Below are 72,089 nucleotides of genomic sequence, written 5' to 3'. Positions count from 1 at the left end.
TTTCTTTCGTGTGAGTGATCAATGGATCACGAAAGAACACGACATACATACATTTATTGTTAAGAGAAAAATCTTCAAAAAAGCTAAAGTTATTTGTTGGCGTAAGTTGTTAACAGAGGATCTTGTGGAGAGATTATAGGCATTCTTTCTATTTGTTATCGGTGTCCACTGATTATGGACTAACAATAATTCTAGCCAGATTTAAAAAGAGGGTATCTTTTCGACAAAATAAGAACTAAAACTAAATCAATAAGACCAATGAAGCCACTAATTAACGTATAAGTCTCCTTCAAATAGAAGCAGTCAGATGATCGATAAGTGTGGGGCCATAGGCGAGAAAAACATGTATTCGATATCTATATTAATTTGATCAATAAGGAGCATCAACCTTATATTTCAAGAGAGGTGCCAAATGATATTTTAGTTCTACATGAATAATGCTACACAACTTTCAGCTAAGGGGTGTCCAGTTTCGAAAATATTTATATCAAAATGGTAAGATTATCAATAAAATAGATAATTTTAAAAAATAGGTATACATACACAATATTATTATTATTATTATTAATGGGGTATTTTTGTCCAAAATAATAATTAATAAGGTTAAAGAAGTCATTCAAAAAGTTGGGTTAATTGTTAATTGACAACCAAAGGACATGTGCCCATAATTTTTTATTAATTATTTTGGACAAAAAGCCCATATTTATAATATGATGATAATAATAACACACACACACACACACACACACACATAATATATTGTGGGCATTTTCTTCCAAAATAATTAATAGTGAGGGTAAAGAAGTTATTCAACAAGTTGGATTAATTGTTATTTGACTAAAAAAGGGACATTGTGTTCAAAAATTTTATTAAGTAAGGGTAAAATTGGAACAAAAATAGGATTATCCGATAATCTAAAATAATACATTGTGAGTCGGTAATCACATAACCTCTATGGATGCGTTTGGATCGGTGTCATATAAAATAACAAGGATAATATTGTTTATTTTGTTAGATTTCATGTTTAGTTTGCAAGTAATAAAATATAACGGGTATCTTTTATTGTAAATAGTGTTTACTATTGGTAATGTAGAGAGTAATCTGATACCCTCCCCTGAGGTGTTATTAAAAAATTACTAGGTAATCTGATTTTTATACCTATTTTGTCCTTAATTAAACCATTTTGGACAGAATTACCCTCAAATGTCTACCAAATAACCAGCAGCCTAACCCCAACATTGAGAATTTGTTAAAACACCACAACCATAAAAAGTTTAAAAGCTAAAAAAATACCCCAAACTACCCAAGACCATTGCGGCTGCCAGTCACCTGGCCATGGTGGCTGGCAGACAGCAATATGGTCGGGAACCAACAGATTTGACTGTTTATATGGTCGTTTCATGGCCAAAGATGTGGTTGTGAACGCCGTAGATCTGTGATCCATGGCCGAAAATGGCTTTGTCGGCACACGACCTAACATATATGGCAAGTGTGTGTCATTCCGTTGACTGTCGACAATGGTGGCTTGCTGTTGATAGTGGCTTGAGATGGGTGATTTTGCTACAAATAAAGTTATATATGGTTGGAGGTTTTAGCAAAATTCTAATGTAAAGGGTTAAAAGAAATGATAATAAAATAATATTATGAATATTAAAAAGAAGGGCAATTTAGTAATTTATAAACATTCTACCCATTTATCCTCTTAAACAAACATATAAGTATAACATATTTACAATTTATTTGAACCAACCAAACACATTTCTCTAAACATTTCAATAATCTTCAAAATGACTTATCTTTCTATAATATAACATCTCCGATAATAAAACCTTATAAGATTCAAACGCACCTATATCATCTTTCAAATTACTGTGAAAGAAAGATTATCAGAATCTCTTATTAGCATCTAAACCAAAAAGGTAATGACCGGATTAAAAGATATATTATGAATAATCCTCAACACCCTAACCATTCGCAATAAGGGTGGGAAAAACCAGTTAATTAAATCGATTAACCATTTTTCGAATCGAATCGAAAATCGGTTCAAGCAAAAATTCAAACCGAAATGAACCAAAATTGTTGGGTTGAACGGTTTCAAACTAAATAGTATAACTGGTTAGGAAAATCAGCTAACCAGTTTTGAACTAATTTAAAAAAGAACAAATTTATTTGCTTATGAAATTCAAAGTTGAAACTTTTAAGCACATGGGACCCAAATAGGCCAAACGGACCAATAATGTGGGCCGTCAAATGAGAAACTGACACTGCAGACCCATTTTGCATTGAAGACTGAAAAGATGCTAAATTTACAAGTATGAACTGGCAACTAGCCACCGAATCAAAGATGAAAGACTCTAGTTGGAGAAAGTTAAAAGCAAACAGAAGGAAGGACTCTAAAGTGGAACTAAAGATAGAAAATGGGAAATGTTAGAAAACCAAGAATAACAAATATTCTATTTCTATCCCAAGATCTTATTAGCATAATCATCATTGTAATCATATTAACATAATTAACGAATTATAATAAATAACATCACAATATAAATACCTCTGGTAAATACTCAAGTAATTCTTTAAAACCACACAGATTGACAAAACGTAATTGGAGAATATGTTAAATGCTATGTGAAAAATAGAGAGAATAGTGGTTTTTTTGTACGGTAGATGTGTTAAGATTTTTCAATCAAAACTTTTATACTAAATGGCGGAGATAGTTGTAACTTCCACAACACAATTTATTCAATATTCAAATTGGGTGGGTCCCATCATGGGTGTCCCACCCATATCTAATGTCTCTCGCTCACACATGATGAAATTATTTCTTTTGATGCTTCTACAAGGTTCATACTTTAGTAAATATATCGTGTGACCATGCATATATCAAGAACACATTAGTCATATATCTATTAGGAAGATATAACTTCTCGAATTGTGAAACTTGGGTTGTATGTAATATACAATACCCTAGATTACTTATCACATCTTTCTCTAACTATCTCATTTATAATAAATATTAGTTGTATTCATAATTATGTTTTGTCCTTACATAAAAAATAAAATATAATTGGTCGACCAATGAATACACATGATTATAGTGTGATAATTTAAAATTATAATCTTCCTCTTTTCTCGATTCTTATAACTTTAATTTAATTTGTTTATCCATAAATGTCCCAGCAGATTGAATTTATCTTAATCTTTTGGCAACACTTTAAGATAACAATCATTAAATAAAGTTTTCAAAAAATATAATAGAGTAATGAGGGTACTCTATGAGATTTTGTTCTTAAAAACTTAGAGTCTCACACAATGTTAAAATTGAGATTTTGACTTTCATTACCCTTTTGGCCAATATTTTGCGCATGTGGTATAAATTACATGCTACAACATTTCCTCCTTTTCCATGGAGTGCATGTCTTTTTTATTTATTTATTTTTTATTGTAAATGTCGTACAGATTTTAGTTTAGACTTACCTAATGTTTGACTTGAATTCACTTTACATACTTTTAATTCATCAGAACTTTAATCTAGCAATTAGATAGATAAAATGATAAATTTTGATAATTTATCACTTATGGTCATATTTCATTATAATATTTTTTCTATTATATTTTAGGCAATGTTGGGATCAAATTACTTTACCAGAAGATTGAACTTAAAGTCAAAACCACTTTTATCTATGAATAAAATATTTGATGTCTTAACTAGAGGTCTTATGACCTATTTATCTTTTTGTGTACAAGTTTGACTTGTTTCAATTATATTGTCATTTTGATTTATGCAAATCTCTTCTTGATGAGTAATCTGTTCATCTCTAGTACCTCAACTTGAAGTAGACATTGATCTAGAAAAGTTTTCCATCTTGTTTATCTCATATTTCTTTCCTTACCTAATATCTAAGGTACTTACAACAATTACATCCTATCGCCCTATACAAGCCAAAATGACTCGGTACTAAAAATAATCAACAAACAAAATTTTAACAATCCTAAATCATTGCCTCCTCCCTGGCTTTGATACCAGAGGGACATGATCGATACACACAAAAAGGATATATGCAGTGATATAAAATAAAATTAAACAAATTGAAATCTTAATCTATTAACGGTGACAAAGTCGCACTAAAATCAGATTAAAAATTAAAATATTCTAAACCTAATTGACAACCGTGACAGAGTCAGATTGAGAGTCAATTAAGAGTAGAAACTTTAAAATATGATTGATATATAAAATAAATGTAAAATATAAAAGATTGGAGATTGGAAATTTCATTAATTGAAAATAATTTGAACACTTACTTGTTATTCCAAATTTCTTCTAGGAGTAGCTAATGAGATTATTATACATGAGGAAGAGTTTGGATACAAGAGAGTTTTTGGGTTGCAAAAAGCTTGCCTTACATGAAACGAGATACGAAATTTATAGACTTTTGAGAATATGTAATATCACATGAATGCTATTGAGTCACAAGTGATTTTTTTTTTTTTTTTTTTTTTGTCAGAACTTGATAGAACATCAAATATCTCCATTCGCAGAGAATCTTTGTCTTATCTTTTTCATGCCAAATATTCCCCAGTTCGGATGTCATTTGTGAGAAGAAACTTTGACAATTTTCTTTGGCCATTCATCCACTACAAGAATTTAGACTTCTCACAACAAAATAATTTGTCACTATAAATATCAAAATTGTGACAATTTCTTTAATGTGAGAAATTATATTGGTCACCAGGTTAGTCACATTAAGCTCGTACTCTTAAGTGTATAGTGACGAAAGAGCGTTTGGTCATAATAACCTAATTATTTATTGTGACAATAATAATTTGTCACTTTAGACTAGTTTATTGTGATAAATTATTTGTAACAATAGAAAGCAATTTTTATCACTACAAGTAATATTTTGTCACAATTGATTTACATTTAAAGACCAAATGATAAGCTTTATGGTGAAAAAAATCATATATGATGACAAAATTGATTTTGTCAAAATTTTGAATGGTGACTAAATTATTTGGTCATAATTTTAATAGTGACAGAAATTATTTGTCATTGACTTTATTGTGACAACATTTATTTTGTCACATGTTTGTTTATATGACAATATTTTTTTGTCAAAAATTGTACAGTGATAGAAGTAATTTTTTAAAATATTTAATAGCATGACAAATAATTTTTAATACAAATATTTTTACATGATAATTTTTTTATTGTCAAAATAATATAGGTGTGAGAAATATTTTTTGTCATCTCAACAATGATGATTTCTAAAGGCAGCTAATATTTACAAGAGTCCTGAAACGAACTTCATCTTCATCCCCAGCATTTTCCTCTTCTTTGGCCTTCTCTTCCTCTTCTTCATTTGGTTCTAAGTAAGGAATGACAAATAGTGTTACGCTGGTTATCTTAATCTTCTCCTACACAAATGAGAGGAAAACAACATATAATGAGGGTAGGATTCAATAATTTAATTTAAGTCAACTAATTTTATGATCAAGGCAGAGTCCAGCAACTAATTTGATCAGAACATACTAAAGTATCTTCATATAAATCATGAACTTTGTATTTCTAGATATGCAGCTTTTGATAAATCATGAACTTTGTGTTTCTAGATATGCAGCTTTTGAGTTAAGTTGAAGCCAGTTTGATGCTCAACCTTCCAGATAACATATGTTACCAAATAATATACTGATTCCTAACATGACATTCACCAAAATCCAAAAGGCATAGAGGACTAATATAAACAGAAAGTCTTGCTTCCCAAAAAGATCATATGCTAAATACACACTACATCTATCATTAATCAGGGAATACCATTTAATTGTAAAATAGAAAGCAGTAAAAATTAGATTCAGGTTTACAATATATGTAGTTTTGGAGAGATTAATGCTAAACAAAGAACTCACCAGAGGTCGATCATTGTCATCAACAGGAACCTTCTCTATCACTACCAATGCAGTCAAACCACCACCAACTCCTCCAAAAACTGTATGTTTGAAGTTTAAATGATTTGCAAATTTATACAAAATGAAAAACTGGGAACCATTTGTGTGTGGACCACTGTTTGCCATACTAACAACACCCCTTCCAGAGTGAAGCAACTTGAAGTTCACTTCAGCTATGAAGGGATTTTCCCATATAAATTCACCTCCTTTTCCAGTACCAGTAGGATCACCACCTTGAATCATAAAATAGAGGTACATAGCTATGTATTTCATCTCTCATATCTAGTTCCTTTTAACCAAGTTAGACAGTAGGCAAGAGGCTTAATCCCCGAGACTCAACTCCTCAAGTCTCAAGGATTACAAAGCTCTTTTTTGTAGGTCTTACACCTTAAATTTCTAACAATGAGTAGTTCGAAGATTCCATATCCTAATGGGAAATAAATTCATTGGCAGACTTTTGGCTGATTTGTTATATCATAGACAATAATGGCGGCAGAAGCTCCTTTGTAGTACATTGGTGCCAAGCTATGGTACCTCTCTTGATCTGTTGTATCCCAAATCTCAAACTTTACAGTGGCATCATTTACAGCCAATGTTTGTGAGAACAAGGCAGTGCCTATAGTTGATTCCTACAAAAATTATATAAAAAAATCATACTCTTGAAACCAAAAGGGGAAGGTTCACTAGCAACTATAAGTCGTCCAAAATACCTGAAATCAACAAATTGCTCTTCAACAAAGCGCAACACAAGACTAGTCTTTCCAGTTCCAACATCTCCAAGGAACACCTAAAGCATAAAGCACAAACAAACATCAATCAAAACCAAATTTCAGAAAAATAAATACAAAGAATACATCAAAACATGGTAAAACATACAATTAAACATCAAAGTTCTAAACAACACTAGCACCAGCAACTAATGAATGAAACACAATTCCAAATCAAGACTACATCACAATTTTACATCATAATTCAACACAAGGAAGCAATACTACTTTTCAAAGCAAACCCACATGAATTATTTTGCAAATGAAACAAAGCCAAAATGTAATTTGCCCTAAAATCCATTCAATATGAGTAGCCATCATGTTAATCAAACATTTAATTAAACATGAAAACTCATAACAACACCATCACCATAAACAAACTAAAAAGATAAATGATAAAATAAACTTTATGATTAGCAATTAATGAATAAACATAATTGTTATATGAATTTTGCTAAATCAAAATTAAATTTCAAAGCAACATCAGAATTTTCCATCAAAATTAAGCACAAACAATCGATACCAATTTACAAAGTAAACCCACATCAAAAATGGATGGAATTCCTATCATAATTCTGAAAAATTAAAATAACCCACATCAAAGTTCGCCAAAAACCACAAAAAAATCATCAAAACAAAATGCCAAACAATTGACCCCGACCCATCTAAGATCAACCAAATAAAGAAATGAAGCAAGTCAAAATTACGAAAAGCTAACCAACATTGGCATTGATGTTTTGTTTTCGGTGGTGGCATGAGGACGAGGTCAAAATTAGAGCAAAAGGAATAAAAAGAAAATGGGAAAAATTGAGAGGGTTGATGTGGAAAAAAGAAAGGTTAAAGGGGAAATGGGAAGGCTCCTCAACAAAAACCCTTCTTCTCTTCCTCGCTCTGTAAGGGGTTGTGTGGGGTTTTTGTTTTTTTTTTTTTTCACCAGTTCAAAGGGTTTTTAACAAATACCCTATTTACTACAAAATTATCCCAATTATATAAAAAAAAATTAACCATATTATGCGCATCTCCAAACATATTAAACATAAAATAAATTTAAGCAATCATAAAAAAAAAAAAAATTAAAATCTCATTTCAAGATGCTTTCTTGAAGAAGTAGAGCTACAATTTTTCAATCATTTTAGATGTTGCAAAGAATGACGAAGAAGAATAAGGAAACTTTATCATATTTGACATTATAAAATTCTAATAAGTAGAAAACAAATAAAGAACTCATACCTTGTAATTGAAAAAATAAAACTCCCAAGTACTGGTTAAAGTTGGTATAAAATTTATGGACATATATGTAAATTTATCATTTTAAAAAAGTGTCAGAACCGCTTGAAAATAAACTTCCAAACACATGTTAGGTGTTTTAAAAACCACAACTAAAAACCCCTCAAAACAACTATGATGGTTTACCCTCAAAACCGCTACGGTGGTTTACCCTCATAACCGCTACCATAAAACTCCCAAGCGGACCTTAAGGAATCTAAAGGTACACGAAAGCGATTGCGTTTATTTTATTTTATTTATTTTATGTTTTAAGTTTTTAATTAAAAATGAAAATGTTTATTTACAGTAATAATTACTTTTAATTTTTAATTTTTTAATTTTGATTCACTTAAAAAAAACTATTTAAAGGTTATTTTGATTTATTTTTTTTAAATAATTGGTGACAAATAAAATTAAGGATGTTCTAGGATGTCATTAATAATTTTTTTGAAAAATATTTATAATTTAGGAAATTGTTGACAAATAAATTATTCTAATAAATTTTTTTCTTGCAATAAGATAATTTATACATGTTTAGATAAGAAAATAATTTTAAATTTTTGAAATAAAAATTAAATTCTTCACAATTCATATACTTAATGACATAATTATTGAACGTGTCTAATGTGATGAATGTCATTAAACACAATGTATGTGGCTGCTAGAGATGAAATATCGAACTCTTATATTTTTATCAGGCCTATAAGGCCACACATCAGCTTTAAGTACCAATATTTAGAAAGAATTGTAATGGGCCCAAATAGCTTTACTAAAAAATATCATCGTTGGAGATGAGTACTTCTAAATGCAATCCTTGAATTAAAATATTTTTTAATTAAATTTTTGTTACTTAATTCTTGTTCGTAATTATTCTTGTGTTAAATAATTTCTAAAGTAACCCCAACTTAGGCCCAGAAAGGCTCACACATCGACTTTAACTGCCAACATTTAGAAAGACTTGTAACTGACCTAGATAGTATTACTAAAAAGATAATCATTTGGAGATGAGTACTTCTAAATGCACTCCTTGAACCAAAATCATCTTTAATTTGGTTTTTGTTACTTAATTCTTGTTCTTAGTAATTATTCTTGTGTTAAATAATTTCCGAACTCCCCGTTTCTGATGTTTTTTATTGGGCCCATAAAGGCCCATACTCGACTTTAATTGCCAACGTTTAGAAAGATCTGTAATGGGCCCAAATAGCATTACTAAAAAAAATTATCGTTTGGAGACGAGCACTTCTAATATTAATGATTTTTTTTTTAATGACATATATGTTATTGCTTAAAACTTGAAAGGAATGACAAATAGTTATATGCATATTAATTATGTTTTTTTAGCAAATTTTTATCACAAAATATCACATTTAATTTCACTCAAATATTTTGTCATTAATACCTTGATATTAATATTTACAAATGATAATTTTTTTTTTTTTTTGTAATGATAAATAATTCTTTTATGATAAATTAGTTTGTAATTATAGCATGTATTACTAAATATAGTGACTAAAGTTTTTTATGACAAATGTGGCTTGTCACGATAAACAATTTATCTCGACGCTTAAATTTTAACTCAAACATTTTGTAACTAATACCTCCATTTCAGCATATATTATGACAATTTATTTTTGTAACAATAAATAAATTCTTTTGTGACAAAAAAATGTGTAGTTATAGCATGTATAACTAAATATAGTGACTAAAATGTTTTATGACAAAAAATGTTTGTCACAATAAACAATTTACCTAGGTGCCAAAAATTTATGACGAAATATTATGATAAAATTGTTTTTCTTCAATATATTTCTTATGGATTTCTTTATTGTGATAAAATATTATGACAATATTTTTTTTAGTCACTATATATTCCCTTTGTCATACTTAATGTGATGTTTTTTTATTTTGTCATAATACCTATATTACTTGTGACGAAATATCTTTTGATAAAATTAATTTTGTCACAATATAATATATTTCTTGTAGTGATCTTTTGAGAGAGATGGCGATTTTGAACTGTTCGGAGTAAATTAGATGGTTCCATAACAATTATCTTCATTACTTTGGGCAAGATTGACCGAGGCACTAGAGCTTTGGTTGGAGATATTTGATGCTCTATCAAGTTTTGATCAAACAATAAAAAAAAAAAAAAAAAAAATCCACTTGTGACTTAATAACATTCATGTGATATTATAGTATTCTCAAAAGTCTATAAATTTTATATCTATTTCATGTAAGGCAAGCTTTTGCAACCCAAAAACTCTCTTGTATCCAAATTCTCTCTCATGTATAACAGTTTCATTAGTTACTCCTAGAAGAAATTTGGAATAACAAGTAATGTTCAAACTATTTTTAATTAATGAAATTTTGAATTTTGAATTTCCAATCTTTTATGTTTTACGTTTATTTTATATATCAATCATACATTAAAGTTTCTACTTTTAATTGACTCTCAGCCTGGTTCTGCTGCAGTTGTAAATTAAGTCAAAAATATTTTAATTTTTAATCTGATTTCAATGCGGCTCTGCCACCTTTAGTAGATTAAGATTTCAATTTGTTTAATTTTATTTTGAATCACTTATATCTTCTCTTTTTGTGTATCGAACCTACCCCCTTTGGTTATAATATGTAAAAAAAAATCATGGGATATTTATTATTAAATTAAATTAAATGTAATATTATATAATTAAAATATTAATCATAAAATATATTATAATCATATTTATTTATAATATAATAAATGTATTAACTAATGATTTAATAAAATAAAAACAAAATTAATAAGCTGCTGATAATTGCGGGCGGTGAAGGGCTCTTGCATCAATTGGAACGTCTGGTGACACCCTCTAGCATCGTTGGGATTGTGGAACATTGTAAAGAACCAGCCGATAATATTTTTTTATTATTTTATATATTAAATAAATATGATTGTAATGCATTTTGTTATCACTATTTTAGTTGTGTAACATTATATTTTTATTTAATACTGAAATACTTAATATTTAATATTAAAAGATAAAATAATAATGGGTCCGTGTGGTTTGTTATTTTGGATAGAATTTTAGAAATAGTATTGTGTAGTTGAATATGGTGATTATTACGAGGTAAAATTTAAAAATTAACAAAAAAAAAAAAAAAACCCCTAGATTTGCTAATTTAACTAAACACCTCAATATATAAAAATTTAGTAAAATGACAAAAACACTCCCACCCACCGACAGTGCCAGATTCTGGCCATCACCATCGGAATCTGGCTTTATGACGTAGACAGGTCGGATTTGGCCGGTCGTGCGTCGATCTGGCCTTTTCCGACTAAATCCACCATGAATCTGGCCGGAAAAGGCCAGATCTACAACATGATCTGGCTGTCGATTGCCACAAAAGGTTAGATTTGGCCATTAAAGAAGGCCAAAGATATGGCTGTCTTTAACGATCAACAACAGCCATTTCTCTGATGGATCTGGTTGGAAAAGGCCAGATCGACGAATTATCGGCATTTCTGGTGTTTTTACACCGTTGTGACAGATTTTGACGGTGGTTGTCGGAATTTGGCAACTATGGGTGAGTGAGGGTGTTTTTGTTAATTTTTGAACTTTTTTTCTGAGGGTGTTTAATAAAATTAATAAACTTAGGGGGTTTAAAGAATTTAATAAAATATTATAGTATCTCCTAAATAATGAAACAAATAGTTATTTTGGGAATATAATTGGAAATAGGATAGGAAATAAAGAAACGAACGGACCAATGTTATGTGCTATTGAGGATCAAAGCCTTTGGGGTTGGAAATCATTCCATCATTTTTTAAGGACTTATCAAATTTGTCAAGCAAAAATTGGAATGAGGATTCCCATTCTCATTCTCTCTTCAATTCTATCGGGCAAATGCCACTTATTATCAGCCTTTTGAAGAACCCATAACTTAAAATTTGCTTGGAAAGCATGAAGAGAACTTTTCTGAGGTTGAACTGTGATTTTCTTTTTTGTTTTATTGTGGCTGCCTGTCATTTTAAACGGACTTTTTATGTGCGACAGTGTATGCCACTGCCATTTAGTTTTAGAAAATGATAGAGTTATCAAAAGTGTACATCGAAATTATACACCAAATAACGTAACAAAATCTTGACTGTTGATTAATATTAACTTATAAAAATCAACGGTCAAGATTTTATCATGTTATTCGGTGCACAAATTCGATGTACACCCATCATATTCCTTCTTCCCTCCTCCCTAAACATGGGGGAGATAGGTATTATTATAGTTAAACTTTCTCGTGGATTTTCATCGTCGGCTCTTTTCCTATACAGGTTCTATACTCTCATGGTGTTGTCTACTGCGTTATTTGGGAAACCAGCATTTAGGAATCTCATTTGCAATGGCCTTGTCCTTGCTGAGGATGGAAGGAAGATGAGTAAAAAGCTGAAGAACTATCCATCAACTGTAGAAGTGATTATTGATTCCTTTTTTGTTCCTTTGTTTATTGCAGAGCATCATGTCCCATATTTATGCTCTCTTTTCTCATGTTATCTTGCATGATGCTTTAAGATTGTACCTGATTAATTCTCAGGTTGTGCGTGCCGAGACCTTGCGTTTCAAGAAAGAAGGAGTTTTTAGTGTTGTTAGTATTTTTTATCAATTACTATATATTAACTTATGTATCTATAAAGTTTTATTTGATCTAATGCGTTTTCTTTTTCTTCATCATCACTAGTGCAAATCATTTTTTTCTCAGTTGCTTATGCTGATCTCTCATCTAAATTTTCACCCAGGTCAGAGATGTTTTCCTTCCATGGTATAATGCCTATAGGTTCCTCGTCCAGATGCAAACAGACTTGAGATAGAGGGAGGTGTAACCTATGTTCCAGTTGATCTTGGAACTCTTCAAAAGTCATTGACCGTGCTTGACCAGCGGATCAACTCAGCCACTCAGAGTCTTGTTCGTTTTGTTCACCAAGAGATGGATGGATATTGACTTTACACGGTAAAGCTTGCTATGTAACCTAGTTATTACAGTTAATTTGTTATGCTTATATATTGAAAGATAAAAATGTATGAACTCATTCTTATAAAAGTTGCTATAATTTTTATTGTTTCACAATAGCAACTAAATTTGAATGTTGAAGTGCCTGGTTTTCAAAAATGTATTGTGTTGACACAACACGTTGACATAGTTCTGGCAAAATTCTGTGTAAGCTAGTAACACAACATGAAGACATTTGATAAAGATGGTGTTCGGCTGTAGTTTTATTGAGTCAATCAGTAATGCGTCAACCTTTTGAGAAAAATGGTTTAATGGATTAGGCTTGGGTTCCACATTAATTAATGGATTTTCATTTTCACAGACCCAATAAGCTAATTGGTTGAGTTTGGATGAGAAAAATTTGACACAAAAATATGATACGACAAAAACTCATTTCAATACGACTATTGCTAGGCCTACCTTGACATTAAGTTTCGAACTATAAATTGTACAGACAAAAGTTCTGGGCTGGTTTGTTGTAGCTTTTGCGTTGATAAGTAAGTATTATTGATGCACTGATGTTTACTACTTTTGCACTTTTGAGTTTTATGTTATAAGATTTCTTTGTGACTGTAACAGGTCTAAGACTGTTGACATCTCTCTCTCTCTCTATATATATATATGTGTGTATGCGTGTGCGTGTGTGTAATTTATATCATCTAATTTTTATATTTTATTGCGTTATGATAGCCTAGATGGTTTGATACTTCTGATTTTTTACTCACACACTAAGCAGTTAATTTTAATGTTCATGTTATTTTGCCTATGAAAATATGATATTAAATGACAGATGGATGTCACTTTATTAGATATCCTTCTATGTTATTATAACTGTTTTTAGTAATGTTGTTATTTTGTTGAACTACTGTTCTATTTCTTTTAGCTATGTAGCAATGTTAAAAGAGGTAGTAGCCACTAATAAACATATACTTCTTCTCTTAGGTTGTTCCGTATCTCTTGAAGTTTCTTGACAACCTTACAAATATTTATGTGCTATTCAATCGTAAGAGACTGAAAGGCCGAACAGGAGAAGAGGACTGCCGCACAGCACTTTCAACTCTTTACAATGTATGGTGTCACTAAGTCTGATATATTGTTGTTTCACTTATTGTTTACGTTACTTTTGATTGATATGTGATACAAATCTTTAATCTAATTCTCTGAATGCCCATATTGAAACTAAGCTCTGAATTCTTGAGAGGTGCTTAACAAATATTAGTTAATTTCACACTCCACTCCATATCACCACCATTGTCATTGTGGTTGCTGTCGTTTAACCGTGGATGAGATGTGATGATAAATTATTTTTTTTACATGTTTTCTTCTTGCAAAGTGATGGCTCCATTCACACCATTCTTCACGGAAGTTCTNAGCCACTAATAAACATATACTTCTTCTCTTAGGTTGTTTCGTATCTCTTGAAGTTTCTTGACAACCTTACAAATATTTATGTGCTATTCAATCATAAGAGACTGAAAGGCTGAACAGGAGCAGTGGACTGCCGCACAGCACTTTCGACTCTTTACAATGTATGGTGTCACTAAGTCTGATATATTGTTGTTTCACTCATTAGGCATTGGATACTTTCTTTTTGCTTGAAACCATGATAGTATAATAGTTTTATATATTATACATTGCTTTATTTAGTTTAATAAAAGTTAAGTGCGTTCAAGGATAAAGGGATGTTTTGTTATGTTGCAAAGCTTGAGTTGAATTCCTTTGTGATGAAATTGGATTTCATCTCCTTGACAAATAAATTACTCATTCAACTGATTTGTGAAACATGATTCTACGCTACCTGCTGTTACAAATCCTAGCTACCATGCTCCACAAGTGTTTATGTTACTTTTGATTGATATGTGATACCTCCTACAAATCTTTAATCTAATTCTCTGAATGCTCGTATTGAAACTAAGCTCTGCCTTCTTGAGAGGTGCTTAACAAATATTAGTTAATTTCACACTCCACTCCATATCACCACCATTGTCATTGTGGTTGCTGTCGTTTAACTGTGGATGAGATGTGATGAGAAATTATTTTTTTTTACATGTTTTCTTCTTTTGTGGGTTCTTAGGTGCTTTTAACTTCTTGCAAAGTGATGGCTCCATTCACACCATTCTTCACGGAAGTTCTTTATCAAAATATGAGAAAGGTTTGCAAGGAGTCGGAGGATAGCATTAACTTTTGTATAGTTCCTGAAGAAGAAGGAAAGGTTCTGCTCATCCCTAGCCAAAATTTAGTGAACTTCCAACTTAGGGAATTTACTTTTCAAAAATGTTTAGTTAATGATTTAATCCATAACTTATGGACGGAAGCTGAATTTTATACTAGATTTAATTGAAGCTTTTTCCTTTTGGTGTCTTTTCTGCTATATAATTTCATTATTTCTAATTGTATCTCAGAGGGATGAACAAATTGAAAAGAGTGTTTCAAGGATGATGACGATTATCGATCTTGCAAGTAATATTTGAGACCGTCACAACAAGCCTATAAAATCACCACTTAGGTGTGCTTCTAACTTATCTTTTATTCTACTATGTCTTTAATTGTGTTTTTGGTCCTTCTCTTTAGCTCATTTCCATTCTATTTGTATTTGTATTTTTTAGTTTATACACCCACTTCATTAGTTGTGTCTATGGAACTGCAGGGAGATGATAGTGGTTCATCCTGATACAGAATTTCTTGATGACATAACTGGAAAACTCAGAGAGGTTTGTGAATAAAGTGGCAACCCTGTATTATAGACCACTTAGTTTCTACCCACTTAGAGAAGTAACCTTGTGCTGTTCTGCTCATTCTTTGGTTCCAATAATGCAATTTTTTCTAATGTACTCCCTTTGCCATCTTATTTTTTTTCATGCTGTCATATGTAGCTTATTTTAAGTTTTGGTTTGGGTAAGGTATGTTTACTTTTATTTCAAATTGGCTCATTTGTATAATGGGTTTTCTGTTCACCTAAAAGATTTCATATTAGTCACTTGTTTGCCCACTATGCCCCTTTTGGTGCTTCTGATTTCTTTGTTCTTTTAATTCCTAATCATGGCATCTTTATTTTTTCCTACCAATTTTTGTATTTTAATGCAAACCTTAGATCACTGATAAAGCACCTAGGGTAAATTTCTATTAGAAGGAAGAATAAAGTACAAAAGATGTGTAAACCCAGAATTTCAAGGGAANTTCAAGGATGATGACGATTATCGATCTTGCACGTAATATTTGAGACCGTCACAACAAGCCTATAAAATCACCACTTAGGTGTGCTTCTAACTTATCTTTTCTTCTACTATGTCTTTAATTGTGTTTTTGGTCCTTCTCTTTAGCTCATTTCCATTCTATTTGTATTTGTATTTTTTAGTTTATACACCCACTTCATTAGTTGTGTGTATGGAACTGCAGGGAGATGATAGTGGTTCATCCTGATACAAACTTTCTTGATGACATAACTGGAAAACTCAGAGAGGTTTGTGAATAAAGTGGCAACCCTGTATAACTGTATTATATACCACTTAGTTTCTACCCACTTAGAGAAGTACCACTTAGAGAAGTAACCTTGTGCTGTTCTGCTCATTCTTTGGTTCCAATGATGCAATTTTTTCTAATGTACTCCCTTTGCCGTCTTATTTTTTTTCATGCTGTCATATGTAGCTTATTTTAAGGTTTGGTTTGGGTAAGGTATGTTTACTTTTATTTCAAATTGGCTTATTTGTATAATGGGTTTTCTGTTCACCTAAAAGATTTCATATTGGTCACTTGTTTGCCTACTGTGCCCCTTTTGATGCTTCTGATATCTTTGTTCTTTTAATTCCTAATCATGGCATCTTTATTTTTTCCTACCAATTTTTGTATTTTAATGCAAACCTTAGATCACTGATAAAGCACCGAGGGTAAATTTCTATTAGAAGGAAGAATAAAGTACAAAAGATGTGTAAACCCAGAATTTCAAGGGAACTAATAAATTGACATTTTCTGCGCTCCACATACAAAAATTAAAGATAAGAGACTGCAGCTTAAGACTGCAAATAATATCCAAGATGTGTTTCTTTTAAGAGCCTATCTGTACTGTCCTTGACCTAGTGGAGAAGAGAAGTTCACGGATAAGAGGAACCATCTTTTCTGCTTTATAGATAAACAACCAATATGTTATTCAGAAGAAGAGATTGTGTACCCAGGATAGTAAGCACTGTACTTGATATGAAGAAATAAGGAGTAGCATTTCCAATTCTGCATCTATTTTAAGTGTTCCAGACCTGCTGAATTAAGAAGTAAAATGTCATTCTTTGGATTTATTTAAAAAAAAAGAATCTTTTCAAAACAAAATTTACTTGTCAGGAGGCTACTAATAATTCTTTTGAAGACTATGTGCCGTGGCGATTGCTTAGGAATTTTCTATGAAATGGATCAGTAAAATGGTTCTCAGAAGGTCATTGGCCTTTAGCTTAATGGAAGCTGATTTTCATAAATGAGCAATCATGTCCCTGAAGTGCTTGGATCAGCCATTGGAATTGAAGTACTAGAAAAAGAAGTAGTTTCATGCTTAATGTAATGGAAGCTGATTTTCATAAATGTGCAACCATCATTGAAGTGCTTAGATTAGCCATTTGGAATTGATGTACTAGAAAAAGTACTTTCTTGCTTAATGTATTCTTGACAATTATATGTGTTCTTGGCTTTGATTTTGATATAGCTTTTCTAAGGTCTTCTTGTATGATTCTTATTATTGCTGTTCAAAAACTTTGGCAAGATATAATCTGTAGACAAAGTTAATTCTTTTCCTACTTTCTGATGGATGTAATTTTGTTTTAATTGCAGTATGTGCTAGAGGAGCTCAATGTAAGATTGCTTGTCCCATGCAATGATACATTGGAATATGCTTCTTTACGTGCAGAACCTGATTTTAGGTATGTAAATTGTTTAGAAGTGCCTGGATTACAGTTTATGCTTACGATCAGTCTTATGTGATTATTTTCTTCTAGTGTGTTGGGTAAGCGACTTGGTAAATCAATGGGCGTTGTTGCGAAGGAAGTCAAAGCAATGACTCAGGGAGATATCTTAGCTTTTGAGAAAGCGGGAGAAGTAACTGTTGCTACACACTGTTTGAAGCTGACTGATATTAAGATGCATCATCTTGTGCTGGGTTTTGTTTTTTTCTATATGGGTAACCTCTATCTGTGTTTATTGAATGCCATTTGGATAAAAAGGTGTCTCAGTTTTGATTTAACAAGAGTTTCCTTAAAATCAAGTGCCAAATGGATTTTTTTTTTCGCTTCTGCTTCTATTTCTTCTTATCCAAAGTATTGGAAACTATTTCTTGGACTTGGAGGAGTACTCTTTTTCAAAGTGATATAGATTTGAACAATATATTTCATTCCCTGATGGTTAAAATGATAAAATTTGAACTCATTGCGTCCAAACAATGGGGGTGACCATACACCCCCAGGCCTAAACCTCCATTCATTACTGATAATGCCACTTGTCAATTTTGTCTGTCTTAAACTTTAGGTTGTGCGGGAATTCAAACGTCCTGATGGTATGACTGAAAAGGATATTGATGCAGCTGGAGATGGTAAGTGTTATTAATGTTATTCTGCTGAAGATAATTTTGTGTATTCATAAAAGAAAGGGCATTCTGATGTAATTTATGTTGTGTTTGTTGTATATGACATATATTTTCTATAATAATGCTTATGCCTTCTTTCCTATCTTTTAGGTGATGTTTTGGTGATTTTGGATTTGCGTCCAGATGAGTCGCTGTTTGAAACTGGTGTTGCTCGCGAGGTATATTGTGATTAATTTGCTGTCTATTCTCCTGTACGTACATATGTATGTTATGTATATTGCACTTTAGTGCTTTTCTTTCTGAAATGAACAACATGCAGTGGTTGAACAATGCTACAACTCTTGGATAAGGTCGTTTATGATGTTAATAAGGTTTCCCTTTTTACTATTATTCTGTACTATGAGAGTCATTGGACTATTAATGATTTGTCTTCCTCTTTGTGGCTTTCAATTACAAAACATTTTTAGGGGAACTGTTTTTTCTACATTAAAAAATATTAGCTGCTTTGCTTTCCTAATTACTTTTCCGTTATTCTGTTGCGTGGTACTTTTCTTTTTCTTTCTTCAAGTGACCATCATTCACTTGTATTAGATTCTACTAATTTCCATTAAATATAATCTTAGTTCTGTTTCTTATAAAAAGAAAAAGTGTCAGTGACTCATTCGATAAAGATGAGGAGATGTGCCCTAATAAATGGGTTTTCTTAAATTCCTCCTATGTAGGTTGTTACTAGGATTCAGAAATTACGGAAAAAGGCTGCCCTTGAACCTACAGATCTGGTGGACGTTTACTTTGAATCCTTGGATGAAGACAAGTCATTCTCGCAGCAAGTTTTGAATTCTCAGGTGAATCCTCCATGTTCTCTACCTTATTAATTTCTTGATGTTAAAAACGCTTTTTGATTTTTCAGTTTGATTTCATTGTGAACATAAATATCTGGACTAACTATTTGTCAGTGTACTTTTTGTTGCTTGAGAATTCATCATTACATCGAAATAATAGATAGAATCAATTTTTGGTGGTAGGACTGTGATTTTTATCGTTAAGTCATTTCAGAAAGTCATTAAGATTTGAGAATGAGTAAGGCTAAAGGATCACACTTGTAAAACAACTACCATTTTGCATCTAAATGAGGCTAAAATTGTAATAAAAAAATAAATTAATTGAGGTGGTTTTTTAGCATTAATCTTTTCCTCTCTCTCTCTTTTGCCCACCTCATATTGTGAAGAACTGCACCATAAAAGTGAGTTATTTCAATATTTTCTGAGTATGTTTATAATTTTGTCTTGATGTGTAAGCTGCTCATAGTTTGTAGTACCTATCCTTTAGAGCTAAATTGTCATTGTTATGTGCAGGAACACTATATCAAGGATGCAATTGGTTCTCCATTGCTTCCTGTCACTATGTTGCCACCACATGCGGTAAGTTGCTTGAAATAATTATTGTTTGATCTATTGAATAATTACTGTTTAATTTAGATTGGCCATTTGTGTTGTCTTATTAATATTATTTATTACATGCCATTTTTTGTATGTTTCTGAAGTGTGTTTCAGTGTTAGAAAAGTTCTAAGGTCCCAAAATCATGTATGCATACAATAATTATGAACAATGTCAAGAAAAAGACAAGTTATTTGATCTCTTATAAATAATTTCTTTGATTGTGTTATGGAAGCTAGTTTCTGTTTTCTATGTTTAAAAGGATTATGTTTGTTAGGGTTGACTTATTCTTTTTTTGTGTCATGGGTTGTGCCAATTTCGTTATATAAATTTGTTCTATTGGGGTTGAACGTTTCTCATAATTCCAACTTATTTGCTGACATGGATAATCATTTATGACTAGTTTGATATCTAAGTAAATTATTATGTTGGGAAGGTGGAGGATATCATTGTAACTTAAATCAATGGAATTTTTGTGGTAAATTTTTGTGTTAATTTCTTTTCACTGAAATTGTATTTATATTATCAATATATATTACTCTTTTATGAAGAATTGGTGCAGTAGATTGGATTTTCTGTAAATGGATGAAGTGTGCTGAAGTTGTATCTACGTGTGCTGATCTTCTGTATCTAAATTGTATAAATGGGTTGGATTGGGTTGGATTTGTATAAAAAGGTTGGGTGTGTTGAATTTGTACCAACAAGTTGAATTTTTGGAAACAGGTAAGTGCTCAAAATATGTAAACAAGTTACGTGGGTTGTATCTTGTCATGCTTTGGTTTAACCTTCGCCTTAATTTATTTGACAGAACATACTTGATTTGACCCAAATTTGTATAATTGCCAAGTTCAAATACCTGCCAAATATTATTTACCAGTTCATTATAAATACTTTCCTACAAAATGCAGGTCAATCTTGGTGAGGAGAGTTTCCATGGGATATCAAAAATGTCGTTTAAGATCAGCTTAGCGAGACCTGCTCTGGCGTTTGATTCAGATGCTATTCTTGCATTATACTCAGGTTAGTTCTCTCTTCGATGGTGTCTGTGTGGGCATGAATAGGTTTGTGGTGCGCTTGACTTAAGGAACGATATTCAATGCTTTCAGGAAACACAAAGTTCCTGCAAGGCGTGCAAATTTACTTGTTATCAAGGGATCATTCTAATTTGAAGTCAGATTTTCAACATGGAAATGGCAAGGTTTGCATCATCTTTCACTTAATTTCACTTCAGTAACCTGTTCCATGAAAAGCTAATCTTATGAAAATTCCATTTCATGAAGATAGTGTATAGTAACATAAAATACTCACCTCGCTAACCTTTCTTTCCATATCTTTTTGCAGATAATGGTTAATTGCATTGAAAATCAGCCTGCTGCAGAACTGGTGTTGGGAAAACATGTGTTCTTGTCTGTTGGCGAATACTATTTAAGGACAAAAACCGGGTAATCTGATTTCAGTAACTGGTCTATTTATACTGTATACTTTATTTTTGTGCCTTAAAATTTTTGAAGTCTATTTACTGACAACAGAAAAACAAAATGATAGGCTACATTAGCCTGGCAAAGTGTCCACACCGGCTGATCTCTTTGTTATACTTATTTTTAGTTGTATAGTTGAATAGACACTAAAACAGTAGAGGTTAAATTACAGAATGCCAGTGGCAGTTACGATTTTCTTTGTTATCGGTTGCATTATTGAAGAAATATAGTTTTCAAACTTTTTATTATCGAAGAAATATAGTTTTCAATTTTATATGTTTCTTTAATTGTCAATCTAAATTAGTCGTGGCGTGTAGGGTAGAAAGTTCATAATGAATGAGCTAATGTAAATGCTGTTGGATTGCATATCGCATGTAGCGACTGTCTTTGAAAGGGTTGCCGAATAAGCGAAATATGGAATTTTTAAGGCAGATTATTTTCAATGGGTTAGTTTCATCTGCTCTGCGAGAGATCGTTTAAGTGTCGAGGAGTGATGCGATTTCTTTTAAAACTATCAAGTGCCCTCTATTACTTTTATAGGTTTTTTTAATTTTTTTTCCAGAGTGTTTTTTTTTTTTTTTTTTTTCTCTTTAATAGTTTTTGAAAATTATTGGGCGCTTAATACTTAACAATCTCTCCGGTAGATTATATTAACCCTTTGGTTGTTATTGGTCATCTGAAAATGAATTATATTTTCTTACTGATATACAGAGATAGTCAAACAATCAAAGATATTAGACAATAAAATGTTCTTATTCGAAAAGTGTAGCGACAATTAGGGATGACTCATTCAAATATGAGTTGATTAGATTGCTTGAACAAAATTGAGAGGATTGTTCATTTTTGGGATATAAATTACGTTATTTGAAAATTGTTGTTAACAAATTCTAAAAGTTCTGAAGAGGCATTAACGGGGAAGCTCCCTTTTTCTGCTGCTTTGGCTATAAAAGTAATATAAAATTTTTAAGACGGTTATGTCTACCCATCAGCAGTTAATCAAGCGGTTATGTCTTTGGTTTGAGGATGGATTCTTCTCATGACTACCTACATGGTCAAAGATTGGTAGAGACTAGTTTTCAATTTGGCTTCGCAAAACGAGAAAAAAATAAATAGTAGATGGTCTCATGGTCATGCCTTAAAAGAACATAAAATGGAGTAGTCTTGTCAACTTTATACATTATCAAGATTATGTTCATTTCACTTCTCACTTTGTAGAATGGTTAAATTGGTGAAAGGTTGAAGGAAAAAAATGATAAATAAAAATTTATTTATGAAAAATATAAAAATTAGATGGTTTCTAAATGAACTTGGTTTCATTTCTAATTTGGATTTATTGATTTTGCTTCTTAAAAATGTTTGAAGAAAAGGCTTCAACTTAGTCATCATATGCATAAAGCTGAAGTCCGAACAAAAAGAGGCATCCATTTGAAGGTTCTATCCAAATTAATAATCCTTTTATTTACAATTTTATAGGAAAATTAAAAAAAATATATACTCCAAAATAACAAATGAGAGAGCCAAATAACAATATTTATAAGGCAGATGAATTTCTGTTGATATTTGTTTGTTTATTTGATATAAAATTATTTAATAAACAAATTAATTTCGTAATATATTTGACTATGAGTACTATAGCCTATATATAAACTATAAAGCCTTTGAATGAGCTTAGGACAATGCTAAACGACGTCTGGCACCTGGGGTGGGCCGGTACCGTCGGACAATTCTTCTTTGTTTGGCTATTTTGATTTTTTCTTCGATATTATTTTTGGAATTTTTTTAATTTATTCTCAACAATATGCTGAACAGCGGAAGGGTGGCGTGTTTGAAAAGTACACGGATATGGATTTTTTGATGGAATTATTTAATGGTGTGGATAAACACTGATGTAGACTAAGACTAATAATAAGATTAGATTCTCATATCAGTCCATTAAGAAATAACTTAAATTTACATGAGGTTATACTAACCAAGTCAATAATAACAAACAGGTAAATAAAAAACTTCCCAAAATAAATTGAAGTCTAATATCTTTCTGTGGGCGGGTCCTGGTACTTGACCAATTTCAAAGGAATCGGAATTGGAATTGGCCAATTTCTTGGATTTGGAAATGAAAATGGAACCTGAAACATATGTTCCAGTTCCGGGTATCTGAGTTAATTTCGATCATCTCATACTTTTTTAAAAATGACAAATACTCCCTTATAGTTTACAAAAAAATAAAATTCAGTCCCAATTCCTACCCGAGTATTTGGACCTCAGTTATGGTTTCGATTCCTGTTGATTCTTTTGCACACCTTTATTAAAGACAACTCTTAAAAACAAATTGAAAATATTAAAAGTCTCAATTCTTAATAAGAATTTAATATCATTAATATATTCTCCAACGTACAAACATTCATTCCTATCTAATTTACTCACATGTTCTGCACCCATACATTTCCAACAGTTTTGCCCAAGAAAAATTCTGAAAATAATTCACCTAAGACAATTTGTGGCATTTACTCTTATAGTACCCGCATCTTTCCTTAAGATGGCTCCAGCATCCGCCATTATCATCCTTGTTACACAACATATTACGCTTCCTTGCATTCCCTTCGTTATCGAAACGAGAGCTTATGTTATAGGTTAAACGCGCTACATCAATCAGGAGTGGCCATTTTTGCTTGACGAACACGATGACAGGTACAGAAGCAATCACACTAAGAAGAATAGGAACCCAAATTTTTCCATCTTTAAAGACAATGAAAATAGTGGCACAAAAAACCACCATCATTGCTGCTATTGATAACAAAAGTGTTGAGAGTCCAACCATCAACTTTGTAGGCAACACCAAAAGAAAATCTTTTTCAGCATATCGGGAAGTGAGAATAGATAAGAAGGTCAGAATGGAGCAAACCGATAATACCAGAGATATTCCATCTGATATGACAAAAATTTTGAAGCAAACTTCTCTTAAAAAATAATGTGTCCCCGAATCTTCTTTGGTGCCGCCAGGTAGTGTGAAAACTGCAGCAAAAACCACAGTAGCAATAAGTGTTGCCACAACCATACATGAATTTGCAGTGTCCTTCATCCATTTCTCCCCCTTTCCTTTTAAATCTCGTGCGTGTCATCAAATAAAGCTTTTGGAGTTTTTCCACTTGATTTTTAGCTTGAGTATCCAATGGGTTCACAACGGTACTCACTTCCTGTATTTCATGTTACAAACATCTTATAATTAGAAGAATCCAAACAAAAAAGTGTCGAAGTTTACCTTAACCCACAACAACTCATGCTGCAGCTGTAGAGCTCTCCTGAAATAGTATCGAGCTGATCTGATGATGCTGACTTCCCGCCAAATGCAAGATATTATTACAATGGATCTTTGTACTAAGCAATTTTGGTAAATGATGGACCATATTGTTTATGAGCAGTTTGAATATATCCTTCTGACGTTTCAAAACAGCATTGCGAAATAATAGGCCACGTGATCTCTGTCAATTTTGCATATCAACTCGGGATAATCACAAATAATTAAACTTAAAAATTCGATGTTTTCTTCTTCCACAGCAACCTTTATTACGTACTGAATCCTGTTGTCACGACAATCTACTTTGTCTAGAAGGAGTTTGGCTAGTTTAAGTGCCTTCCAGGGTAGCTTTTCATGGGGCAACTTCTTGCTGCCGGAAACTGCAAGTTTGATACAGGTTATCATACAAGAATTATGAATTATTTTTTGAGTTTGAAGGTTAACAAAGAGAAAATTTAATTATATTGTTGTATGAAAAAAAAAATATTTAAATAAATAAATTAATTTTATCATATTATATGTATGCAAGTCATTATATATTTATTAATAATCCAATATTATCAATAGAGTCAGAATTTTGTCTCAGTGGGGACAAGCTAAGAAATATCAAATATTATTATCCCTAAAAACTTGATTTCTTTTGGCTTAGAGGTTGGTCTGATAGTCAAGGAAGAGGTTTGCTCTTTTTTTCGAGTTTTAAGTTCAAACCTCCTTAACTATCAAACCAACCCCACTTAACCCCCACTTAGCCACTAGTGGCTCTATCCTGATTATAATATAGCTTTTAAGAAAATGTTTTAGTTAACTGACATAAATATGACCAATCTTTAAAACTAAAACAATAATTTGATAATACCTAACAAGTTGAGGACTTAACTGTACTGTTAAGCATCAGTAGTAGCCACTTTTTACATGGAAGCAGGGAATCATTCATTTATGCATGCAGGAAGAATGTTTCTAACCGTAATTAACTATATATAATTAAACTATGATTAATTAGGCATTTGATTTAAATTTCAGAAGGATAAAATTGAACCTATCTGGTTTAAGTGCTAAATTTTTAATCCGTATCAAATTGTGCTGAAAGTGTTGAAATTAATCTAGGCATGTTGAACGTAATAAAATTATAAAAGACGAACTTTTTCAGAATATCCTACTGATTTTAATCAACAAATAAGCATCGTATAACACAAAATTAACAGAAAAGGAAAGGGATAATATCATATTAGTCACTAGTTCGAAGTTTCATAAACTAATTTTTAAACACAATTTTCTAAAACAACTACAACAAGACATTTAACAAACTAATTTCATATACAAATAAGCAGCATGAAATATGAATAATCAAGGCATATACTTAAAGGTGTTAAAGAAAAGGGAGACTAACATAGGTTGAAGCATCTCTTCAAAATTCCTTGCTGAATTTGATTTGCAGAGTCACGAGACATCATGGGTGCTCCAGCCAAGACATGCAACGCTGTCCTCCCCATCAAACTCTTGGTGGCTAAACTAGGGTATTCATCAAGCAAATTCAATGCAACATCTAGGAAACAACCACCAAATATCATGAGTAATACATACAAGGAAAAGTTAAAATGTGTAGAGGAAAAAAATAAAAATAAATAAGGTTTTTTTAATTTATAGTAAGATATATAGAACAAATGTTAAAATGTACAGTGAATACATATCTAGTTAGGATTTTTATTCGTTAAGGACTTTGGCAGCTCCAAGAATTGTTTTAGGATTAGAATACCTTAAATAAGTGATGCATTGAATCTTTTGGAATGTAATCCATTCAAAGGTTTTGAGTAGTTATTAGGTTTGAGAAATTGACATAATCCTTGATATTTTATTTGTTAATTTTATATTCTAGTGAAGAAAATATTTCTATATTGTACCCTGTGGATATAAACATATTTTTAAACCACATAAATCTTATGCGTCTTCTCTCTCTTTTTTTGTTAATTTCTTAAATGTTTTATAGTAAACCTCTTTGTTGTGTGTTTGACCAAGTATTCAGTAACACCATAAACTAGGATTTTAACAAGCACACACTCCTACAGTGATTGAATTAATTTATTACTAATTTCTGTCCTTTTTCTTTTACTATGATAACAAAAACAAAACAAAACAAAATTATTTTATTTAATTAACAGGTAACGATTTTTCTTATTAATAATTTTTGTACAATTTGGTATTAATAGTAATATTGGTTATGGAAAGTAATATCTTGGGTTTATATATAGATATCCTTAATTTAGTTTAATTAATCATATGTGAATGACATATAATTTCAATTAAAACCTACGTAGTTAAATTAGTTCAATCAAAAGTAAAGATTATCAAGTGAATGTGCAATTAACCCAGATATCAGGACATGCTTACCAAACAAATCAACTCTAGCGATCAGATCAGGAAGCAATTCGATGAGATCATCTTCTGTTAATTTATCTTTAGTGACTCCATAAAGGTACGTCACCATCTCTTTATAGTCGCCCTGAGCTGCTATGTGAATTGGTAACATCTCGTCATGTCCACGGATACTTGGTAACTCTGTATTCTTCCCAAACATCAGCTTGACAGGTTCCACCCTTCCAGATGCAGCAGCAAGAAAAAAAGCAGTACATCCATCACAATTTTTAATAGCCAAATCTTTTTTTTCCATCTTATTTACCAGTTCTCGAACAAACACAGCAGACTCTGCCGCAGCTGCAACGTGGAGAGCAATATCATGGTTGTCTGAAATCTTAGTAGTTAAATACAGTGGAATATTCTTTGGATCTTTCTTAAAAACATCTGTAATAGTTGTGTTCAGGTCATTCCTCAATGCAGCTCTATACAGTTTTTTTATGTTTTCATTTATCCTCGAGTAATCTGTAAACAAGACAAGAACAAGTTTTACAAATAAAAATTGATTCATTGAAAGTGGTTTTTATATAAATTGATAGAATAATATATTGAACATAAGAAACTATCAATAATACAATGAATATGTGCATGACTATTTTAATATAATGTTAACACATCATGAGTACATAACTTAAGATCTATTTTTGAGAATCTAACTTTGTATATGTGTAAAACATTAACCGAGAACTATATGTCCATACAAAATTAATTTATAGAAACAGAGAGGCCACTTGTACTTTAATGAAATTTATACTCTCTAGGTCCATTTATTCAATAAGCCCATTGGTAAAATTTGTAATTTTTAGTTTTACTTTATTTACTTACTTTTACCAAATATAACCTTTATAAAATATAAATTAGTTGATGAACCATGTTCAAATTGTACTAATTAACGTTTAGAAGAGTGATTAATAAAGTAAAAAATTCTTAAACTAATTAATATTATAAGAGTGGTTTATGAAATATATAAAATAAATAAAAAAAAACTATCCTAAAATGTAATAAATTAAATTATTATAATTTCTCCAAATTTATTTATTTTTTAAGTAAAAACAACAATTAAATATTTAATTTTATTCTTAATTTTTGTATTTATAAAGTACTTTCTAATAGGGGGTCTTTTTTCTATCTAATTAACTTTTAATGGATTTCACGATCTAATAACATGCGTACATACATGCATATTTAAACTATTTTATTTCATTCCATTAACATTCTTTATTACAAAAACAACATAATCCTTTTCTAATCTATCATATATTCTCAGGATGGATCCAAGAATTAACTTTAGAATGGCAAGTCTAAAATAAAATAATATAAACTATAGGAAAAGTAAATGAATTTGATCAAATCTAAAAACACGGATACAAATACAGTATGGTCCAAAGAAAAAAATCAAACCTAATTAATGAATTGTTTTTTAGTGGGATCACTAATCCCCACTCATGACTAAGTGGGTCTGTCACTATACATTCTCATCCTACACTCTTTCCATTCATATTCCTATTCAATCCTCATTCAAACATATAGCCTTAGTGTTAATGATATACTAAATAAAAATATTATGTGAATGTATTTATAAGGTTAAACTATTGTAGTGGAAATTGTTAGCCACTGATTTAATGCAATCCAAAGAATTTTGTAAAGAAGATAAAGTTATTTTTATTGGTAACTAACTGACTTCTAAATTGTTGGACTTCATTGGATCAAGGTCAAAGAATGTCATTTAGCTGAGCTTAGTACTTTTTTAAATAGGTATATGAAGCCACTCTCACATATAGCAAATCTACTCTTAAAATTAGTTTTAAAATAGGTATAAATATATGAAGAAATGATTACAGGACCTTGACACAGCCGTTAGATTCGTGGTGACATGCAGAATCCTAGACACTCGAATTACCTAAAAACCTCAATTAATGCGTTACAAAGTACGTGTGTATAGAGAGAAAATATTAATTAATTCGAAGGTTTTCCTTGACTTGCCTTATCAAATGACTTTTTATTAAGTAAACTTAGTGCAATAAAATGGATTTTACAACCAAGAAGATATATTATAACCCTTGTTACCTCACTAGTGTCCTCTTATCTTTTCTTTAAGCAATCTATTAATAATCAGATAGAGTTGCACCAACCTGTTTATTTTAGGCATCCCCAAAATCTACAAATGATGCATTCATATCACATGTTCTAACTAGGCATCTAGATGATTCTTTAGGCCATAGTAGTCCAAAGCTCTCTGAACTTTTCCAAAGATAATCCCTTGGTCATAAGATCAGCCACCATCTCACCAGTGTATATAGTAGACATTGATTTCTCCCTTCCATTATATCTTGAATATAGCTATAAGTTATGTCAATGTGTTTACCTTTGGAACTATTAGCTCCACTTTTTACCAAATAGATGACAGACTTATTATCACAAGACACATAAACATGTTATCAAGGATACCCAATTGTAGGCTAGCATTAAATCTTTTAGCCCATACGGTTGTACTTACAATTGTGCTACAAGATATATATCCTGCTTTTATGGTTGACTTTGCAACACAAGCTTGTTTCCTACTTATTTATTTGTTCCACCAAATAAAAGCATATATTACCACTTGTGGACTTTCTATCATCTATGTCACCTGCAAAATCTACATCACAATAGTCAATAAGTTCTAGATCATTTAGACCAAAACACAGTTTGATACCTTTAGTGCCCTTCGGATATCTCATAATCCTTTTCACAACCTGCCAATGAATTATTCCAGGATTTGATTGATATGTACTAACTCCAGCCACTCCTACTGCATGACATATATTTGGTCTTGTACTGGTCATATATACTTGTGCATAAAGAACTTAGTCCATTTCTTTTATTTCATTCTCATCTTCAGGATAAAACCGCTACGGTGGTTTACCCTTAAAACCGCTACGATGGTTTACCCTCATAACCGTTACCATAAAACTCCAAAGCAATTTTAATTCCTAGGACATAAGATGCTTGCCCATATTTTTCTTTTCAAATTTTGAACCTTGATATGATTTAGTCTAATAAATCATATCTATGCAATTTCCAACCAATTTATGTCATCTACATATAGTGACAATATAGCTAATTTATATTGGCAACTTCCAACTATAAACACAATGATCTAATGGACTCACGTTGTTCCTTAATGCTAGGATAACTTAGTGGAATTTTAAATACCAATCTTAGATGACTGTTTGAGTTCATACAAAGATTTCTTAACTTGTAGACTTTGTTTTCATGTCCTTTAGTCACAAAACCTTATGGTTGTGACATGTGAATGTCTTCTTTTAACTCTCCATTGAGAAAATCAGTCTTGACATCTAATTAGTGTAGCTTAAGATTCATTCTTGTAAGTACTAACATGAGTATTCTTATTGATGTAAATTTAGCCCTAGGGAATAAGTATCAACAAAGTCTATTCCAATTTTTTATGTATAGCCTTTGGAAACTAGCCTTGCCTTACATCTTCCTAGGTTACAATCTGCCTTCAATTTCTTTTTGAGTACTCATTTGCAACCTATGAGTTTTCTATCCTGAGGTAAACCAACTAAGTACCAAACCTTATTTTTCTCGTTACATTCTAACTTATCTTGCATAGCATTTTCCTACTCTTTATAATCTATTTTACGCATCGCGTCAACATATCAACTTTGTGATCAGGTCTCCTACACTTAATTTCTTGCATGTGACCATGCATGTTTAATCATATATTATCAATATAATTAGTATTCTAATGGCTATTATAAACTAACATAATAGGCAATGGGCCGGTTTTGTATTATTTCATACATCAAGAGGATTTTTATTATTAAATCAAAACTCTGGGTAAATACCTTATATTATAATAATTTAATAAAAACTATAACACAAATAATATATATATATACAAGTTATAAAAAGCATCATAATAAAACTGATATGATCAAGTAAATAAGTAAATAAGCAATTAGAATATTAGAAAAAATTGGTGCCTACCAAACAGTTTTTTGCTATCCATTTCTTCCAGGCGTCCTTGGACTTTATAAAGAGACTCCACCATCCTTTCATGGCCTCCCTGAGCTGCAATGTGAATTGGTAGCATTTCCTTTTCTCCACGGATACTTGTTAATTTTTCATTCTTTTCAAACATCAGTTCAGCATGTTCCACCCTTCCCATTGCAGCAGCAATAAAAAAAGCAGTATTGCCACTACGATTTTCAATAGCAAGTTCGTCGCTTTGCATTAAATCTACTAGTTCACGGAGACAACTAGAGTAGTTTTCCTTAACTGCAACGTGGAGAGGGTAGTCATCATTTTCTGATATACCAAAAGTTTTCATATCCCAAGGGTTCCAACACGACTGGTGGAGTGGTTCCAACACGACTGGTGGAGTGTTTTAATGGGATTATAATTTTTTATAATATTAAAATAAAATTTTTAATGCATTTGACACATGTCAGTTTATTATTAGTTTGTGTACCAATTTAGCATTCTGAGTTGGAAAAAATTGTGACTTCTCAGACAGTTAATATCGTAAATCATAAATACCCTGACCCAAATAATATGAAAAAAAAAAAAAAAATGCTTCTTAGTACAGGTCATTGTGATCTCAAATTATATTTATTTTAGTCCTTTTAATGAAATTTAATGTTAACTTTAAACCTTTAAATTTTAACCAAACTTTTTTCAAAATGAAATTAACCCTTAAGAGTTAAATTGCAAAAAATTCTAAAATGTTTACATTTGTTTAATCTCCCTGTTGATAGCCTATTTTAATGGGCACTTCTTATGCACTTATATTACAATAAACAAATTAATTTTCTTTTTGTTTAGGTAATATCAAAACAATTGCTTGGAAATTTTTAAGACGTAAAAATGAAAGGATACTCAAAATGATTCATCTTTAATAATATGAAATAAAATAATAAGCAATTTACAAGGTAATATCAAAATGTACCAGCATTTTCTTGAAGAAGAGATGTCTCATTCTCAACTATTTCGTTGGATGACTCTTCTTTCGATGCAGCTGTTGTATCTCTCACTGTTTCATCAGTCAAAATTTTGTCATAATTAATTGTTATGCATTTATATAAAATTAGATAAACAAATTAATTTGCTTTTTCTATAGACAATCTAAGGAAATTATTAAAAACATTTTAAATGCATAAAATTATTGTCCAAACATTGCATCTTTAAAAGTGAAAATAATATTAAAAATAAAATAATAATATAACGTGTAGTTTACAAGGTAATTTAAAATAGTACCATCTTGTTCTTGAGAATAAGGAGATGTCTAAACTCAAAAGCTCATCCTTTTATTCATGTAACTCAATTTCTAGTGCAATGTTAACTCTCACTTTATCATCGATCATTGGACATTTTTGTGATAAAACCTTTAAGGAACTTTATGCATTTAGCCGTAATTTGAGTTCAACGTCGTACTTTAAAGTATTTTTAATGAAATACTTATTGCTAATATCAAGTGAACAACATACATATAATATTGACTCATACCACCTTGTTCTTGAGGAGGAGATGCCATAAGTTCATCTTTCTTGTCATGTGACCCAATTTCTGGTGCCATGTCAATCTTCACTTCATCGGTGGACATTTTTGTGGTAAACACTGTAAGGAACTTTAAGTAATTAGACCTTTGTCGAATTTAATTTATAAGACAACATATTGGGGATTAAGTATTTATAAACTTGTATTTTACAATCTTTCCACTTTTAATTAATAAAAACATTTACTCATAATTATTCATAATACAACTGAATGAAGAAACATATATAAGGTTAAGCTATTGAAATAAAAAAATAAAAATAAATAATTGATCATTAATGAGATGAAATTTGTATTGGAGAAACTTTAAAGGTTGTTATATTATTTAATATAAAATTAGCAACTTCTGAATTGTTAGATTACATTAAATCAATGTTCAAGAGTTTATGTTAGAGGAGATTGATTCTTTGAGAATTAGGTATAAAATTCCTGTTCAACAGTTAATTCTTTATCAAAATTAAAATTAATAATGTTTTACCATCATTATTATTTATATGCTTATTTTAAATTTTGGTCTCATAGCTTGTGGATTAGATAATTAAAAAGGAAAATTCTATTGACTTCTAACGAAGTTTGTTAAGTAGATCTCATGAAGTTAATTTTGATATTCATCTTGCCCATTTATTTTACATAAAATCTAAACTAACATCAATTTCAAGAGCATTTTGTTCCTCATGTACACTTACAGATCTTACACGTAGTATATAGAACAATCTTAGCTACTATTCAATAATCAACATGTTGGAAGTACATAAATTATCTCAAAATAATGTGAAAAAAAAGAAGAAGAAGAAATGGGTTAAAAGGGTTACCTCTTTTGGTACCTAAAGAGATTATGCAATCTGCAGCTGCAAATTAATGGAGCTCAAGTTCTCACTTCTCAAGTGGAGCGTAGAGAGAATATAGATGATAAAGTAGTAGCAGCTGGATGATATTGATAAGTGTGGGCTAATTAGCAGGAGAAATCATATATGATATTTAATGAGTGGACACCAACAAGTCTGATTGATGAGTGTGGGGCGATAAGATCACCTTTATCAATTATTACATGATTACAGTATTTTTGTTGTCATTATGTTAAAATGCTAAACCATTGAATCAAGTCATTATCTAAAAGTTTGTTTTCTTGGATGGATTTATATTGCACTTCTTTCATAGATAGAGCGATTGAATTAAATGAATAGTTCATACTTACTATAAACAAATAAGTATACTTTTCCAATAGCTTTCCTTACCCATATGAAAGCAATTTAATGCGATCGAATTTTAGTTTGCTCGAGTTCATCACATGTAATTTGTTAATTTGATTGGAGAGAGTTTTTTATGGGTTCTTATCATAAACCGTTTGAGCCTTTCATCAATCAATGATTTTTCTACTATAGGTTGAAATGTTAATGGTCTTGATGCTTTTGTGCTGAATCATTGTACATGTTGTAGATTCCGTAATCTTCACACGGTGAAATTCCTCTAACAATATACTTTCCAGGTGCAGTATAACCATTATTGAACATATCATAACAACATTGGTACACGAAAAGTTCTCACCATCTTAGTATTAGATTTTAAAAAATTGCTATGATTTATGTACACCACTTATATACAAAAAGCAAGCACCTAGAAGTTGTAAACTCTAGAACTGCTGTTGATAATCATGGTAGAGCATCTTGAGAATTACAATCTTTAGAATGGAAATAAGTTTTTCTTCCCACACAATCTTCAGATAGTCTCCAACCAAGTCCTCCACACAAAACAGCAAATAAATCTCTACAAACAATTCTAATGCCTACTCCCATTATTCTAATAGCAAATGATCAATATTCAGCTACAAATAGCATCCACCTAAAGCATAGTTGGGTGCTTGCAACTCGCTCACATCAGCTATTGAACATCTAAAGTGAATGTACCTGCCCTGTAGAAAGTCAATGCCTTAACACTGGGTATTGGATTTCCCTTTGGGAAAACAATAGTGCTTTGCTGATTATCTGCTGCTTCATTTTGAGCTTCTGGGGCAGAGCCTTTCCATGACAATGCAATTGAAAATGGGAAGCTCTCATTTACATTTAGAAACAACCACAAATGAAGAACCATTATTGATCATTTTTATGCATAATCTGATTAAATCATAACATGAAACTGTATACCTACTTAGTCACAATTAAAGCATAACATGGATCAGAATTGCCTTGGCCAAAAAGAGAGTAAAAGGCCGCTCATCAGGAACAGAGAATTCAATGACATAAACTGCCGTTCTAGTAAAAGGTTTTGTCATTGAATTTTCTATTCCTGACTAACAGCCTTTTACTCAATGATGAACATTGAGTAACTATGACATAGTATCACCAAGTGTAGAGGAGAAAATTAATATCATATGAACTGAAACACTCAACTTCAACCATCCAAGACCACAAAGACTGCTTCAGGAAAACAAACCAAGAAAAAAAGAAGAAGCATAAACCCGACATTTAAACTAATAACTGCCTTAAAAACAACAGCATACCTAGACCTCTCTTTGAAAAAAAAAAAAAAAAAGAAGATATAAAAAGCAAGAAAAAATAATGGTACCTTTTCTGGACCTTGAATATCTCTCAATAAATATCATGAAAACAAAAGCACCATAATACAAAATTAAGAAAAAAAATACAGCTTTAATCTTGACATCCAAGACCAAAATTCCGCCTCTTAATGTCATTTTAAACCAAGATTCACAGCACCCAAACAAAAAAAAAAAAAAAAACAAAAAAACATGAAAATTCAGTCAGAAAAGGAAAGATTCTTACCTGAAACTCTCTCACTTTGAATGTAGGACTGAGGATTGCACATTCTAAAGACCAGCCCCTAGCAACACACTCAATTGCATTATTGTACGCCTAGGCTCCTTCCCAAAGAATTCTGTTTAGATCTTATTATGGAAGGAACATGAAAGCCAGAACCAACAACCTCAACCATGTGAATATTCTTGACTGAATGCCCAGTTTCGGCCAAAGCCTTCTCCAGAGGCCTCTTCACACGTTCAAAATGGAGCACTAATTCGTTCAAATTCATCCCTCTTAATGAAACCCCTCACATCCTTCTCATCCATCAAGCATTCAATATTCAAAGGTGCCTTAGGATTGGCACTAAGAACTTTCTTCAATTTCTCACAGGCAGCCCTAAGACGAAGGCAGGCTCTGGCATTCTGGAAAACATCAATCTTGTATATCCTTGAACTTGGCTGCATAATGCTGGAATAGAGCTCCATCAAAATCTCTACCACCCAAAGACCGATCAGTGAGTGACCCAATATCTTAAGTTGACCCTTCTTGAACCCGGCTATGCATACTTGGAAACTGAATTCCCCACATCCACAAAGGCACCATTCAATTGGTCATTTTCCGGCAAATCAGTCTTATAAATACCATAAGCAATGTGTGGCTGTAGTTTCATGAATCAAGCAGAGAGGATGCAGACCTGCAATTGTGGCTGCCATCAACACAGCTCTTCTTTGAAGGTCAGTGAAATAAACAGGAATTCCAATGCAGCAGTCCACTACAGCAGCATTCAGATCTTCTCAGCTATGCTTTTCAAATTTGAAAACAACATTCCAGAACTTGGGTAGAGTAAAAAATCTCATTTCACTCAAGTATCATGAAAAATTGTCAACCCGGCACCAAAAATCAGGAATTTTCGGTGGTGAAAGGATAAAATTCATAGGATTTTCTTGTAGAGCTCTGCGAGGCATTTCTCTCTGGTCCACATCTGGCGATGCAAAAGTACATTTCGGTTCCAAAATATCATTGCGAAATAAACCTTTAACGCACTGCAATTATAAAAATAAAATTAATCAGTCATTTCTGGGAAGCTTGAAGAAAATTATTTGTTTTTAATAGGAACTAAACTGCTAATCATCTTTCTTTTTTGTAAACTTCATAAGCAGCTACACATTTTGCATTGGTTGGTTCTATATTCACATAGTTCTCGTTGCACTGTTCTTTGAGATCCTGAAAAATTGCAGAATCTAGAAATAAAAAAATCCGTAGTTTAAAAGAAACAGAATTAATTAAAAAGAAAAAAAGAAAAAATATATATATACACAAAATTAAATATATTTAAAATAACCTCATAGAGTTCATCAGATATAAGCGCTGCCCAAACAGACACCTACATGCTTTTCAAGATCTGGCTGCTTACCAGCAGCTGCCCAAACATAGCTGTAGCACAGAAATTTTACAGAAACAATCAAAAGATTTTCATCTTATTCAGCATAAAAGTTGTGTTTCTCCAAACATTTTAGTTTTCAAAGCATTTGAGGAATAAATAAACGTGATCTGAAATACGAAAAATCTAAATCTAACATACTTGCTGTAAGGACTCCTCTTGAGCTTCTCTGCAACTGCTAACATCATCTCAAGGTTACTTATTTCTCCCATCAGCTTTGGAGTCCAAAATTTCAAGAAGGAAAGAAACAAAACAGATGGCTGCAGAGCCACACTTCTCTTCCATAACATCCTATATGAAAAGATTACAGTTTCATAAATCCATCATAAAACTTCCACAAGATATGCATTATCAATAGAAAAGAAAAAGAAGAACCTGGGTCTCTGACGGTAGTATTGACAGAATACCCCTTCTGAAGTAATAACTTGATGAGCAAAGATGCGACATATCCAGTGCCACCCACAACAGAAGCAGTCTTCTTTTCCGAGAAATTCAATTCATCAAAGAAACCCTAGCTTTCAGTAGGAATAAAAACCAAGAAAAATAAGAAAAAAAGCAAAGAGAAATTGAGAAAACTTACAACTCTCTGATTAAGTTCATATGTAGACTCTAGCTGAGCCACCAATATGCCGAATCGTGAGAAAGGCACGTTGTCTCTCATGTAGTTCCTAGCCATCTGCGAAAGAACGAACTCCTTCAGTTTCACAGTGTTTGGAGGAGGATCAAGTGAAGAAGTTTTTTAAGTGGAAACGATGCTAGCTCAAAACGGTTTGGCTAAAAACCTTTCCAAAAAAAAAACAAAAAAACAAATTAACATTAATTTAATCGAGTGATAAACTTCGATGGATCGACGTGCGTGGAATGAAAAAGCAAAACCAAAGCTATTGAATCAATTTTCTGATTCAATTATTTAGCAGGAATCAAATTGCAGTGGATCTAGGTGACAAATTAGAGAAAAACCGTACCGGTATTTGCAGAATTATGACCGTTGGTTCACCAAAGTAGAAAGTCATCCGCGCCAGATCACTGGGATGCCGATCAGCTACTCTGACGGCGATAATTATTCCAGCGAATAATCCGATGGCAGAGATTGAAGAGATTGTAAGAGCCTGAGTTGTCCATTAGTGGAGACAGATGAGACATTTTGATTAAATCGGTGACTTTAATCTTAAGAGATGAGAAAAGTTTGCGTTGATATAAAATTTTTATCTCATTCAACCACAAATTCAACTCGTAACTTTTGGAATACCAATACAATATATTAATATCTAATTAAACCATTCAATCGAAGTATGCTTCAGGATTAGAGCTGGGCATTTGGACCGGACCCAAAAGCCTAGCTTCAAAATCCGATCTTAGGACCGGTTCTAGGTCTGGTCCTCAAACGGGACCAAGCCTAAGGAGGAAGGCCCGGGCCCTCCTCCAAGGCTCGGGTCTGGGCCCAAAAAAATTTATATTTTTTCAATATAATCCCTTATCAAATTACATAAAACCTCCTGTTAATTTAAAAATAAATATAAATTAAGAGGGCTAAAATAAAATTTTATAAAATTTATTAAAAAAAAATCTTCTAGGTCTAAAAAATTTATAAATTTTACCCCTAAAAAATATTAAAAAACCCTATAAAATTTCATTTTGCCCCCAAAATATAAAAAAATTGAGGGGGGAAAAATGAATCATCCAAACCCCATGGGACTGGTCCTAGGACCGGTCCTGGGCCCATGGGACCAATCCCTACTAGTCCTAAGGCCTGGTCCGGGTCCTAATTTTTCTCATGGGCCTGGGACCGGTCCTAGGCCCATGAGTGACTGGTCCCATTTGGGACCAGTCTCAAAGGAATCAGTCCCAAACGAGCCCAGGCCTGGGCCTGCTTGGGACCGGTCTCTGCCCACCTCTATTCAGGATCCTACATGGGGTGTAATATCCTGTTGGAATCCTACCTGAAACTGAAAAGGTCCTTATTGAAATCCTACGTGGTGTCTAAATTGCTATAAATAACAAAGGTAGACTTCAGAATTATATAAATATATAAATATAGATGTTAGAATGATACATGGGCCCAACTGACCTATGTTGTGAAGAAAGGACCATGATAGCCCTACTAAGCCCATAATGTAGAAAGAGTCCAACAAGAGCTCCAAAAGCCTAAAATGCAAAGGGGTAAATCCAATATGAACTTGACTAGATGCAAAACTACGAGGTAGCCCAAGCCCTAAAATTGGGATAGGAGGCCCAAAGACAGGTGAAATATGAGCACAAAGTAGGTCTAACTCGGCCTCAAGCCCGAGAGATGGCCGAAGAACTAGAAGTTTAGCCAAGTGTCGTAGGATTTCGCAATGGCGACCTTGGGCTGTCCAAATGGTCTTATCGAGGTGGTTTGACAATGACACATTACTTGTTCCCCTTTTCAATGCCTGACTCCTAAGCTGAAAAATGACGTAAGAAAACCATTGAGGACTGTTTGGTTGAGGGTTATACCCTTATCATAGAGGTAATATTATATTATATTATTTATATTCCCATATTTGGTTGATGAGTGATATAAGATTTGATAATTTTTCTAAACTAATAGTAATCACTAGAGGTGGGTATTTGGGACTGGGTCCAAAAACACCGTCCTAGGGGGCCTGGTCCCGATCCCTCCATTGGGCCCTCCTCCAAGGCCTGGCTAGGACCCAAATATTTTTACCCTTTTTCCTTTTAGTCCTTTGTATAATTACTAAAACCCTCAATAAATTTTGAAATAAATATAAATTATACGGGTTAAAATGAAAATTTTTTAAAATTTTTTTTTTTTTTTTTTAACTTTAATTCTTTATAACCGTTGGCTGCAGCCAACGATGATTTTCTTTTTTTGTGTGGGGGGGTGGGGGAATTACATTATAAATAACCCTAAAATCTTTCATTTTTTCCACGCCACTCAATCTATCTACTCCAAATCTCCAATCAAATTCTCATTCAATTTATATTTATATTCATATTACTTATTTATATTATTCAATTTTTTCTATTTTTCAATATCATCTCTTATTCATATTATTATTTAATTTAATTTAATTTCTTTTCATTTTAATTATTTATTATTTTATCATAAATTCATAATGGATTCCTGAAATGATGCATTCAGAGGATCATCCCCAAATGAGTTTTACGTTCCATCCACTGAAGAAATAGAAGGGTTCAATCCATTTTCACCCTTTCCTCCAAAGGCAGCAGCTGCAATTCCACAACCACATTCGGTTGGGACGAGGTGTAGCCAAACACATGCGAGCTGCGAGTCAACGGGCACGAGCATAGCCCAACCCCCTTGATCGTCAAAGAGGGTCGTGTCCGATGTATGACAACACTTCACCAAATCAAAACAGCCAAAGACAAATGGGGAGGGGGAAGAATCGTGTGCGATATGTAATTTCTGTGGAACCATTATTGGCGTTGAGAAGGGGATTTCGACTATGCGACGACACGTGGAGAAGAAGCACCCCCAAATAATGCAGTTACCCGATACATCTTCAACCGGATCAGGTAGACAAATTCAAACTCAACTTAATTTTAATCTACAATCCTCAACTCTCTCAGCATGGCAATACAATGCACATGTTGCACGAGAGGAAATAGCAAGATTCATAGTTGCTATGGACTCTCCCATTTGTTTATCTAAAAATCCTTATTTTATTCAGATGATTAAAACTGCGTTTTGTTCAGCATATACCTATGTTAGTAGAAGTACAAGTAGAAGAGATATACTAAAACTTTATAACAAAATAAATAATAAACTTAATAACGAATTTCAAAATTTTGGGAATATATCTATTGTACTTATATCAGACATATGAGCTTGTAGATCAAAAACCGATTTTTTAACTGTCACAGTACATTTCTTAGATCATAATTAGGGCTTACAACAAAAATTGATGGGTTTTAAACCATTATATGAAAAACATAGTGTTGAAACTATTTATTTTACAATTCTTAAAGTTTTGCAACAATATTTATTAACTGATAGAGTTGTAGCGCTAACGTTTGATAATGCAGTTGCTAATACCGCGACAATCTCTTTATTTGAAAAGAGATTGGATCGGCGTGGTGAAGGCAAATTTTTTCACTAGAGATGTGCTTGCCACATCATCAATTTGATAGTTAAAGTAGGTTTAGATGCTATACATTTGAAGATGGAGAGGGTGCACGCAACTATCAGATTTATCGTCGACGGTAGCAATAAAAGATGACAGAAGTATTTCAAATATTGTAAGCAAGATGACCTATCGGTTCGACCTTTGAAGTTATGTACGGACATGCCTATCCGTTGGAACTCCACCTACTCAATCTTTCATTTTTTTTTCATTTCTCCCCCCACAATTAAACTATAAATAAGCCTAAAATCTTTTATTTTTTCCACACCACTCAATCTCTCATTCTCTCAATCTCTCTACTCCAAATCTCCAATCAAATTCTCATTCAATTTATATTTATATTTATAATTTACTCATATAATTTATTTATATTATTCAATTTTTTCTATTTTTCAATATCATCTCTGATTCATATTATTATTTAATTTCTTTTCATTTTAATTATTTATTATTTTATCATAAATTCATAATGGATTCCCGAAATGATGCATTCGGAGGATCATCCTCAAATGAGTTTTACGTTCCATCCACTGAAGAAATGGAAGGGTTCAATCCATTTTCACCTTTTCCTCCAGAGGCAGCAGTTGCAATTCTACAACCACACTCGGTCGGGACGAGGTGTAGTCAAACATATGCGAGCTGTGAGTCAACGGGCACGGTCATAGCCCAACCCTCCCGACCTTCAAAGACGATCGTGTCCGATGTATGGCGACACTTCACCAAATAAAAACGGCCAAAGACAAATGGGGAGGGGGAAGAATCGTGTGGGATATGTAATTTCTGTGGAACCATTATTGGCGTTGAGAAGGGGACTTCGACGTTGCGACGACACGTGGAGAAGAAGCACCCCCAAATAATGCAGTTGCCCGATACATCTTCAACCGGATCAGGTAGACAAATTCAAACTCAACTTAATTTAAATCTACAATCCTCAACTCTCTCAACATGGCAATACAATGCACATGTTGCACGAGAGGAAATAGCAAGATTCATAGTTGTTATGGACTCTCCCATTTGTTTATCTGAAAATCCTTATTTTATTCAGATGATTAAAACTGCATTTTGTCCAGCATATACCTCTATTAGTAGAAGTACAAGTAAAAGAGATATACTAAAATTTTATAACAAAATAAATAATAAACTTAAAAACGTATTTAAATTTTTTAGGAATATATCTATTGTCCTTACATCAGACATATGGGCTTCTAGATCAAAAACCAATTTTTTAACCGTCACAGTACATTTCTTAGATCATAATTGGGACTTACAACAAAAATTGATGGGTTTTAAACCATTATATGAAAAACATAGTGTTGAAACTATTTATTTTACAATTCTTAAAGTTTTGCAAGAATATTTATTAACTGATAGAGTTGTAGCGCTAATGTTTGATAATGCAGCTGCTAACACCGCGACAATCTCTTTATTTGAAAAGAGATTGGATCGGTGTGGTGAAGGCAAAATTTTTCACCAGAGATATGCTTGCCACATTATCAATTTGATAGTTAAAGCATGTTTAGATGCTATACATTCGAAGATGGAAAGGGTGCGCGCAGCTATCAGATTTATCGTCGGCGGTAGTAATAAAAGATGGCAGAAGTATGTCAAATATTGTAAGCAAGATGACCTATCGGTTCGACCTTTGAAGTTATGTACGGACATGCCTATCTGTTGGAACTCCACCTACTCAATCTTTCATTTTTTTTTTCATTTCTCCCCCCACAATTAAACTATAAATAACCCTAAAATCTTTCATTTTTTCCACACCACTCAATCTCTCATTCTCTCCATCTCTCAACTCCAAATCTCCAATCAAATTCTCATTCAATTTATATTTATATTTATAATTTATTCATATTATTTATTTATATTATTCAATTTTTTCTATTTTTCAATATCATCTCTTATTCATATTATTATTTAATTTCTTTTCATTTTAATTATTTATTATTTTATCATAAATTTATAATGGATTCCCGAAATGATGCATTCTGAGGATCATCCCCAAATGAGTTTTACGTTCCATCCACTGAAGAAATGGAAGGGTTCAATCCATTTTCACCCTTTCCTCTAGAGGCAGCAGTTGCAATTCCACAACCACACTCAGTCAGGACGAGGTGTAGCCAAACACATGCGAACTGTGAGTCAACGGGCACGGGCATAGCCCAACCCTCCCGACCGTCAAAGACGGCTGTGTCCGATGTATGGCGACACTTCACCAAATAAAAACGGCCAAAGACGAATGGGGAGGGGGACGAATCGTGTGGGATATGTAATTTCTTCTGTGGAACCTTCGACGATGCGACGACACCTGGAGAAGAAGCACCCCTCAAATAATGCAGTTGCCCGATACATCTTCAATCGGATCAGGTAGACTAATTCAAACTCAACTTAATTTTAATCTACAATCCTCAACTCTCTCAGCATGACAATACAATGCACATGTTGCACGAGAGGAAATAACAAGATTCATAGTTGCTATGGACTCTCCCATTGTTTATCTAAAAATCCTTATTCTATTCAGATGATTAAAACTGCGTTTTGTCCAGCATATACCTCTGTTAGTAGAAGTACAAGTAGAAGAAATATACTAAAACTTTATAACAAAATAAATAATAAACTTAAAAACGAATTTCAAAATTTTAGGAATATATCTATTGTACTTACATCAGACATATGAGCTTGTAGATCAAAAACCGATTTTTTAACTGTCACAGTACATTTCTTAGATCATAATTGGGGCTCACAACAAAAATTGATCGGTTTTAAACCTTTATATGAAAAACATAGTGCTGAAACTATTTATTTTACAATTCTTGAAGTTTTGTAAGAATATTTATTGACTGATAGAGTTGTAGCGCTAACGTTTGATAATGCAGTTGCTAACACCACGTCAATCTCTTTATTTGAAAAGAGATTGGATTGGTGTGGTGAAAACAAATTTTTTCACTAGAGATGTGCTTGCCACATCATCAATTTGATAGTTAAAGTAGGTTTAGATGCTATACATTCGAAGATAGAGAGGGTGCGCATGGCTATCAGATTTATCATCGGCGGTAGCAATAAAAGATGGCAAAAGTATGTCAAATATTGTAAGCAAGATGACCAACCGGTTCGACCTTTGAAGTTATGTACGGATATGCCTATCCGTTGGAACTCCACCTACTTGATGTTGGAAAAAGCTTTGCCAACCGCGAAACAAATTACAGATTTCGTCAACCGGAAGCACTATCCAAAGGAAGTTGTCAGCTATGATGATTGGGCGGTTTATGAACTTTTTTATTCATTTCTTCAAATTTTTTATGACGCTACTAATTAGAGGTGTTCAAAAGAACCAATTGGAATCGGAACCGGCGGGTACCCAGGGTTTGGTTTCGGTTCCTACCCAGAACCAATAGTCAATGGGTAGGTTCCAGTTCCAAATTTTTGGAACCGGAACCAGGAACCGAGACTAATATAAAATAAAATTAAAGATTAGGGGGGTTAATAAAAACTTTTGTAGAAAAAGTAATGTGAATACATTTATATTTATATTTCATAACATTTAAAGTAAATTGGTTTGACTTTTGAGAATCTACCTTTACAAAGTAATGGAGTTTGTAATTTTGAATTTATAATTTGTAATTTTATTTTTGTTAACAAGTGCTAGGTTGGGGGGGGGGGGGGTATTTGTATGTTTTTAAGGGTTTTTTTTGCCATTTTAAAAACTTTTGGGGGGTCATTTAATTTTATAGGGTACCCAGAACCGAAACCAGAACCGTTGTTACAGGTTCTGGTTCTGGGTACCTAGGAATCGGAACTGTCAGTTCTGGTTCTGGTTCCAAATTTTAAGGAACCGTCGGTTTCGATTCTGGTTCCAAATTTCAAGGAACCGTCGGTTTCGGTTTCTTCAAAAAATGTAGGGTACCCAGAACCGAACACCCCTACTACTAATACATTAAGTGGTATTTATCATCCGACTACTAATTTAGTGTTAGATAATTTACTTCAAATTACTAAAACTGTTGCTAAATATAGATATAATAACGTTTTAAGGGAAATTGTTTTAAAGATGAAAGAAAAATATGAGAAATATTGGTTAGATATTCCATTCTTATATGGATTAGGCCTTGTTCTAGATCCTAGTTTTAAATTACACGTAGTTAACTATATAATTATTGAGTTAGGCCAGCATTTAGGACATGATTATACGTCTTATTTGATTGACTTTAAACAAAAATTGGATAACCTTTTTTCTTTATATGAGAACAGGTACAATGGAAGTGGGAGTTAAGTTCAGGAGAGAGGATCAGGACCTTGATGCAGCCTTTCGTTAAGGATCGAGCAAGTGGACATATATAGAATGTGGCGGAAGTAGCAGCTCCAACTCGTACATATATGAACCAGATGAGTTGAATCGCTACCTACAAGTGGATCTGTCCTTTATGACGATGAAGGAGCAACACGACATGGATATTCTTCAATGGTGGAACCAACATGAAAGTCGATTCCCCATTTTAGCCCAAATGGCACATGACATTTTATCTGTACCGGTTTCTACAATTGCATCTGAGTCAACATTTTTAACGAATGGTCGGATTGTTGAAGACAGAAGATGTTCTTTAACCGATAAGATGATTGAAGTGATAATGTGTTTACGAGATTGGACTCATGTAGAAAGAAGACTACAACAACACCCTAAAGATCCCGAACTACTCGAACTCTTTAGGAATACAGATTTAAATGATGTAAATATTGTTGATGAATAATTTAATATAAAAAAAATATTTAATTGTTTATCTGTGAAGCGTGAATGTGTGAAATGTGAATATTACATTTATGTTAAAAATTAAAATTAACTATTTATTTATTTATTATTTTTTAAAATTAATTAAATTTTAAGAAACTTACTAATCTACCCCCCCCCCCCCCCCCCTAAAATTTCATTTCGCCCCTAAAATATAAAAAAATATCAGGGGGGAAAAGAAATTATCCAAGCCCATAGGACCGGTCCTAGGCCCATAGGACCAGTCCTAGGGACCGGTCTGGGTCCTAATATTGCTATGGTCCCAAAACCATGAGCGACTAGTCCCATTTGGGACCAGCTCTAGTAATTACCGTTGGTTATATAAATGGTAATCTAATTACCTTTATTTTCTTAAGTATTTTAAGATTACTTAGTAATCTTAATTTTGTCACAATTTTACTCCTAATTATTAAAATTTTTAGATAAAAATGCCCTTATTCTGAAAACAATTTACAAAAATATTAATGGACTCTTTTAACGTTACAAAATTTTTAGGATACAAATACCCTTGAACTTAAAAAAATTACCCAAATCTCGTGGTCAGATCTGGCCACCACCATTGGTTGTCGGCATCGGAATGACTCACGATTAGCTAGATCTGGTTGGTCGTGCGACGATCTGACCATTTTTGGCCAGATCCTTGGCTGAAAAAGGCCAGATTGCCATAGATTTGGCCGTCCTTTTTCGACCAGATCCATGGCCGCTAATGGCCACGTCTATGGCCATGAAGGGCCTTGAATTTGGCTATTAATGGCTAGATCTACGACAATCTAGCCATTTTCAGCCAGAGATTTGATCGTCTAGATCGACAAACAATCGGCTAGATCTAGGCGATCGTGTGCCGTTACGATGACTGTTGGTGGTGACCGGCGGTGGTGGCCAGCTGTTGATAGTGGCTTGAGATGGGTGGGGCTGATTTTGTTAGAAATTAAACTTTTATGTGAATAGGGTGTTTTAGCAAAATCTCTTATGTAGGGGGTTAAAGCAATGATTTAAAAAATAATATTATATTAATATTTAAAAAGGAGGGCAATTTAGTAATTTATATAACATACCCACCAATTTATTCCTCCCAACTAAACATTTAAATATAACGTACCTATCAATTTATTCCAACACTCCTAATAATCTTTAATGTAATCTATCTTTCTATTAATCTAACACTCCTAGTAATACAATATTCACTCAACCAAACGTACCCTTAGGGGGACTAGGGATGTGAAAATAACTAAGGGGTTTAGGAATCAAATGAGCCCACCCTAATGAGTTGGATTTGGATAGTAAAATTTTTCGAGTGGAGAGGATTTGAGTTTACATATTTGATCCAAAATATTTTGGGCCGAGCGTGAGAATGCTAACTTTGACCCTGACCCACCTATTTGCAGCAAAAATATATAACTATAAATAAATAATTATACATAATATTTATCACTAAAATTATAAATATTATTTACAAAAGACTACATTAGTTACATTTTTTTTTTCAAACAAAAGAAAACTCTAGCCACCAAAACTGTATTCCTTTATTGACTTGCTTCAATCTGATTTCTTGCTTCTTCACTTTTGAATATAAAGATAGGTATGTAATTAAATTGTTTAATTAAGGTTTTTTCGTATGGTATTTGATGCTTAAAGTCATGCAAATTTTAGACTTTGAACTTCTAAGTTTATTTATTTTGTTTATGATTTTTTTGGATAATTTTTGTGGTAGAATTATTAAACTTTGAGTATAAATTTCATATTAGATAATGTCATTATTTACCATTTTGATTAATTTATTCTTAAGAAATATTTTTTAACCAAAACAAAAATGCAGTTTTTCCCAAATGGTATGACTGTGTTGGAAGAAGGAACGATCAGTCTTAGTTTCATAAAGCTACCCAGATGAACATTTCTCACATTATGACCTCGTTCCAGGAGATTGTTCATGCCTTTGCCCAAATCATGTCAAGTCGCTCGCAATGACAAGACCATTCCAATTAAGTCAAAAGTCAAAGTATTCAAATTCAAGTGATTTTGCGCTTTTGACAAGTCTTAAAGACCGAGCTTTAAAGATCAAGTTGAAGTACAAGTGTTTCAAGCAGAATGATCACATTGTATAACCGTTCCTATTAAAAAATCAATCATTGGAAGAATGACATTGTCCTAGGAAGCAATTCGTGCTTTTGGAATTTTCATGGATTTTAAGGAACCAATGAACCGTTCTATGTTTAAAAGGATTATGTTTGTTAGGGTTGACTTATTCTTTTTTTTTTTTTTTTTTTTTTTTGTGTGTGTAATGGGTTGTGTCAATTTCGTTAAATAAATTTGTTCTGTTTGGGTTGAACCTGTCTCATAATACCAACTTATTTGCTGACATGGATAATCATTTATGACTAGTTTGATATCTAGGCAAAATTATTATGGTGGAAAAGTGGAGGATATCATTGTAACTTCAATCAATGGAATTTTTGTGGTAAAATTTTGTGTTAATTTCTTTTCATTAAAATTGTATGTATATTATCAATATACATACAGTTATGAAGAATTGTGCAGTAGATTGGATTTTCTTTAAATGGATGAAGTGTGCTGAAGTTGTATCCACGTGTGCTGATCTTCTGTATATAAAATGTATAAATGGGTTGGACGGGGTTGGATTTGTATAAAAAGGTTGAGTGGGTTTAATTTGTACCAACAAGTTGAATTTTTGGAAACAGCTAAGTGGGCAAAATATGTAGACAAGTTATGTGGGTTGTATCTTGTCATGTTTTGGTTTAACCCTCGCCTGAATTTATTTGACAGAACACACTTGATTTGACCCAAATTTGTAAAATTGCCAAGTTCAAAGACCTGCCAAATATTATTTACCAATTCTTTTTCCTGCAATATCCTAATATGTTCTTTATAAATACTTTCCTACAAATTAAATGCAGGTCATCCTTGGTGAGGAGAGTTTCCATTGGATATCTAAAATGTCGTTTAAGATCAGCTTAGCGAGACCTGCTCTAGCGTTTGATTCAGATGCTATTCTTGCATTATACTCAGGTTAATTCTCTCTCGGATGGTGTCTGTGTGGGCATGAATAGGTTTGTGGTGCACTTGACTTAAAGAACGATATTCAATGCTTTCAGGAGCACAAAGTTCCTGCAAGGCGTGCAAATTTACTTGTTATTAAGGGATCATTCTAATTTGAAGTCCGATTTTCAACATGGAAATGGCAAGGTTTGCATCATCTTTCACTTAATTTCACTTCAGTAACCTGTTCCATGAAAAGCTAATCTTATAAAAATTCCATTTCATGAAGATAGTGTATAGTAACATAAAATACTCACCTCGCTAACCTTTCTTCCCATATCTTTTTGCAGATAATGGTTAATTGCATCGAAAATCAGCCTGCTGCAGAACTGGTGTTGGGAAAACGTGTTCTTGTCTGTTGGCGAATAGAGAGGTAGTCAAACAATCAAAGGTATTGTACAATAAAATGGTCTTATTTGAAAAGTGTAGCTATGATTAGGGATGACTCATTCGAATATGAATTCATTAGATTGCTTGAACAAAATTGAGAGGATTGTTCATTTTTGTAATGTGGGTTTGTTGTCTGTGCAATCATAACCATCCATATTTGTGAATGGGGTACATTTCTACAAACGTGTCACAATAGTGTACTATGACATTCCTCCATGTATCATAGGGTTGTTAGTGTCACATATCCTAGTTGTTTTATTGTGATGTTCTGAACATCCCATGTTAGCGTTAACGTTAATAATCTTCTTAAATTGCCTTAATATGTGTTGATGTGATTAGGTTGTCAAATAATCCTTCTCAAATACAATATCGCTTAAGCGGTAAGCACATAGATAAACCTTGATTGCTTAAGCGTAAATGACGTCAATTAAGCGATCCGGTAAATTTGCTTCTTGTCTCTTGAATCTTATGATGTGCTGAACGTCCTAGGTTAACATTAATGTTAGTAATCTTCTTAAATTGCCTTAATATGTGTTGATGTAATTAGGTTGTAAAATAATCCTTCTCAAATACAAGATCACTTAAGCGATAAGCATATAAACAAGCCTACATTGCTTAAGCGATAAACGACGTCACTTAGGAGATCTGGTAAATTTGTGTTATACTTTGTGTCAAAATCATCATTCTTAAATACCAGATCGCTTGAGCGATGTAAACGTATCGCTTAAGTGATAACCATATAGATAAGCCTACATTACTTAAGCGATAAACAACGTCGCTTAAACGATCCAGTAAATTTCCTTCTTTCTCCTTAATCTTGTGATGTTCTAAATGTCCCATGTTAATGTTAACGTTAGTAATCTTTTTAAATTACCTTAATATATGTTGATGTAGTTATGTTGTAAAATAATCCTTCTCAAATACAAGATCGCTTAAGCGATAAGCATATAGGTAAACCTACATTGCTTAAGCGATAAACAACGCCGCTTAAGCGATTTGGTAAATTTGTGTTGTACTTAGTGTCAAAACCATCTTTCTAAAATACCAGATCGCTTAAGCGATGTAAACATATCGCTTAAGCGATGAGCATATAGATAAGCTTACATTGCTTAAGCGATTCGGTAAATTTGTTTTGTACTTAGTGTCAAAATCATCCTTCTCAAATACCAGATCGCTTAAGCGATATAAACATATCACTTAAGCGATAAGCATATAGATAAGCCTACATCGCTTAAGCGATAAACAATGTCGCTTAAATGATCCAGTAAATTTCCTTATTTTCTTCAGAATCTCGTGATGTTCTAAATGTCCTAGGTTAACGTTAACGTTATTAATCTTTTTAAATTGCCTTAATATGTATTGATGTAATTAGGTTGTAAAATAATCATTCTCAAATACAAGATCGCTTAAGCGATGTAAACATAACGTTTAAGCGATAAGCATATAGGTAAGCCTAGATTGCTTAAGCGATAAACAACGTCATTTAAGTTATCCGGTAAATTTGTGTTGTACTTAGTGTCAAAATCATCCTTCTAAAAAACCAGATCGCTTAAGCGATGTAAACATATCACTTAAGCAATAAGCATATAGATAAGCCTACATTACTTAAGCGATCAGGTAAATTTTTTTTGTACTTAGTGTCAAAATCATCTTTCTCAAATACCATATCTCTTAAGCAATGTAAACATATCGCTTAAGAGATAAGCTTACATCGCTTAAGCGATAAGTTTACATCGCGTAAGCGATCTTGTAAATATGTGTTGTACTTGGGTTGTCAAACAATCCTTCTCAAATACAAGATTGCTTAAGCGATGTAAACATATCGCTTAAGCGATAATCATATAGATAAGCCTATCGCATAACCAATAAACGACGTCGCTTAAGCGATTCGGTACATTTGTATTGTACTTTGTGTCAAAATCATCATTTTCAAATACAAGATTGCTTAAGTGATGCATACATATCGCTTAAGAGATAAGCTTACATCGCTTAATCAATAAGCTTGCATTGCTTAAGCGATCTTGTAAATATGTGTTCTACTTAGGTTGTCAAATAATATTTCTTAAATACAAGATCGCTTAAGCGATGTAAACATATCGCTTAAGAGATAAGCTTATAGATAAGCTGACATCGCTTAAGCGATAAGTTCACATCGCTTAGGCGATCTTGTAAATATGTGTTGTACTTAGTGTCAAAATAATCCTTCTTAAATACAAGATCGCTTATGCAATGTAAACATATCGCTTAAGAGATAAGCTTACATCGCTTAAGCGATAAGTTCACATTGCTTAAGCGATCTTGTAAGTATGTGTTATACTTAGTGTAATAAGTTTAATTTACAAATCTATTTGTAAATTACCCATGGTTTTTGACATTCAACAATTGCCATATACTAACTTGGCAAAAATAAAGCGATTCTACAACACAAACATACAACCTAGAAAGCTATGAGAGATCCAAAAAGATGTATAGTAAAAACACCCATTGTTTTATGATAAAAGTCAAACAAGTTACACAATCACAAGTGTTTCCTGATGGGAAAGCAAAATGTCATATTTACCCCCCTTAATGTTTAGTCTTTTATACGTATTTGTTGCCTAATCGTACTCATTATTACTTTATTTTGATTTACGAAACAAATGGAGGTGTTAATTACAAAACAGAACTAATTAGGTGAATTCGGACAGTTTCGCCACTGCTTCGTAATCCGGGCATAATTCTCTCATCCAAGCTCCGATTGAGATGATTCAAAATTCTGTGGAATGCTAAGAAATATATCTACAACTTTCATGTTTTTCGTTTGGAGAGATTCTCTCTGCATCAAGGTTGTAATCGGGCTTGAAGTTGACACACCTGCATTGCCGACGTTCTGACTTGTGATGCAAGTCAGTCTATTATTGCATGTTTTGAAGACACACATGCTGCACGAAAATTACAGCTGAAAACACCACTTTCCTATTTTATTAGGACTCTATTTTATTTCCAATTAATCAGATTAGGATAAGTTTTATTTTAGGATATTAGAATTTGTTTAGGAGATTGAGTAGTTTTTTCAGATTTGAATTGGATTTTAAAAGGAGAGATCAGATTAGGTTTTAAGGAGAGACCACGCCTCTCTTTTCTTCTCTCTGCAATTTTCTCTTTTGAGTTTTGATTATGGCCATGAGCGGCTAAAACTTTTATAACTTGGTTGAAGGAAACAGAGGCCTCGGAATCAATAAACTGTGAGATCTAATCTATTTTTCTTAGTGTTCAATTTTCGTGTTTGAGTATTGGATGTTTTTCTGTGCCTAATTTTATGATTGTTTCGTTTAATTACTAGGGAGGCCTACTAGTTTATTAATTTTTGCAATCTACNTATGATAAAAGTTACACAAGTTACAAAAGTTGCACAATCGCAAGTCTTTTCGTATAGATTACAAGCACTCTAATAATCTTACAATAAATAAACGCACAAATTATATTAACATGATGGGATTTAAAAAGGCATGAATAGTAGATCGCTTAAGCGATCTGATAACACCAGGTTGCTTGCTTGTGGCCTGATCGATTCTAGCTTGCTTGCTTCTGTCTTTGAAGCTAATTTTCTTGATCTGCACCTGATCGATTCTGGCAACTGCTTTTCTTGTGGTTAGGTTGCTTGCAAATTGAACACTTATTCATCCTCTGAGGAACCTCACAAGTTGATGGAATATGCTTAACTCTTTTTCTCCCTTCTTATGTCTTCTTGAATGGCGGATGAATGATAATGTCAAGCAACTCTTGTGGCACCACCCACTGCTAGATATATCATTTTTGAATAAGCTAGCATGTAGTGGCTTGTCGTATAGAGAGAGGAGCAAAGTTTTGTGTAGATTCTTGAACCATAATCTGGCTTGCGTTGTTGTTTGAGTGTTGCTAGTGCATGAGGACATGGTAAACCATGCATGGTGAACTCTTGAGCATTAAGAGGATAGGCAAATAGTACATTTGAAAGTTCAATACATTCTCGCAATAATTTTTCAGCCAACGGAACTAGGATCGTGGTAAAATTATTTGACTCTGTATGACGCTCATGGAATCAGCGTGACAATGTCCTCTGTATTGCATCAAAAAGGGCAACAATTGGAAACTCCCTTTCTATTAACAACTTCAAATTTATGGACTCCGCTATGTTCATGGTCATGACATCGAATCTTCTTCCAGGAAAATAAGCTCTACTCCATCGCTCAAAACCAACTTCATGCTCAAGATACTTAGCAGTTTACCATCCTTGATTCGGGTTGGACAGAAGTGCTCCTCGAACTCATCAACTCGATAAGCTTTTATTGCCATACAGTATGTCTTAAAGAGGTCACCACACTTAAACTTTTGTTTTATGCTCTCACCAAGGTGCCTCATACAAAATCCGTGATGTACTAAAGGGTAAATAATGGCAAATCCCTTCTTTATAGAGTTGTGCTTGTCGGATATTATGCACAACACATTACTGTCAGGCACTATCTTAAGTAAATGCTTAAAAAATCAAGTCCATGACTTGTCGTTCTTAGAGTCAACCACACTTTATGCAATGGGATATGTGTGATTCTCGTAGTCCTGTGCAGTGGTAACCAACAATGTACCTCTAAAATTTCCCATAAAAAAAGCAACCATCAACAACCAACACCTTTCTTATGTTTTGAAAACCCCTTATGGCAGCTTCGTAAGCAACAAAAAAATATTTAAACTTCATATTCTTGTCCCACTTCAAAGCTGTCATGCTGCCTTGGTTTGTCAATTCAATCATATAACAATACGCTTCTATTATTGTGTATCCGCACTCTAGCGTGCCCCTCATAAAATTTTGTGCATGTTGTCTCTCTTTCCAACATTTCCAGTAACTGACACCGCCTCCCAACTTTGCGCACACATAATTCAGAATGTCTTTAGGAGATGGACCTTTCCCTTCAACAAATTGACATTTCACATATTATCCAATAACATCAGCGGAGGCTTGTCAATGCTAGCCTGAAATATGTCCCAACCCACATGTGTGCTCATGGGTATATGTGCTAACAATAAGTTTCTCAAATTCCATATACCTTCTACAATAAACTCGTTACTTGCAGTTTCGGTCATGACATGAAACTGTCACTATCGATGAATTATACTTTTTGGTGATGAACTCAAAATTACCTTTCACGACAACAAGTTTTAGCTTTCTGATGACTTCCTCCTTGTTGTCAAATAAATACCCTATGTGCAAGTCCGAACCATCAGTAAACACATGAGATGCTTGACTAAACTGAAGTTGCCGCCCCTGAATCTACATGAAGGACTATAGTGTTCTCTTCCTCACTAACTACACCTTCTGCATGATCTGTATTTATAGGAATCTCTACATTTATGGGAAAGTATACAATTTCTGACAAGCTATTCGCAAGTGTACGAAATCGCGCAAGTAATAAAGCTCGAGTAAACGAGTGTCGAATCCCAAGAGAACTATCACTTACCAATTACCAAACTAATCTATCTTATTACTATTTAATAAATCAAAATCCTTAAGAAAGAAATATTAAAGGTAAAACAAATTAAAAAGTAAATAGCAGTAGAATTATTATCAAACTTTGGTTGAAACCAATATGACTAAACTTAGGGCACAAATTTCACAATAATTTTATCCTATGCATTGACAATTATTGCTAACTTAATTAAGCTTATTCTAAAGGCCAAATTCCTTAATATTCCAGTAATTTTCTTTCAAACGATAACCAGATTAACCCTTAATCAACAACCCAAAATATCTCTTGTAACAACTTCTTTCTACTAACTTATTCATAAAAAAAATATTAATAAGAGAACAAATATACATATCAAAATAGTTGGGCCCAAAAATTTTCTTTAGTTAATACATATATTCTTTACATAATACAGTATCATTTGTACAAGAAAACTCTCAAAACAATGGACAGTGCAGCCAAGTCTCCCCGCTTGCCGACCTCCGTCCGACCACGTCCTCACCTATGACCTGTAAAAACATAGAAAACAACAGGGTGAGCACAAAGATGCTCAGTAAGTAAATCTTCTACTCTAATATCCCCGTGTATCATTCTTCAATTCTTTTCTTTCGCTACTTCTAGCTCTCACTATTCTTTTCTTTCTTTCTATTCTCATTATTCATAAAGGATATCATAATAACATGCATGGATGGGATGCATATGCACTAATCATAACAATGCATTTCTCTCTTTCCTTTTCTTTCTATTCTTTGCCGATCGGTCTTGGTTAATGCATGGATTCGGAACCCTTAGTCATGTGAGTGTACTCTCTCTCATGTATAGCCCTCACCCGCATGTATTCTCACGGCTATACATATTCTTTTTCTCATTCTCATTTCCGCTCTCTCATGACGGTTACATGCGGTTAATTTCTACACTCACGGGCTCCCCATCGCACAACCTATTCTCTTTTCTCTTCTTAGCACTTCTCTAGTGCTAACTCTTTCTTTCTCTTTTTCTAAGAGAATTAGTTCTTTTCTTTATCTCTATTCTTAGAGTGTTTCTTTCTCATTTCTCATATTTCTTTTTTAAATGAAAACTCAAATAAACATATGCATATGGATGGCTTATGCTTAGAATCTTTCTTATATGCACTCATGAAATGTAAATATGCTATGTTGCATAAAGTAAGGTTCTCTATTTCTACTTATGCTTCTCTTAGGCATTTCATCAAACAATGTGTGTGCATACATAAACTCTATTCTTACTATAATTCTACTTCTTTCTTAACCATCCAAAATTGGAGTTCAACTCCTTTAATTCACTACACATCCTGCAAAGAACACACACTTCAAATATTCCTCTCACAATTCTTCCAATTCTATCCATACTACTACCAACTTTTCTCAACACAATCCACCATTTTCATGGTGGAATTCTCTTCCTAATTCAACAATAAACTCATTCATAAATCCTTCAATACATGACAAACATAAAAATTCAATCAATTAAATCATATAGAGTCAATCAATTAAATCATATAGATATCTCTACACATCATTCAATCATACAAATCACACTTAGGTGGATTTACTTACCTTATACTCAAGTAGAATCCACTTAAGCTCTCTACTCTTGATGGCTTGATACTTTCTCTAAAACCTTTAACACAAACTCAATAAGGATCCCACTCTTACACCAATAAAATCACATCTAGAGTAAGGAGTCTTACCTTTAAGTGCTTAGGATCAACTTGTAGTCAAAAACCCTCCAAAAATCCTTGGAAAGTTGAATGAAATTTTGAGAGAATTGAAGGATGAAAGAGGCGGTGGAAAGAAAGCAAATGATAAGGTTTTCTAACACTTCACCTTTAATATCTCATATTTTCTCTCCTCTTTCCCATCTTACCCTTACTCTTTCTAAGGAATTCCATCTTTGTCCTTTAATTCTTTGCACTTGCACCCCCAAATAAACTATTCTTCATGCAATTTCCTTGCATTTCAATCCACACTTTTCCTGTTAATTAGGGGTAGAATGGTCATTGTGCCCCAAAGGAAGAAATCTATAAAAAAAACTCAAGGAAATTTTTAGCCGAGTCTTCGCCGCGGCGAAGCTATTTCTTCGCCTCGGTGAAAACTTACAGCAGCTACCCATGGGTGGTAGCACCTCTTCGTCGCGGCAAAGACCGTAACATCAAGATTTCGCCAAGTCTTTACAATTTCAGGGCAACCACTCAACCAAACCAAACAATTAACAACATACAAACTCAAATGAGGATAAATCAATAATTATTCAAGCCATTCATCAAATCTTAACTACATACCTCAAGTGGGGCGTTACATCTCTAAAGTGGATTTAGAAGCTAAGAGATCATTAAGTTTTATAAAATTTACTATAGCCTCACAGATCGATGTAACCTATCTCCAGCGTTCGCTCAATCTATGGATTAGGTTTCATCTCTCGATCTAAACCTAAGCCATAAAATCATTCAACTCTTGGGCCCTTAAGAATTGAAAGCATTAAGTCCAATAATAAAACTTATAACAAAACTTAATAAAAATTAACAACAAATAATTCAATGCATATTCATAAAATTGGGCTACATCTTAGCCCTAGAAAAGAATTTAGTTCATACTTTCAGTACTAAAAACAACCATTGTATTGAACAACACGAGTTTCATTATCCTAACTTGATACACCCGTGATCCCATTAAAGGTATTTATGAAATAATGAACTCAAATTTTGCAATTTAAATTAACTTTCACACAAATACTCTAGATAAATCACTAACTAAACATGTATTTTTAAGCTCTTATCAGTGTCCTCATCCACAATTATATTCTACCCCCATGAACAACCTCTTCTACAGTGTCCTCCTCACCACCCAAATCATCGCCTACTCTTGATTTATCAATAAAGAAATCAATGCCCTCATAGTGAAAATTAAAACCAACATTCTCTGCACCAACTTGCTCATTCTCCCCTTCCTTTGAACCAACTTTCAATGGTTTATCCACAACAGAAACCCTTAAAATCGGCCTCAAACTATTATTGCCCATATCAAGCATATATAACTTCACACCTTCAACCAAATTTAATACAGCAGGGGGTACCTTATAATGTTCAAGCACTCTGCTTAAAACATACTCCATGATTATATCACTACGCGAGCAGCTCAACTCACCTCTTCTAATGATTTCATCAATCAACTCATCAAAAGTAACTTCTGTACTCACAGCAGTTGGTGTAACTTATTTGCTCTTCCCAATCCATGTCCAACAACTTTCGTCCTCCACCCACTCACCAAAATATTCAACACCCAAAAAAATTTGTCCCATGTATAATAATAGTCAAGTACCTATAATGCAAGAAAAAAAATTATTAATAGATATATTAAAGGTTGACACAACCTAAAGGGCATCTACAGAGTCGCTTAAGTAATCTGCTGTATTGCTTAAGCAATTTGGTTTATCGCTTACCAAGTCGATTAACCAATTTGGTACATCGCCTAAGTGATTTGGTATGTTGCTTACCAGATCGCTTAAGCGATTTGGTACATCGCTTAAGCGAATTGCTTAGGCAATCTGGTATAGATAAGCCTGATTGCTTAAGCGATCTGCTGCCATGTACTAGATCGTTTAAGTGATATACCAGACCGCTTAAGCGATCGATCATGCTTGGAATCCATTTTTCATAATCTGCATCTATAATTGGTTTTGGCAATTGCTACCACCCCTAGCTACCCACAATGCAAGAAAATTATTAGCAAATTTCACTCATTTCAACTTGCATTATATCAAACACAACCTAAGAACCTAAACTGTCAAATCAAAATAATAACCCAAACCAAATCCATTAAATCTTTATGGATAGAAATCTAAAATACAAAGAGGAGTAACACAAACCCGGACAAAATGTCAGGAGGAGGAGGAGGCGGAACTTTTAGCCCCTTCAAAATATCTCTTTCTAAGATGTTAATGGCAGGAAGATGTTAATGGTGGAGGAAGAAGAAGATGTAGAGGAAGTGGGCTTCGGTTTTGCTAAGAAGAAAAAGCAACAGGGAGGGGAGTGCCGACGTTAATGGCGGGAGGGAGGGGAGCAAATTCTTTGTTTTGGGTTTAGATTTCTTTGCAACAATTCTGGGTTTTTGGAGACAAAGTATAATTTTAAAACAATTATTCAATGCTTCAATAATCATAATTAAAGCATGATTGATGATTAATTATCATTAATTAGTCTTCATAAAAAACAAGGCCATTTAGTCAAGACTTTGAAATTTAATCGCCTTTTAATTAAATGTAAGGCCAAAATGGCCTTTTAATCTGTTGCCCCTCAAACAAGAGGATTCTATGGGTTTAAATCTGAGGCTGATGACCCTTCTATTATTCACTAGCCGTCATTCACGGGTTCGAGCTTCCACAATATCTGCCATTGCTCATTTTCACGGAGGGTCTTGCCCCTTTGAAACCAAAGAGGTAATACATAGATGTAGCCCCGAGTTGTGGTTTGTTAAAGTTGTGTTTATGCTATTAGTTCGTTCTCATTTGTGTTTGGATAGTTGTTTGGGCTATTTGAGTCAGAAATTGACTCCTTTGACATCGTTTGAGGTAATTAAACGGTTAGATAACCCTAGATTAGCCTTCAGATTTTCGGAATTTAGTACAGTGAACTTGAGTCTCAATCATTCTTTCAAGATTTACCATTTACTTCTAAGAGCTTTATGTGAATCGGGTTTACATGATGTGGCCAAAGTGGTGTTTGACTATATGAGGAGTGATGGGCATTTGCCAAATAGTTCAATGATAAACTTTTTGGTTGTCATTTACAGAAGTAGGAAAATTGGATCTTGTCAAGGAATTGCTTTCTCAGCTGCCGTCTGAAAAAATTGCTATGGACAGTTTCACTTGTAATAGTTTGTTGAATTTGCTGGTTAAACAGAATAAAGTTAATGAAGCCATTTTCCTGTTTAAAGAGCATTTTAGATTGGACATTTGGACTTTGAATATTATGATCCGAGGTTTGTGCAGAATAGGAGAAGTTAATAAGGCTTTTGAGATTTTCTGCAATATGGAGAGTTGCAATTTTATACCTATGATGTGTATTGTTACACTTGATTGAAGGATCTATTTAGCAGCCATCATGATTTTTGTTAAGCAACTAGTTGACTTAAATGTTTAAAGATGATATTTAAAAGGCTCACTATAGTGTTGAAGCTCTGAAGTGTCCTCTAACGTGAACTTGCATGCAGACTAAAAACAACAACAATCGCCAATACAACTACAACCACAAAAAATTTTAATTCAATTAATGTAACGTGAGGGATTCAAACATCAGATCTTTGGCCGACCTAGCTTTAATATATGTTAAGTAATCATCTGATCTAAAAGCTTAAGATAATAGATAAAGGTGCAACATAGGATTTAAGTTTGGTGCTGAATATTGTATAGAAAATATGCTATAAAGATCTTTGTTTATTTCACTAACTTGCAAATCTTTTGGTTGATCACTGGTTATCCTACTATTTTGTATGCTTTTAGATGCTATAAAATTATTTCATTCATAATATATGTAAAGACAACTGTATTTAAGATTTACTCACTCAAATTAGAAGGATGCCAGCTAATAGGGATTGGGAGTAGTTATCCTCGTTATTGTTGAGAAGTTTGAGTGGTAGGCTGTGGTTTTACGCCCATTAGTTAGGCTTGTGGTTAGTGAAGATTTGGGCTTCAACGGGACCCTAATCTTGAATTTGTGTTCATTAAAGGTTTGGCAGAGGGGTTTGCTGAGATATCAAACTAAAAAAAAAAAAAAAAAAAAAAAAAATTAACAGTCATCAATTTATTTTGCAGAAACAACATGATTTCTCTTTGGTGACATTGCTGTGCTTCACGAGGTAATAATAAGTTTCAGAATGAGATCAACAACAATCAGAAGTGAAAAAGAAAGGGAAAACTGAAGTTTCTAGAGTTGAGGAGACTGAGCAAAGACTCTACTCTCATAGTTTAATTTTACAAATATTGTTAAAAGATATTTCTTACTAGGACAACTGTGCCCATGAATTTGGTGAAAACAGAATATAGAAGGAAAGTATTGGAATAGATAGCAGTGTTACTCTTTATGCTTACCAGTTGGTAAATTAATCTTAATGAGTTTGTCCTCTGCTTTCTGTGGTATTTCCGAAGAATAAAAGACAACAGATCATCTTTTCCTTTCCTACATGGTGGCTTCATTTTTATGGACTGAAGCTTGAAAAGAAGTTCACTTTCTGTGGGCTATTTTGATATCTGTTTCCCTTTTGCTGAAAGTTCTTGTCTTTTGTGGTAAGGAAATGTGCTAAGACCTTAAGTAAGTGTGGGGAACTGGTTCATCTTTGGATTGATTTGATGTGAAAGAAAAATAGGATTTTTGAAGATGTTAAAGTCTAGATTGCAATGTTTAGGGGGTTAAAATGCTTTTGTTTTATATTATCTTTATGAGCTTCAGTTTCAAGAGAGTTCGAAGATACCTTTTTATTCTTGATTCTCTTAACCAAAGTGAGGTTCTAGGTTGATTATGTGTGTTTTTGGGTTGCTTTACATGTACATATCATACAGCTAATGGGTCTGTTTTCACACAACTATCAAGTCTTGTCAAATTTCTCGTACAATTTTTGCCTCCCTCTTCAAGAGGTAATCTTACACCTTAGTGGAGCTGATGCGCTTCCATATCTCTCTTTCATTAATATACTTTTTGTTTCCTATAGAAGAAAAATAATCTTAACATGACTAGAGAGCCTAGTTGTCTGTGCTTATTGATGCTCTGTATCTCTTATTGAAGAGGTGAAGGTATATTGTTGAGGATGGTGATGCTACAAATTTGATGTTGCCTTCTTCATGCGTTAATTTCTTGTTGGTGCAACTTTATGTACACAACTTTTAAATGTTTTCAAACAATTGGAAAACTCTCGCTTGGTCTTCTGTTTTTATTATTGTTGTGTGGGCAATGAGTCCTGATGTATTTTCTTTGTGATAGATATTATCAGATGTTTGCTGCTACTCAAGATGGGTTGGGCAGAAATGCTCCTGTACATAGCATACATGGTTCTTTACTTGCAGTTGGGGAGCTCTTGAGGTAGATGAAAATTTACAATTATTTGCAAAATCTTTGGCTTCTGAAGTTGATGTTTGAGTTGAGAAGACCACTTTGTCTTTCCAATTTTTTCTTTTTTTTTTTTTCTTCGTTCCGGTGGTATATAGGATCAAGGTTGAAACCAAGGTTTTGGGTTGGCATCTTTATTTACTTCTTTGGCATTGCCTCTCGTGGATTTCTTGTGGAGCTCTGATATTCATATATAGGAAACATGAGTTGTGCCCTTTTATTAACTGATTTTAGTGTTTGATGTGGATATAATGGAAATGTTTTCTGGACAGGAATACTGGTGAGCTCAGATGTCATGGTATAGAGAAGTTGCTGAAATTGTACTCTGGTACTTAGAGCACGGGATCAGCTTGTTCGCCTTAGATAACTTCCCTGCTACTCGCATTGTCATTTCTTGTGCAACCAATTTGTTACAAACTATTTAAAGGTTTGTGGATTGCTTCATTTTCTATCATATAATTGTATCTAGCATGGAGAGCATTTTGGATGATGAATCATCTTATGTATATAGCAGTAAGTCACCCCAGTAATATTTGCATGCACTTGTGATGTGCTGCAGATATGATGATCAATTCTTACAGTTCTACGAGTTCCAGCTGAACATGACATTGGATTCATTGCTCTTGGGGAGATGGCTGGTGCTTTGGGAGGGAACTCATCCACTATTTGCAACAATTACATCTCACTTACGTGAAGCAGTAAGACGTAAAGGATTTTGGCTGAAATAAGTCTGTGCCATCAATTTAGTTCTCTTTGTTTCATTTCCTTGTCACTACAATTTCTTTGAGTTATGCTGTTTTCATTGATAGGCAACAAGACTTCTATCAATGGCATATTTATGATATCTAGATTTCTCCACGCAGAGGCAACCCCTGCTTGAGGCTTTGGCTTGTGTTGGAAATATCACAAAGCAGTGGGTCCTGTAATGGAAGTTCCTCTTGTGGATGGTCTCTTGGATGTAAGTCTTTCCAGTATGCTTGTTGACGCCCTTGAACAAATTACTGTCAAGTACACTGGGCATTCTAGTATATTTTCTTTACATGCTTGTTATGATCATTTTATTAGGAATTGACCTTTTATATAAGTGGTTGCTGTTTCAGTATTCCTTCTTGATGCTACTAGTAAGATTGGCTGCTTGACTCTGTTTCACTAGTTCTTTCAATCCCATTATTCTCAGCAAGGCCAGCTGCTCCCTTGGTTTGAGGAAATATCGTGAATATTCCTAGTGTCGTGCTGTCGTAGGCACCCAGAATTAAACTTCCGAACCTAACTATGAACTGTAAATAGGGTAAGCAAGGGTCGATCCCACGAAGAGTGTCTAGCGAATTTTCTTTGATGTGAAAAAGGCTGGGGGGTTTGTGTAAAAACAGAAAACAATCTCAGCAAAAACAAAAACAATTTAATTCGAATTCAATCAAAATGACGAACTTGGTCTCTGTCAACATCCACCATCGGAATCTTACTACTGATCATTGATGCAAAGATAATCAATTCACATTGAATATTCACCGTTGGAATTAATTTCCTATCTCTCCTTAATTGTAATTAATCAGGAAACAAGCGATCCTAATTAATCTTACCCCTAAAAACCCTAGACAAGCGCTCAAGATTTAATCTAGTGGCAGCCTTAAGAATTAGAGAGATCGATGAAGCTAAACAACACAAATACAAGCGGTTGTATTATTTAGTTGAATGTTCTTCGTAAGGTTATAATCTTAACGCAGCAAATTACAACCCTAATTGTTTCACAAGTTGGAGGATCAAACAATTACGGATTTGATATCAAACTTAGCAGTAGATTTCACAAAATAATACACTAGTAGGCCTCCTAGTAATTAAATGCATCAATCATGAAATATGCACAAAATAACATTCAATACTCAAACATGAATTTAAACTAAAAACAGAAAGATCTCACAGTTTATTTGATTCCGAGGTTTCCGTTTCCTTCGACCAAGTTACAAAAGTTCTAGCCGCTCATGGCCATCACAAAAACTCAAGAGAAAGAAAATTCCAGAGAGGAAAAGAGAGAGAGGCGTGGTCCTCAAAACCTAATCTGATCTCCCTTTAAAATCCAATTTTAGAATTCGAATCACTCAATCTCCTAAAAGAAATATTCTCCTATCCTAAAATAACATTAATCCTAATTTAATTCTAATTGGAACTAAAATAAAATAGAGTCCTAATAAAATAGGAGTTGTTGTTTCCAGCTGTAATTTTCGTGCAGCATGTATGTCTTCAAAACGTGCAATAATAGACTGACTTGCATAACAAGTCAGAACGCTCTAGGACGTCGGCAATGCAGGTGCGTCAACTTCAAGCTCGATTACAACTTTATTCAGCCAGTATCTCTAAAAACTCAAAACATGAAAGTTGTAGATCTCTTTCTTAGCGTTCCACAGCATTTTGAATCATCTCAATCGAAGCTCGCATGAGAGAATTATGCCCAGAATACGAAGCAGTGGCGAAACTGTCCGAATTCCCCTAATTAATTCTATTTTTCTATTAACACCTCCATTTACTTCCTAAACCAAAATAAAGTAATAATGAGTACAATTAGGAAACAAATACATATAAAAGACTAAACATTAAGGGGGTTAAATATGACATTTTGCATTCTCATCACTCAGCAAGTTTCTGACCTTGACTATTTTTGATCTCATATAGGGTCAACAGTAATAAATGAAGTATTGGCCTACGGGAAATCTTAATCTTTCTTTTATGTCACAATGAGAACAAGAAAGAAAAGGTTTTGGTTTGAAAAGTCCGTAGGTCAAGTCAAATAATTTCTTTTATTCTCACCTTAGTGTTTTTAAATGATCTACTTCCCAGAGGAGCCTGTTTATGTCAACAATCTAACTCTAAGGTTGGGTACTCAATTACTTGACTTACAGCCTCCAGCACCTTCAATGGGTACAAAAAATAGCTAGATAGTTAACTCGTAGCTAATAGTGATACTATATGCCATGTAAATAAAATGTTTATAGCTAAATACATTAATTAGTTACAATGTTTTACCATAGCTAATACATTGTAACTAAATGACTAGTTATTGTCATGATTTTAATAAGTTAAAACAAGAGAAGAATATTAGCTTTGAGAAAGGAAGTCTTATCACTAAAATTATTTCAATTAGTTATAAATATTGACTTTTGTTGTTGTAAATATGTATTTGCTACAGTTTTCTTTTCTGTAGCTAACTTTTGTAGCTATGTATCTATAATGTTGTAGTGACGCCTGGATGATTTGTTGTATAATTTATTTATTTGAAGGGAATCAAGGAAGGTGTATAATGTAAGCTTGTTTTTTGTGGGTCTGATTCTTTAATTATGAGGGTATAAAGTTCAATATGTATACAAGTTAACATCAAAACTTCAATATGTATACAAGTTAACATCAAAACTTCAATATGTATACAAGTTAACATCAAATTTAAGTTAATTCAAACTCTTAAGTTTAATTTTCTCTTCTCTTTATTGGACAAAATCATGAAGGCCGAGGCATACTGCTGCGGATGGAATGTCAAGACTTGCTGGCTTTGTTGTTGCCTTCCAGTTTGTTGTGTGGTAAGAGTTTCTGCAATTTTTTTTTTTTTTTTCAAGGAAAATATAAAATAATAATAATTATTGTTGATTCTATTCAAATCACTTCATCTTTGGATCACTTTTTAACAAGGGTAATGATAAATAACATTGTAACAGGGTTAATGAAATATTTGAGGCACATACTTTTGCTTTGTTAGATTAATTTATTTTGTTAAATAAAATAAATTCATCTGATTGTATCGATGAAGAAACGTTGCTACTATTGTTCTTGTTCTGTTGCTGAAGAATCAGAGCCAAAAAAGAAATGCTGCACGTGCAAGAAATCCAAGAAGCCAGTGATGAAAGAGAAGGTTGACGATGAGATATCGGTAAAGTTCATCGATAGAATTATTATTTTCTCCCCTTTTTCATGTGCTAAAATTTTCTGTTCTTACATTTATTGGTTTTGTATATGTTAAACAAAGAGGAATTGGAGAAGACATTCAATCAAATGGTAAGTTAGAACGAGGTCTTGCTTCACTAACTTACTTGATTCTTGTATCAAATTGATAGCTAACCTTACTTCAGTGTCAGACACATAAATATTTATCTTAGATCTGCTAACATGTGTTTGTTTGTTTATATTGGATAAGGGGTACACCCATGATGGGTTACCCCAAGCGACGTGTGTGAGAGAAACTGCCAAATGCAGTTTCTCTCCAACCGCTGCCATATAAAAGGAAAACCTTTTCCTTTTAGAAAAAGAACGAACACTGTTATTCAAAAGAAAAACGCAAGGAAAAGTACGCTCTCTCTCTCTAAAAAAATTTGGAAAACAGAAAATGATTCGTGGCTTTCTTTCAGATTAACTTTATTGCTTTAGAGTTAAGGAGTGGAGGTATTTATGCTGTGTAAATTCATTGTAGTTCATTTTGTTGAAAATGTGATTGCAATGGTGACTATGATCTTGGGATTATGTTAGGATATATATTATTCTATTTAATTTCCAACAATGGTATCAGAGCCGTGGTTCATATTGTTTGAAATTCATATTGTAATGTTGAAGCATGTTATTGGTTTGTTAAAATGCAATTCTGATTTTTCAAATTTTGTACGTAAAAAGTTGTTTTTTTGGTAATGATTCTTAGTCCATTAAATTCCTTATGAAATTATGAAGAAAATGGTTTTTGAATCATAAAAAATAGAGTTAAAATGACTTAGATATGGCCTTTTGAAGTTTCGGGTTTCGAATGGGTTGATTTCCGGGTCGGGTACCCAGTTGCAGACCCGGACAGAGGTTGAAGACGACCCAAACCGACATGTCGTTTTTGATCCACCCTTATGAATGACATGTCGTTTTATCCTGTTAGTTTTTTTTGAAAAAAACTGAAATAGGCGTGGGTGGTGAGACTTAAACTCAAGTCTCCATGGTGGAAGCCCAATACTCTAACCATTGGGCTAATTTGATTTTGGTGTTAACTATATTCACAAACCCATTATATTCCTATCCGGCCCAACCCATAATCCAAGTAAATAAATGGGTCAAGTTGACCCATGGACCCGACCCATATGACCAAGCGGGTTAGTCAAACCCGGTAATGAGTCAAACCCGACCCGTAAAGTCAAACGGGTCAGTCAAGTCCGGTCAACGCCCGACCCGTAAGTCAAACGGGTTAGTCAAACCTGGTCAAGACCCGACCCGAAAAGTCAACGGGTCAACTCGGGTCAGGATAGACCCGGTTTAGTGTGGACGGGTTGACCCGACCCGTATTGTGTGAGCGCGTGACGCGCGCGTGGAAGCTCCTCCCGGCGCGTGGGAGCGCGTGGGTATCCTGTCGGCGCGTTGCCGCATCTGGGCGGCACGTGGGGGCGCGTGACAGCTTCTGCCGGCGCGTGGGGGCGCGTGAAGTATTGTAAATTTTTTTTCTTTTTTGCTATAAAGAATAAAAATGCATACTTGGTATATCTTTATGAGTCTAATTTTGTTATTGAACCATAAACACGTGTGTTATTTATCAAATATAGTCAACCTTTATTTGATAAATAAATAGTTTTTTTTGTATTTGTTACAGAAAAAATGTTACGTTATAGACGTGCAATGGTTGCTAGAACACCCGCTCAAAGGGAAAGGGTTATGAACATGATTAGAACTCTACAAACTCACACATTGATTTTAAGAGACACAGAGGATGAGTTGGTGCAACTCGTAAATCATTTCATTCATGTGAATGAAAAGATTCAGGAAATTGTCTGGATAGGGGGATTAAAGGAAGATGAGTCGAAATTCCAAGTTCTAAGAGAGACTCTTGGTTACCCTAATCTCGTTGGTCTCCTTGATATGGTTTGGACCAAGCGTGAAAGTTCATAACTTTAAAGATGACATAAAAATTATAGACGTTTGATCAACAACTATATCAAAGGTACATAGATTGGGGGTACAAAAAGGACAGCTGGGGCATCTATAGGAGTCTCCACTCGTAAAGGACATCACAAAGAAACTGGGAGTTCCCCTACCTAGGGTAATTACACAGTTAGATAAAGACCTTAGGATAAGGATTATCAGATCCTTCCCAGTTTTAAGATGGTGGCTGTACACTTAATTTTTTTTTTTGTTTTTTTTGTTTTGTTTGTTGTTTGGAATTTGTTTGTTTTAATTTATTACAAGTTGAATTCTATTTACATAATGTAATTAATTTTGTTTATTAAAATTAAAATTTATGTGAATTGATGTTGATTTAATTTATATAATTGTGTCTAAATATATTTTAGAATTGCAATTAATTATATCTTGATAATTGGAATTGGAATTTTGGATGATGATTGTGACATTGTTAACTTTTGATTCCAAATCTAATACAATTATTATTGGTATAATTAATTAAATGAACATGATGTTCCGAGCATTGAATAACATGCATTATCCAACGTGTAATTTTGTTTAGAAATGGCATCTGCATCTAAGAAATTGTCGCCGAACTAACAAAGGAGAAAAATTTACGGCGATAATTATGAGATATGGAGCTGAAAATCCATATGTTTTGGAAGAACAAGAGGTTCTAGAAGCTCTTACTACAACCATGAAGAGCCTGAAGAGGGAGTCACGGCTCAACATAGACGAGACCGTGCCGCTTATGACATATGGAAGAAGAAGAATTCCACTGCTCGCATACTTTGTTGAGCCGCATGGACAATGATTCATGAAGAAGTACCGGGATATGAATTAGCAAAGGACATGTGGTCCGCACTCTGCTACAAAGTTTGGCGGTACTTCCTACCAACCCGGTCACTCACTATCAAGTTTGACAATATAAGAAAAAGCCTGAACATACTATGAGAGTACATTTACGGCATTTGTCAAACATGATAAGTGAGTTAAGAGATGCAGGTCATGTCCACACTAACGATGAACAACAGGTTCAAGCTGTCATAGATCATTGCCTCAAAATTGGGAAAATATGAAAATACACCTTACCCACAATGAGGGCATCAGAAATTTAGAAGATGCCATACGCATTTGGAACTGGAAGAAGATGCCTAATGTGAGTAAGGCAAATACTGATGTGTATATGGCTGTTCCAGTTCACATGGTGGGAGGGATTTAAACGTAAATTCCAAGGTGGATCCCAAAGAAAAGGCAATACTGAAAAGGCTAAGGGAAGAAGAGAAAGTTCTTCAACACACGGAAAAGGAAAGCATCCTGCAGGAAGAGGAATATGGCAAAGGTGAAAATGCTATAATTGTGGTAAAAAGGGACATTTTGCTCGCGATTGTAGCGAGTGAAGAAGGTAAATTACTTGTTTGACAAGTAGTTATATAAATGTTTCCAGTTCTGTTTTCTAACTGAGTCTCACTTTGTGGACTGTAGATTCAGCAGCAACAGACACATAGCGAAAGACAGGAGTGCTTTGTGGAATTTCGACGAATACCACGGAAACAAAATGGATATATGTAGGTAACAATTCAAAAGTGGAAGTTAAAGGGATCGGCACATGCAAATGATCATGCGTGGAGGTCGAATCCTATACCTACATGACGTGTTATATGCCACCGATATCGTCGAAAATTGATTTCCGTGTTTAGAAACTTGTTAAACTTGGTTTTAATTTAAATTTTTCCATACTGGTGTCATTTATTTTTGGACCCAACATAATATGGGTGTGGTTATTTCCGATGGTTATAGTACTTGTGTTGTTATAATAATAGTAATGTGTTGTTTTTCCTTTATTACATCTTCTAATAAAGATGATGTGAATGTATGGCAGCAAGGCTTGGCCATATTGGCCAACAACAAATGAATATACTAGCAAGAGAAGGCTTGTTAGGATCCTTAACAAAAGTAGACTTGACTACTTGTGAACATTGCCTAGCTGGAAAAAAAAACAGCAAGAAACCATTTGAAAAGCGATAAGAGCTGAAGTTCCATTGCAATAATTCATTCTGACATATGTGGTCCAATGAAGTGAGGGCTAGACTGGGGCTGTTTATTTCACACATTTATAGATGATTTCACTCGATATGTTAGTTTTCTTGTTTCTCAAAAATCGAAGCTTTAGAATGCTTTCAAAAGTTTAAAAACTTAGTTGAGAATCAATTAGATAAAAGATAAAAGTTCTACGAACCGATCGAGGACGTGAATATTTATCTGATCAGTTCAGAAATTTTTTGATGAATGGGAATAGAACATCAATTAACTATTCCCAGAACTCCGCAACAAAATGGTGTTGCAGAACGAAGAAACAGAAACCTACTTGAGATGGGAGGTCATGATGGCACAAGCAAACTTGCCCATCACCTTTTGGGGTGATGCCTTATGACTGCCACATATATCCTCAATCGAGTACCATCCAAATCTATTACTACTACACCATAGAGTTAGGGACAAATCGGAAACCCGATTTGAGTCTCCTAAAGCCATGGGGATGTGCTGCCTATGTCATGATCCTTCCCATAAATATGGAAAATTAGGTCCAAGGGGGAAGAAATGTATCTTTATAAGATATTCAGAACTTCAAAGGATAGCTTCCTAGGAGGACAAGAAAGTGGTAGCATCACTGAGTAGAATCACGAGATGTCACATTCTTAGAAACCGATTTTCCTAAGAAGGCGAAAAAAGGTAAAGATTGTTTCTATAGAAACACAAGACCAAGGCAATTATGTTGCTGACAATCGGTTGGTTATTAACTACATCCCAGTGGGAGCAATATGGAAGTTGATGAATCAGTTTCGATCCTCCATCATTCCCTACTGGTGATCCAGCTATGTAGCTGGTCCAAGTGGGAGTAACACCAATCAATCTCCAATACGTCGATCAAAAAGGAAACAAGTTCCACGTCGACGATTTGAGATTGAGGGGGAAATTTTTTCTAGTTACTCCACAAGAGCGAAGAGCCAAGGAATGTAAATGAGGCTCTCAATTGCCCTTTAAGGAAAAATGGATGAAAGCATGGAAGAAGAATTGGAGTCTAGAAATCAAACCAAGTATGGGAATTGGTTGATTTACCGAAGGACGCAAAGCATGGGAACAAATGGGTTCTCAAAATCAAGCGTAGCTGATGGCAGTATTTGAAAGATATAAAGCTCGCTTAGTCGCGAAGGGGTATACACAACAAGAAGGAATAGATTAGAAGAAGAAAACTTTTTCACTGTGTACGGTTTACCTCAATTCGACTTATTTAGCTATAGTTGCAAGCATGGATCTTGAATTGCATCAAATGGATGTAAGACGCTTTTCTCAAGGAGAATTACAAGAAGAATCTATATGGATCAACCAATAGGTTTTATTAGAGAAGGTCAAGAACACAAAGTGTGTAGACTTTTAAAGTCAATTTATGGCATAGCAGTCCTCAAGACAGTGGTATTATATTCGATTCATATGCGATAATGTCGTATGATTTCAAAATGATAAATGAAGATCATTGTATATACAAAGAGATCAATAACAAATTTTGTTAATTAATTATTGTTGTATGATATACTTATAGCTGGAAATGATAAGGGATTTGTCAATGAAATCAAGGATGGTTATCATCTCATTTTGAGATGAAAGATATGGGTGAAGCGGCATATATTCTTGGAGTCAAGATTACAAGAGAGACGCTCAAGAAAATAGTATCTCTTTCACAAGAACCCATACATTAAGAAATTCTTGAACGATTTCATATGTAAGATTGTAAACCATAGACAACCCTATCGCAAAAGGCGAGACTATCTGTTAAAATGGTCCGAAGACTCCACAAGAAAAGGAACAAATGAAGAATGTTCCTTATATAAGTGCTGTTGGAAGTCTCATGTACGCATGATGTGCACTAGAGCCGACATCTGTTATGCCGTTGGGTTGGTAAGTAGAACCAGTCCGACCCAGGACAGCACATTGGAAAGCAGTGAAGAGAATCTTAAGATATCTAAAAGGGACAGCTGATACTCATTATGTTATCAAGGAAATGATTTACACTTGAGAGGCTACACCGATGCTGATTGGGGGAGGAGATTTAGATGAGAGGAAATCTACTTGGATATGTTTTCTTAATAAATGGCGGGGCCATATCTTGGAGCAGTAAAAAACAATCATGATAGCCTTATCTACAATGGAGGCTGGTTTGTAGCATTTTCAGCTGCAGTGCAAGAAGCCGTTTGGTTGAGACGGTTCATGAATCATCTGGAATAATTAATGTTGTATTGAACCAGTAAGAATAAACT

General features: G+C 33.4%; 5 protein-coding genes, 2 long non-coding RNA genes and 1 pseudogene across 12 annotated transcripts; 3 read left to right on the top strand and 5 right to left on the bottom strand.

Moving 5' to 3' along the window:
- Positions 1–17,745: 17,745 nt before the first annotated feature.
- On the top strand, positions 17,746–20,105 carry LOC116115960 (isoleucine--tRNA ligase, cytoplasmic-like). Its single transcript, XM_031402086.1, has 7 exons — positions 17,746–17,887; positions 17,963–18,104; positions 18,489–18,552; positions 18,697–18,764; positions 19,269–19,391; positions 19,902–19,967; positions 20,100–20,105. Exons 2-7 carry the CDS (start codon positions 17,991–17,993, stop codon positions 20,103–20,105), a joined length of 441 nt encoding a protein of 146 aa, XP_031257946.1. The 5' UTR covers positions 17,746–17,887; positions 17,963–17,990.
- A 798-nt stretch (positions 20,106–20,903) lies between these two features.
- On the top strand, positions 20,904–21,718 carry LOC116115901 (isoleucine--tRNA ligase, cytoplasmic-like). The gene is made up of 3 exons (XM_031402033.1): positions 20,904–21,003; positions 21,090–21,181; positions 21,325–21,718. Exons 1-3 carry the CDS (start codon positions 20,931–20,933, stop codon positions 21,427–21,429), a joined length of 270 nt encoding a protein of 89 aa, XP_031257893.1. The 5' UTR covers positions 20,904–20,930; the 3' UTR covers positions 21,430–21,718.
- Positions 21,719–23,943: 2,225 nt separating this feature from the next.
- On the bottom strand, positions 23,944–24,537 carry LOC116115959 (ankyrin repeat-containing protein ITN1-like). The gene has a single exon (XM_031402084.1). The coding sequence runs from the start codon at positions 24,535–24,537 to the stop codon at positions 23,944–23,946; it is 594 nt and encodes a 197-aa protein (XP_031257944.1).
- A 290-nt stretch (positions 24,538–24,827) lies between these two features.
- LOC116115899 lies at positions 24,828–27,420 on the bottom strand. The gene is made up of 3 exons (XM_031402032.1): positions 27,139–27,420; positions 26,141–26,296; positions 24,828–25,133 (listed from the first exon to the last, which is right to left on the bottom strand). Exons 1-3 carry the CDS (start codon positions 27,416–27,418, stop codon positions 24,901–24,903), a joined length of 669 nt encoding a protein of 222 aa, XP_031257892.1. The 5' UTR covers positions 27,419–27,420; the 3' UTR covers positions 24,828–24,900.
- A 3-nt stretch (positions 27,421–27,423) lies between these two features.
- Positions 27,424–31,498, bottom strand: LOC116115958 (ankyrin repeat-containing protein At5g02620-like). The gene is made up of 3 exons (XM_031402083.1): positions 31,156–31,498; positions 27,470–27,627; positions 27,424–27,432 (listed from the first exon to the last, which is right to left on the bottom strand). The coding sequence occupies exons 1-3, from the start codon at positions 31,496–31,498 to the stop codon at positions 27,424–27,426; spliced, it is 510 nt and encodes a 169-aa protein (XP_031257943.1).
- Positions 31,499–34,359: 2,861 nt separating this feature from the next.
- On the bottom strand, positions 34,360–36,300 carry LOC116115900 (annotated as a pseudogene).
- A 32-nt stretch (positions 36,301–36,332) lies between these two features.
- LOC116115902 lies at positions 36,333–38,213 on the bottom strand. Of its 6 annotated transcripts, XR_004125743.1 has the most exons (7): positions 37,881–38,213; positions 37,496–37,591; positions 37,291–37,390; positions 37,057–37,206; positions 36,817–36,908; positions 36,597–36,698; positions 36,333–36,517 (listed from the first exon to the last, which is right to left on the bottom strand). It is a non-coding gene; the product is annotated as an uncharacterized LOC116115902 (long non-coding RNA). The 6 variants fall into 6 exon arrangements; XR_004125741.1 differs by having other exon boundaries at positions 36,481–36,698; positions 37,291–37,393; positions 37,496–37,697; XR_004125740.1 differs by having other exon boundaries at positions 36,481–36,698; positions 37,496–37,697.
- Positions 38,214–59,080: 20,867 nt separating this feature from the next.
- LOC116115907 lies at positions 59,081–62,193 on the top strand. The gene is made up of 3 exons (XR_004125746.1): positions 59,081–59,207; positions 61,744–61,842; positions 62,142–62,193. It is a non-coding gene; the product is annotated as an uncharacterized LOC116115907 (long non-coding RNA).
- Positions 62,194–72,089: the final 9,896 nt, after the last annotated feature.

This window comes from Pistacia vera, unplaced genomic scaffold, assembly GCF_008641045.1.
Source record: "Pistacia vera cultivar Batoury unplaced genomic scaffold, PisVer_v2 Contig757, whole genome shotgun sequence".
Classification (NCBI taxonomy): domain Eukaryota; kingdom Viridiplantae; phylum Streptophyta; class Magnoliopsida; order Sapindales; family Anacardiaceae; genus Pistacia; species Pistacia vera.
The sequence above is the reverse complement of the archived record's forward strand: the minus strand, read 5'-3'. Positions and strand labels throughout refer to the sequence as shown.

What these genes read in the sequence shown, in the direction of transcription:
- LOC116115960 (XM_031402086.1), top strand. Translation starts at nt 17,991, where the DNA reads ATGGGCGTTGTTGCGAAGGAAGTCAAAGCAATGACTCAGGGAGATATC. An exon ending in AAACTGGTGTTGCTCGCGAG is followed by an intron (nt 18,765 to 19,268) that starts GTATATTGTGAT and finishes CCTCCTATGTAG; the next exon opens with GTTGTTACTAGGATTCAGAA. An exon ending in AGCAAGTTTTGAATTCTCAG is followed by an intron (nt 19,392 to 19,901) that starts GTGAATCCTCCA and finishes TGTTATGTGCAG; the next exon opens with GAACACTATATCAAGGATGC.
- LOC116115899 (XM_031402032.1), bottom strand. Translation starts at nt 27,418, where the DNA reads ATGGAAAAAAAAGATTTGGCTATTAAAAATTGTGATGGATGTACTGCT. An exon ending in CGCTAGAGTTGATTTGTTTG is followed by an intron (nt 26,297 to 27,138) that starts GTAAGCATGTCC and finishes GTTGTTTCCTAG; the next exon opens with ATGTTGCATTGAATTTGCTT. An exon ending in GAAGAGATGCTTCAACCTAT is followed by an intron (nt 25,134 to 26,140) that starts GTTAGTCTCCCT and finishes TCAAACTTGCAG; the next exon opens with TTTCCGGCAGCAAGAAGTTG.
- LOC116115901 (XM_031402033.1), top strand. Translation starts at nt 20,931, where the DNA reads ATGTCGTTTAAGATCAGCTTAGCGAGACCTGCTCTGGCGTTTGATTCA. An exon ending in TATTCTTGCATTATACTCAG is followed by an intron (nt 21,004 to 21,089) that starts GTTAGTTCTCTC and finishes CAATGCTTTCAG; the next exon opens with GAAACACAAAGTTCCTGCAA. An exon ending in TTCAACATGGAAATGGCAAG is followed by an intron (nt 21,182 to 21,324) that starts GTTTGCATCATC and finishes ATCTTTTTGCAG; the next exon opens with ATAATGGTTAATTGCATTGA.
- LOC116115959 (XM_031402084.1), bottom strand. Translation starts at nt 24,537, where the DNA reads ATGAAGGACACTGCAAATTCATGTATGGTTGTGGCAACACTTATTGCT.
- LOC116115958 (XM_031402083.1), bottom strand. Translation starts at nt 31,498, where the DNA reads ATGAAAACTTTTGGTATATCAGAAAATGATGACTACCCTCTCCACGTT. An exon ending in GGATAGCAAAAAACTGTTTG is followed by an intron (nt 27,628 to 31,155) that starts GTAGGCACCAAT and finishes TCTTGTTTACAG; the next exon opens with ATTACTCGAGGATAAATGAA.